We start from the raw sequence: 72089 nt of genomic DNA on the forward strand, positions 1-72089 counted from the left end.
CAGTCAGGTGGAGAATGGGAGGGAGTGGGAGGCTCCACGAGCCACACATTAACTGTAAAAGAGCCACAGTTTGGCCACCCCTGCCATATTTCATAATAACAAAATACCACTTAACATATAATGCAATATTGCACACATTCTATCAGTAAATGCACATTTCTCTGCAGTAAATAATTGGAATGACATTTTGGAACATGTTCTTTGTTTTCTGCAGATGATTATGGTATTTTTTAACCACAATTTATTATATAGTGCCATAAAAATATTTCATATTTGTGCTTAATTTCACAGTGTAATTCTGTTCAATATCGCTATTATATACAAAGTTGATAAAAATTACCTTGTTGAAATTTGATTTTTAATAGGTAAATTATTTTGAGATTCGGTTGTATTTTAAGTTCTTTACTTAGTTTGTGACAATGTTACATTTACAGTGTACTGGTGCCATGTCTGAATTTTGTTCCAACATTGTACAGCATGTGATGTGCCAACATGAGAACGTGCAACTGTATTTTCATTTGTTGGTAAATCACTTATAAAATATCTTGTACATGTTCAATGTGTAATTAGCTATAAATGCAGCCCTAATAGCATTAATGGGAAAGAACGGTTAAGGCAGCTGTTGTTTATTCCCGAGTAGCTATGAATTTCACAATGTATGAATAGAGTTAGGAACCTGAGTTCTTCTAAGTCTGATAAAAGCAAACATCAGAAATATCATGCAAATAAATATTAGATTGATTTCTTCAATATGATATTTTCAAGAGTTCAGGTGAATAGACTCAGTGGTAGCGGAGGCATATGAGTAGTGCTTTTCAAACAGTACTTCTCTGAGTACAAAAGTTTTGCCTTTATTGGATGTTTATCGTAGTTCTTATAAGTATTTCCTATAAATGTAATAAGTAACTTTCAAATCATCATATTTTATCACTACATGATGCTGCTTCAGTTAACTAGATTGCTACCTTTAAAATGAGTGACACGTTGAACGAATTTAAACAATGATCTCCGTAATCTTTGTATACTGTTTCTCATGCCTTGCTTACAATGTTTCACAGTGAACATATTATGAGTCTCCTCTGTGCAATACTTACTTGACAGTCCTCTTTGTAGTTGTGTTCTCCATCTTTGTCAATTACTGTTGTGTTGTCTATATGAACAGGGCTATTATAAATGACTGGCAGTGCTTTCACATATTTTTCCATAGAATCTGTTTTACACAAAGATCAATAAAAACTTAATATCAAATATTTTGACTTGTTCACATTTCAACTTATTTTTTTTTATTTTGCCTTTCTTTAACATGCATTTGTGCTTTGATTAATATGTCCTCTAGTAGAGAGGGCATGGCTGTGGGGCTCATAAAAATGCTTCTGAAGAACAAATTCATTTCCTCTGGAATGGGCTGGATGACAGCTATTTTTTTAAAAATACACTGCGGGAGGCTGCCCCATACCTTATTACAAGTATTCACGCCTCTTCTCTTCAAATTGCACAAACTGAATACTGTAATACTAGCAATATAGTCAGTACATTTTTCAGGAGCAAAGTACAAACATTTGAGGCAAAATTGAGACTGCTTAATTTGTTTGTCAAGTGCTGGTGTTCTTCCTGTTTGGTTGTGGGTGTGAAAAAGCAGGAGTGTTTCAATGGGAAAATAAATGAATAGCTTTTCCTCTCCCTCACTCTTCTCTGGAAGCATTATATATGTTTCAAGGAAAATTATGACAAGAGAGGGAAAGAAAAATTATACATTGGAGTGATCCTGACACATTAAAGTCAGTAACTTAACTTCCATTGACATCAATGGAGTCACAATTTCACCTGTGCACAAATCAGTGAACTTGGCAAGTTTATGTTAACTTGTATAACCTCCCCATGTTGCTGCTTTTCTGTATAAGAGATCTGACAAATAATACAAAATCATCTCTTACAAACAATGAAACAGATGTCTGATATGTTCAATGTCCAAAATTACATTTTCACACCTCTTTCTACTTGTGCCCTGCCTGTCTCACTGATGAAAATTTCACCATTGGTGTCTGTTTTTCCCTAGTTTGTTCAACTCCCGCACCATTTTCTCATACATTATAGTGATTGCTTTTATTTGTTATTTGCATCACAATAGCATCTAGGGGCCCCAACTGAGATCAGTGCCCCCTTGTGCTAGGTGCTGTACAAATACATAGCATGAGACAGTGCCTGCCCTGAAGAGCTTCCAGTCAAAGCAGACAAAGAGTGGGAAGGAAATAAAGGCGCGGAGAGGTAAAGTCACTTGCTCAGCAAGGTCAACAGTAGATTAGTAGCAGAGCTGGGCATAGACCTCTGGTGCCCTACCTATTAACCTATTCTGCCTCTCATTGCTTTATGTAATTTAAATTGAGCTCAGAAGAAAAACGCACTGAAATGTCTTCTCACTCAGAAAAGTTATGTGCAGTAACAACGGGAACCTCTCAGGGTCCACCTTTGTAAAGTATGTGGCATGTGGTGAATTAAAATTTTCTGATGCAAAACACTATAAAAAGGATAATTATTATCAATTTGCAGTGAAAGAGATGGCTCTACCATATAAGCCAGTTGTCTGGGATAGCAAATTTCATAAAATGTTTGTGTGGTTGACTGCAGGTTTGTAGGGGTTGATGTTTGCCTAGAGCAGCAGAACCTCTAGAGTCAGCCCTGTACAATGTTGCTTTCATCCCATGTAAAAAAGCTTGATTCATTAAGAAGTTGCAGTGAGAGCAAATGAATCCTGGCAGTGTGATCTTTGGAACACTCAACCAGTAAATGTCTCATGACCTAAGCTTATAATGTACAGAAAATGCTGCCCAATTTACATATGGTTTCCATACATTTGGAAGTCAAACCATACACAGTTAAAGCTGTAATATTCCGGTGTATTTTTGATCTATTTCTGAAATTCAGAAAGTTTAGTTCAGCATACAGAGCACAGGATTGACTGCCTGGACAACAGTCCAAAAAAATTCATATCATCAGATTTATCCAAGGTTAAATGAGTTGCAAACCTGTAAGCATTATCAAGATAATCTGTATGAGGAAAATATAGATAAAAATGTTCAATAAAAAAACAACCTTTGAGTTATAGCCCAAATCCCATATAATAGCTGAAGAATTCACAGTGCAGCTCAGGGATGAAGGGTGTAAAATTGGCCTTTGCATGCCTAAAGCCAGGTCCACTCTATTCCAGGTCACTCTCCTAGCATAATTTAGAGCAATCTCCAAGCTACGACTACCAAGGAGTGTCCCTTTGTCACCCTAACCCTAGCCTGGGATGCTTTAACTTTTCTAACCTTAACCCCGGCCTAGAGAGTCCTACCCTTTATAATCCTAACCCTAGCACAGGAAGCCTCAGAGGGTGGGGGCAGAAACTCCCTGTGAATGGGGGGGAGGCAGAGGAATGGGATGGGGAATAGGGGAGTAGGGTTGCCAACCTTCCAGGATTAATTCCTGGAGACTCCAGGAATTAAAGATTAATCTTTAATTAAAGATTATGTCATGTGATGAAATCTCCAAGAATTCATCCAACCAAAGTTGGCAACCCTAGAGGAGAAGTACTGAGACTTGGGGGGGGTGTGGGGAAGCCAGCCTGAGAATTAGGGTTCTGGGAGTTCCTACCTGCTCCCAGGCCTGTTCCAGCCCCTCTGGGTCCTGATCTCTGCTCCTCAGCCAATCCTGGGCCCCGGGGTGGCTCCTTCAGTCCATCCAGCTCCTGCTCTCACTTCTGGCCCTGGGCATGCACAAGTTTACATAGGGGCAGCCCCTACAATATTTCCATTGCAGGGCACTAGCACCTGCCACCCCCATTCTGCCACCCCTGGGAAACCATACCTTTTTTAACTGTAACAAGGTGGCTTGCCCCTTTAAGGACCTTGTGGTACTCTGTTCCGTTCTTTTGGCCCACCTTGCTACACCTGTGCAGGATTAGATTTACAAGGAAGCAAGCCCACCAATGGGGGCTGGTGGGGGAAGTAGAGTAGACAAAGTGGTCTGTGGTGGGCAAGGAGCTGTCAGAAAGCAGGGCTTACAGCAGAGCCAGTCTCCGGGCAACCACGGGTATGTCTACATAGCAAAGAAGAACCCATGTCTGTCCCATGCCAGCTGACTCAGGCTTGCAGGACTCAGGCTGCAGGGCTGTTTCATTGCTGCGTAGACTTCTGGGCTCAGGTGACCCTCCCACCCCACAGGGTCCTAGAGCCCAGGCTCCAGGCCAAGGCTGGAAGTCTACACAGCAACAAAACAGCCCAGTGAGCCAAAGTTGGCTGGTACAGGCCAGCTGTGGGTTTTTCTTTGCTATGTAAACATACCCCTAATGAGCACAGCTGGCCTGTAGTAGGCTGCCTGTTTGACTATACTGGCTGATTGGTTGCAAGAGACAGCAGACCAGCTCTTAAACCTAGCATCAGCAGTAGTTTGGCAGCTATTCAGTATTTAGTATATATATAGTATTTGCCTATAGTGGATTTAGCTCCTGCTTTGTTCTAGCCTTAGCCCCAAACCTGCCCCTACCTTGCCTCACTCCAAATAACCCAGTTCTGACCCCTGGCTCTGACCCCGAGCTCTGATTCCTGGCTACCAACGCCTGCTCTGACTGTTGGGCCTGACTTCTGCTCCAATTACCAGGTACAATTGCCCATGTCCTGATCATATGACAGGAGCCTAGCAGGAACTGATCAGGGATTAGAGCCTTGTGGAAAACCCTGGGTGTGCCAGCTCCTGGGCAGTGAGATTGAAGCCCAAGAACTAGAGCTGATGTTGGGACAGTTTATTGCAGCTGGGGCCACGCTGCAAAGAAGAGGAGACTAACAGCTGAACCCACCTGGGCTGATGATTTGGTTGTTATGCTGTTTTTCCTCGGACTTTAAATGAGATCCTCAGGCCCCAAAAGACATTGGATTCTGCTATGTGGCCTGACCAGGAGGCCAAGTCACACCAATGGCCAGACTGAGCCAGAAAGGACATAGAGAAACTGAGGCAAAGCTACTGAAATACCACTCTGGCCATGAGGGGGCATGCTGGTGCAGCATCTCTGTAGCAAGGGGGTGGGACTTGTCTGGGATCTTTTGAACTCCCCTCCAAGAAAGGAGGAACCAGATGTAAATAAGATAAAAGGACTGGACCCTGGATAGGGATACATGATTTAGGGTGTGTTTGGGGTGAATGCACTGTCCCTTTTCTATGGAGAGGAGGTAGCCCTTCCTTCTGAGAGCGTGAGAGGAGGTGGCCTCTCTCCTCAGAGTGAGGGGAAGTGACAGTTGGAGGAGAAGAGGAGAGATGGTTGAGGGACAGAGGCAGGCAGCAGAGAGCCTAAGGGAGAGAGAGATCAAGAGAAACAGAGTCTGTGAGTAAACTGAGAGAAGCAGGGTGAGGGGAGGGGGCAACCAGAAGGATGGAGGGAAGCCAGGACTCAGAGAAACTAAGAGTAAATTGAGAGACAGACTGAGCAGGACAGACATGTGCAGGAGAGGATCTCTTTAGTTTAAAGCTAGCTGGTCAAGTCAGTCCATAGTTGTTGGCATGTTTCTGAGTATCCATTCCTGTTTGTGCCTGAGCATTGGTTCTGGTCATCTATCATTGTCCCCAAGATCCAGAACAGGAGTACTGCCTTAGACAAAGGGATGTTTATTTGTTTGTCTGATGAGCATGGTCATCTGCAGAGACAATAAAGGTATATTTACATAAAAAGTAAACAAAGCTGTCAATGAAGCCAGTGTGGGGGAGAGCCTCTTGCAGGGGTCTGAACTTCAAATGAAAAGTAATTGAATCAACTGACAGTATACAATATTGCTGTATTATAAAAGTGTATCAGGTAAAGTCTTTTCTAAAAGCTAATGACACACTGGTGATTAATATCATTGTGAAATGTATGTATTAATGATATATGAGAAAAAATGGATACTCACTGATATTATGCTTTAAATTTTGTGAGGTTTTTCCTCAGTCAGGAAGAAAGGTAGCACTATGGAAACAAAACAATGGAAGCCCCATTTATATACAAATCAGCAGGGAGATGGGAAGTCCACAAGAAGGGAAGAAGAGCATAAGGTTATCCTGAGTCTTGGGACAAAACAGTGAGTTTAGGAAGATATATGGAGAGAGAAGCAGCCATCCTGGCATCCATCACTGGATAGACACAAGGAGCCAGAGCTCTTTCAAGCTGAGAAAGATGAGTCAACCAAGGCGGTTAGAGTCTCTGGGAACCGAATATATGTGTCAAACCTGCTTAGACAAAGACCTTTCCCCTAGGAAGACAAGGGAAGCCAGCAACTAGTACTTCTGTGGAAGGTTCTAACTGAGAGAAAGTTAGTCTTGGCTGGAAAGAAAAAGTAAGAAATCTACCTTGAACCAAGACTATAGCCAGGGCCGGCTGCAGGGTTTTGGCCGCCCCAAGCAGCCAAACAACAACCAAAAAAAAGCCGCGATCGCAATCTGGGTGGCAATTCAGTGGGAGGTCCTTCGCTCCGAGCAGGAGTGAGGGACTCTCCGCCGAATTGCCGCCGAACAGCTGGACATGCCACCCCTCTCCAAAGTGGCCGCCCCAAGCACCTGCTTGGTAAGCTGGTGCCTGGAGCCGGCCCTGACTATAGCTTGTTGAATTAAGTCTTAGCCACTAGAAAGCATATTTTACTTTTATTTGCTTGTAACAGTTTTGTGTTTGTCCTTTTACTTAAACTCACTTAAAACCTAGCTCTTTTGTTAAATAAACTTTTTACTTTTATTCTAAATCAACCTGAACTGTGTTTGATTTGAAGTGATTATTAACTCCAGTTAAAGCAACAAGCTGCTGTGCATTTGTCTCTTTAAAGGAGATTTGCTGGGCATAGTGCAGTCTGTGCATTGTATGAGGTGAAGGAATGCAAGGGATGGATTGTAATTTATCTGGTGGGGAAGTATTTGTAATGTGGAGGTGTGCATATGGTGCTTGGGTGATGGAGTGGTACAGTATGCAGGGACCCAGCTGTACAGCAGGCTGAATACTACAAAAACATTGTTCAGTTCAACTATGTTTGGCCTATTTTAATGCATACACCCAAATGGATATGTTTACTAACGTTTGGAGAATATCTGTTCTCCATACAAATAACCACATTTGCATGGAAATAAGGGTATTCATGATGCACCATGAGGAATTCTGCTGCAGTCATCCAGTCAGGGACAGTACCAAGTAACTGAAGTGAATAACCACACAATAACCGAGCAGTAGACGTGAGCACATGGCAGACACCTAACAGACTGAACATTATTTGTCCAAATTATCTACCAAATAGTTAAAAATAAGGAAAATGAGAGAGAATCTGGATAAAGGCATGAAAAAATTCACAGACTGGAAAAAGAATTTAATTAATTGGATAGTTAATGAAAAATAAATAAGGCAACCAGTCCTGTTAGTGCAGGTAGTGGGAAGGATTGTGTAGTGGAGGGTGCATGGCACAGTATGGCGGGAGGTTTGCCAAGAGTCAGGGCCCCAGCTCCATTATTGTGTGCAGGGGCTAGACTCCCGGATTCCAGAAAGTGTCATGGAAAGTAGGGGGATGCTAGTGTGGGGGAGAGGGGAAATTTGGTACAGCATGTCCAGTTCTATTAGTGTATGTGGTCTAAAGGTTTTGGTAGAGGTGTCTGTAGTGTAGGAAATATACACAACAGAAGAGGTGTGTGTGTTGGGTGGGGGGTGTTGTAGTTTCAGAATCTATCAGAGCTTGTCTACAGAGTGTGGCCAACTGAGCTGCATTCTATTCCTGCCACTGGCCAACTGGGTGACCTTGTCTAAGTCCCGTCACCTCTGTGCCTCAGTTTCCCCATCTGTAAAACAGAGAAAATTATACTGACCACCTTTCCACAGAGCATTGAGATCTGCTGATGAAAAGCATTATATAAGAGTTGGGTATTATTGTTACACAGGAACAGGTCCCCATGTTGACATTCTTATTTCGGAATAGCTACTGTCCTTTAAATTCACATATTAACTTAATCAGTAATAACTGTCAACTGTAGACAAGCCCTCTGAGAGTGTGCGGGGAGAGGCTGATGTGTAGAGGAAGCGGCGGGACACTGTGTGAGGGGATGCCATGTGTGGCTGGGGCATTGATCTGTAGCGGAGGCAGAGGAACAGGCTGTGTGAGGGGGACCATGTGTGGGCGGGGTGATGTGTAGGGGAGGCAGAGGGACACACTGTGAGGGGGTTGCCATGGCAGTGATATGTAGTGGAGGTGGAGGGACACAGTATTACTTCTGAGGGCATTCTTCACCAAAAAATTAAAAATTCTGTACCACAATTTTAAAAATTCTGCACACAATATTTCAAAATTCTGCAAGTTTTATTTTTCAATAAATAAATGCACAGGCTGCAGCATGGCAGTGGGAAGCACAGGCCACTGGCTGCACAAAGGTGGGAGATCACCCTGCAGCTCCCCCAACCCTCACCCCCAGGACACGGACTCAGTGATGAAGTTGCACCCTGACACAGCACAAGGCCTGGGCCTACCCCAGAAACACCCTGGGGCCCTGCCCCTCTGTGCCAGGGGTGGGGCAGACAGGTTCAACCAGGCAGTATCCAAGTGTGGGGGGATCCAGGTGTGGGGTGAGAGGATTCTATGTGGGACAATCTGGGTGCAGGCAGCTCAGTGGGGGTTCTAGGCGTGCAGGGATCTGGATACACAGAGGCTCATGGGGGGGGGCGTTGTAGGTGCAATGGGACTCTGCAGAGGCTTCCAGGTGAAGGCGGTTGGGGTTCAGCAGAGGGGTCCAGGTGTGGGGGTCTCAGCAGTGGGGTCTAGGTGCTGAGGGAGTGGGGCTTGGTGGGGTGGGGGTCTGGATGCAGTTAGTTGGGGGTCAGTGGCACGGGGATATGGGTGCTCAGGGGGATGCAGAGGGGTGGGGCTCAGGGTCAAGGTTTGAGTGCAGGGAGCTCAGTGGAGGTGGTCTGGGTGCAGGAGTGGGGGTCTAGAGGCAGGAGATCTGGGTGCAGGGGGCTCCAGATGCAGGTTTCAAGGTTCAGTGGGGTGGGGTTTGGGTATGGAGGGCTAGGGGTATCCTGGGCATATGGGGTGGCTTGGCAGAGGTATCTGGGCATGGGAGGTCGGAGGCAAGGTGGTGAGTGGATGGGAGAGCACCTCCCAGTACAGTGACCACTCCCCCTGCAGCTGAGGAGCACTGGGGGCAGGAACCAGGGGAGGATGCTGTACCTACTGCAGCTGGGTGAGGTTTCTGGGAGTGGGTCTGACACAGCCCCAGCCACGCCTTGCAGGGGAAGGGGAAGGGGAAGGGGGACATGCTGTGAGGGGGGTTGAGGTGGAGAGATGCACTGTGAGGGAGAAGGCTACCCGGGAAGGGGTTGAGGTGTAGGGGGAGGCATTGTGAGCGAGAGGGTTGAGGTGGGGAGGGAAGTGCTGTGAGCGAGGGAATTGCTGGGGCGGGGGGGATGTGGCAGCCTTCCCCCCAGTTCTCTCCCTGTGCCGGCCACTAGGGGGAGCTTTTGCTCTGATTTCCGCGCGTTCGAACGCGCCCTGGCAGCTGTTCGGACCCCCTGGGGCTGCCGTAGGCGGCTTCCCCCGCTGCCATGGGAACGGAGCCCGGCCTGTGTTGGTGCCCCGGCGCTGGAGCAGGGAGGTGGCGGCTGCTGCACGAGCCCTGCACTGACCCCGACGTTCACCGCATCGATGTCCTCGCCGGCCGGGTCCGAAGTCGCCCCGGCCCCATCCCCAGCCCTGTCCCATCTGGCCGGCAGGGAGAAGCGCAGGCCGAAGCTGGCTTCGGACAGTGACCTGCGGACCAGCCAGGTGGGCGCGACCCAGGGTGACCGGCACCGACAGTGCGGTCCAGGGGAGCGGGCCGGGGGCGAAGCACGGTCACTGGGGGGAGGAGGAATGATCCAATCAGCCCCCACCACCCCCCAGTCCCCTTCACTCCCCGTCCCCACCTCGTCTCCTGGGTGATGGTCCGTGCGCCCTGCTGCGTGCGGAGGCGCCTTTTGTAGCTGCCCTTAGGAAGCCCCTGCTAGCCCTGGCACCAGGACAGGGAGAACCGGCCGGTCTCGCGGCCTCTCCCCTTCCTCAGCTGTGAGTCCTCCCGCCTCTGCTGCTGTTCCTCGCTTTCCCCCGCAGCAGCAGGAACCCGACCCGGCCCTGAACAGCAGCCGCGAGACCCCACCGCCATCAGAGCTGCAGCACAGCCAAGGAAGGGGGTTGGCGGGGTGAGGGGGCTCTCGGTGGCGGAGAAAGACAGACAGACAGTACTGAATCCGTGTACGTTGTTGCTTGTTTTGACTGAATGAAAGCTGGGCTTTTGTACAAGGGGATGGCATTTGCCCACGGAAGGTTCCTGCTCGTCCCAAGTGGACTTTTCAATTAAAAAAAAATCTAGTTCGTGTGGTTGTGATGAAGATTGAAGCACGTGTAAATTGGTTCAGTGCTGCATCTGGGTGTGTATCACCAAATCAATTCCCTGCCATTGTAGGGGCTTGTGGCACAGGCTAGTTTAGTCTCATAACAGCTGTGACACGTCAGTTTAATCCAGGGATAACTGGGTGGGGTTTCGTGGCCTGTGATGTGCAGATGGTCAGACTAGACTTTTTTTTTTCTGGTCGTCTCTTCTGGCGTCAAACTCAATGAATACAAAAGGGGAAATGACTGCCTAGGAAGTAATATTGTGGAAAGGGATAGGTTGTGGAGGTGGTATGGGTAGAGGGAATGCAAATGGAAATCTGGGACTCCTATCCAGGCATTTATATAAATCAAAAGAAAACTCTATATTTTGAATTATTACTATTATTTATTATTATTATTGTAGCTTCGAAACCACTAAAGTCTCAGGGCTTGTCTTCACTGTGGGCTAAATCAGCACTGTTGCAATCAATGTAGCAGCGTCGATTTATCAGGTCTGGTGAAGATGGAAGAGCACTCTCCTGTCAACTTCAGTATTCTACCTCAACAAGCGTCAGAAGCTATATCGATGTGAGAGTGTCTTCCGTTGACATAGCACGGTGTAGACACCTCAGTAATGTAAATTAAATTATGTAACTAAAATTGCGTAACTTACATCAACTTATCCTGCAGTGTAGACAAGGCCTGAGTCTCATTATCTATGATATCCCTCACACCCCCCACTAGAACTATAGCCTCAAAGTTTAGGTCCTTATTTGTTCATATTTAACATTGTTCAATTTTAGCATTTTTAAATATTGAAAAAAAATTAAGAGCTGTATTTGTTTGTGGTGTATTCAGTTGAAGTCTGTGGACCTTAATCGTGTCATCAAACTACTTGAAGATTCCAACTCGGTAAGTACAACATGAGGAAAAAGGCTTGTGATACATTTTATAAGGGTAATAATAAAATACATGTTACAATTAAATACACAAATAAAACTAAGATAGCCAGATATTGAGCCCCAGTGGTCAGGACTACAAATCCCCAAAGTGGAAGAATTATACTGGTAGAATTACAAATGAGTCTTTCTTTGAAGATATTCAGTGTCAAGGAGCAATGGTACCCATGAACATTTATGTTAAATATTCATTCATGTGCCTAAATATGGACTTTCACAAAAAATTGTTGCAAATGTGTAGATTATAGAATCCAGGTGGGCAAATGACACAGTGTTGGTGTGCAATTGACTGTCCAAGATGGCAACTTTAGATTGTGAAACCCAACACTAAGAAAGCAGTTACAACATCTAGAATTGTTTAAAGCTTGTCAGCATGCATGTAATTGCCCATATTAACTGCTAACATTTCTCTAGGGGCTTGAATTGGAGGAGAGAGAACATTTATAAAGCTCAGGAGTCAAGAACAAATGGGACTAAATAGACACACAGAAAAACAGTAGCAATTATAGTCTGGACCTCAAAAACTATTTTTGGTCTCTGTAGAAAGATTTGACAAATCAAATACACAAGAATTATAAAAGTTCCCTGTGACTGTAAAAGCATAATAATTTATAGTCTTTAAGCAACAGCTTCATGGAACATATCAAATTGATGATTAAAAAATCTAAGAAGAGCTAGTCTTTTTTCTCTCTCTTTTCTTTATGATATACAGCTGAAAGAGTAAGCTGTGCATGATCTTCATAAAAATATTTTTTGTGAGATTGTGTGCTGCACCTCCAGGAGGCAAAGCACACATAGGTGCAACATGGGGAAGGAGGCCTTCAGATTCTGGGCTGGTGGGGTTGAAACAACTGCTGGTCTAATTTAGAGCAGCTCCTTGGCTACTCTAAATTAGCCTTGCCTAGTGGCAAAGGAGCCCAAAATGGCCACAGTGGAGTGTTGTACAGTGCCACTATTGACATGTCCTGACATACCCTTAGTCCCTTTTCCAGCACTGCCCCTTTACCAGGCCTATACAGTGCTGGCATTGAGAGATTCTTGGCTGCAAAAGGGGATTTTATGCAAGATATGGGAACTGTAGCAAAGGAGAGAATTTGGACAGTTCTAGAATCTGAGCTTTATTAAAAAACTGGTCGGTATCAAAAATGGTGCTTCAGAAGAATGGAAAAATTAGGGGCTTGTATGCAGGAGGGATCACCTCAGTAGGAGTACAGATAATGGGAACTGCAACTCCAGAGTGGAACTCTTGTCCATTTAATCCACTATCTTTCCAGTAGTAGTGGGCAGTGGTTAGGTGGACGAAGAGGACAAATACAATCTTGCTTGGCTCGTACCCATTCAGAGTGCTGCTGCAAAGCTCACCTTTCTAGTTCGTCACCTTGACCATGTAATTCCTCTCTTTGCATCCATCCACTGACTCTTTTCTTCATTGCATCAAACTTAAGCTGCTTGTTTTCATTTCTAAGCCCCATCAGGACTTATGCCTAACCAACTTAGTGCTTCTCATATGCTATCAAGTTGTCGACGCTCACCTCCAGTTGGCCAATGACACCAGTCTCCATCACCACGTGTTAAATTTTCAAACAAGCTTTCTTCCACACTGCCCCATATGCTTTGTAGGCACTCTCCCTAAACATTTACAAAGCTACCTCATTATTCTCTTTCAAATCCCTCCTTAAAATTCTCCTTTGTATGATGCCCATCAAAAACTTGACAGTTGGTGTGTTGTGACTGCTGCCTATCGTACTGACCAAGAGTCCAAAACAGAAGTTGCCAGTGAAGGCAGACAAAGAACAACAGGCTGATGCATACACTACTTAATGTGGCATTAGACATTTTCATAACAACAATTTGTGATGCCTCAGATATAATACAACATTTCTGAACAAATCTATCCTGTGTCAATGCATCTTTAATTACATCAGTATGCCTAATTTTAAAATCAAAATGCCATGCCATACCATACTTTCATACAGGCACTATACCAATAGTGATGGCATACTGCTTCACTTATCAGACAACCCTATAGTGCTGTCAGATGCTTTAATCCAGTGAGCCCACATGTTCAACCAAAATATCCATTACTAAAAGACTCTGCAAGATTATAGGAATGTGTTCTGTGCATTTAAAAATATATAGTTAGATCAAAAAACTAATCCTGCTGCTGAACACTTTCAGAATTTCATAGTATCTTGTGCCTTTTCAATCTATTTTTCCACTTGCACTTGAACTCAAAAGGGAATAGAACAAGATCATTTAAGGTTTTAAAGGCACACTGCAATTTAAAGTTAAGGGTTTTTATTTTTTCTTTTTAAGAATGATGAGGAGGAAAGACAGCTAGAAACTCTCAAGAAAGTGATGAAGCAGTATGAGACTGGGCTTGTATCCTTTTTTTTTTCTTTTCTCCTCCACGGAAACTACAGTTCAAATAAGATGTGGTATTTTATATTTTTTTGATATTTTTGACTTTTCAGCAAAGTAGCTTATCATTGGCTACATTTCACAGAGATGTATAGCTTTACCTGATAGCAGCAGTGGTTCACTCATAATTTAATCACTGGCTTAGAAAAGGCCTTCTATGCACACTTATCATTGCTAAGGTTGCTTGGATAAGAAATATTCTTTCGATGCTTGGGGCTACCTGCTTCAAAATAGAATAGAAAAATCTCAGTAAGCAATAACATAGAAAAATGTAGATAAAAGGCTATACAAACTTAAATGTAATTTCAGCTTTTACAACTCAGCACAGATATGGTTTCTAAATGCTATATTGATTAATACTTAAGAAATGCGGATAAGAATAACAAGGACTAGTGGGCATAAGGTGACATTTAAATAAAACCAAACCCAGATTAATTAGCTGGACACTTTTTTTATATATAAACAGTACCAGTGGTATGTAACACATTTCTAGAAATGACAGGTGAGACTAGGTATAAAGATTACCTCACAAATGTGTATTTGGTTCACATTTTCAAACTTGAATGCCTAAAGTTAGGCATATAAACCCATATTTAGGCGTACTTTTCAGTGGTGTTTAGTGCCCACAACTCCCATTGATCTCACTGGGTAAGAAAGCTCAGGTGCTTCACACATTTGAAAATCAGGCCACTTATAGTTAGGGATTTATATGCCTAATTTTTAGTTATCCAAATCTGACTGTGTTGGACTAGAGTATTTCTTTCTGAAAATAAAGTATATTACAAGAAATAAGTTCTTTTTTTTCTCATTCTCAGGAGTTCTAACAGTCTAATTTCCTTAATTATTGAACATTAAAAGCCTCTTAAGGATTTAGCACAAATATTTAAAATTCTTAACCTATGTGCAGAAAAAATTCAGGACCAAGAGGCTTTCATAGAGCCTACATGTGAAATTCTTAAATTATGTGGGTAAGTACATCAGTCTTTAGTAATAAATAGCACTGAGGACTTATATAAGTGCTATACAAATGTTAAGTGATTTTTACAACACCCCTCTGAGATGAGTAGGCATACACTGCTTCCCCTTCTTTCCCTTTTATAAACTGATTTTCTTTGTGTATGATTGCTGTAGACACAAAAAGACAGTTTTTAGTAGTTCCGTGACTGTAGAACTACCTATTGCTACACTCAGGACTGTATTATAATTAACCCCTGGATACCAGAAAGCAGGATGCCCAGGTGTCTCATTGCCTGCAGTAGGGTGTTCTGGGACTATTGGCCCCCAAGAGATTAAACAATAAATCTTGTTAAGGTGTGTTTTGTTGTTTCAAAATGTTCTCCTGGTGAGTTAAAAACCTGAGATGAAGCGAAGGGACCTTAATAACTTTAGGTAAGCTTTATGAAGTGATCAGCTTTAGGTCAGTTTATTGGGGAGGGGGTGGAATACAAAAACAATTTAAGGGTTTTGTTTTAGTTTTATTGATTTTAATCTACTTTAGAATTTAACGTTTAATTGTGAGGGCTTTTTAACATCTTCATTGCCATACTACTCTACATTATTTTCAAATCAGAATGAAGTGTCCGTACTTTCCTTTTGGTTTGAAAATTGCAGCCATAATAATGATTATACAGAAGACTTCCCCTTAACTTTTTTGATCGCTCATTTTCAGCTGATAAATATAGCAGTGATACAACATTGCAACTGAACTTCTTACTTCTCTGAGCATAATTAATTGTGCTGCTTTGCTGCCCCACGGTGGTTAATGAGAGAATACATCATGAAGTTTTCAAGTTTTTTCTGTGTATGGCAGCAACATGACAAACTTTGCAGTGAAGGTGTAAGGTCCATACAACATAGTATCAGTTCAAGTGAGAAGTACATTTTCACCTATTGTAGAGTTCAGAAATAATACTAGCTTCTGCAGTGAATGTATGGATATGGCTTTGGACCCCAGTTCTTTGCTTTAATTTTTGTCTGATAGGGATATTTCCACACTTCAGTGCTTTTACAGATGAGGAGAAGCCAATAATTAGAATAGGTGTTACTTGGAAGTTCCTTTTAGCAGCTGGTCCTGTCGTTCCTACAATTTTCCTCTCTTCCACCACTACCTTTATTTTTTTTTTGTTGCTTATCTTGCTCACATTTCTTTCTTTCTCACCGTTTCTGTCTCTTTCTCCCCATTTGTCCCATTATTTTCTCTCTCCCTTCTTTTCTTCTGGCTCTGCTGCTGATACCAACAGGGGATCTTTCCCTTTCCTAACCCCTCTCCAGAAAACCTACAGCAAAGCTGTGCATGCACTATGTCATGAACGGAGCATAACATCTGAATATTTAATTGAATATGAGGGCAATTTTAGAGCATGTATTTATTACATAAACTCTGTGCTCATGGTATCTGAGTGAATTTACCTAAACAATACCCCAGTTTAAAGAGATAATCTGACTCCAAGTAGCCTAAATACAACTAATAGTTCTATTTTTCCACATTGCTAGCTGTCCTGCCTAGGGATCGGTTCCTTTTTCCCCATCTGTGGTGAGCATGTCTATTCATAGCCTGCTTCTGGTATATGACTGATGTCACCCCAGTTACTGAGCTTAATCTTCCATACTTAAATGACATCTGTTTGCTGGGATTATTTCCTGGTTTACCAAATTTGAATTACTACAATGATACCTGTAGGCATTTACTTCTACCAGCCAAAAAATGAGTTGCTAGATCATGAAAGTAAACATTTTGTTCTGGGATCAGTGTCTGCAAAGAATATACTTGAGGACAGTTTTTCCAAGACATCTTCAAGGAATTTCATAGGATAGAACATGGAAAAATCAATATTTTATCAGATGTTGGCACCAACATGAACATGTTTTGATTAATCTATTTTTTCTGCTGTGTTCTAAGGATAATTATAATAACTTGCTTGTTCAATTTTTGCAGGTTACCATTTTTAAAGAAGAAATTATCTGATGAAGTAAACTACACCCCAGTTACTTTAGAATCAATTGCACAATTGGGTAAGTTAGATTGCTGTGCTGCAATGCCCTCCAGGATAATAAAAAGAACCACAATTATCTTCTCAGTTGTAGCTTAGAATTTATATGATTTTTGTTACTGTACATATAATTACAAGTTCTTGCTACCTCCTGAGTCAGTCAACATTCTGAATTTCCCAGCATTCAGAAGCATTTCTACTTTGCTATGAACTTCATCTGTGCAGCTGTCAGAATATTGGAGAATCCTAATTGGCTGCTTAGCCAATGAGGTTTCTTTCTGCCTAGTGAGAGAGGCTACCCACCAGAGTTAGCCCAGGAGAGCTCAAGAAATAAACCAGTATTACTCCTGTAGCCTGATCCACTGGCTGATTTAATTTTGCTTTGAGTATCTTAACTATTATACTTGAGTTTTTCAAAGAACAAGACCACCACAATCTCTGTGGGTCAAAAGAGCATGGGGTCTTGACTGTCCAATAGAGACGGGAATGAGAAGACGAATAGCAGGTCAGCAAGTGGGAAGACTTGAGCAAGAGAGAGGTGGAGCAAAAGGCCATGTTTGACAGGTCAAACAAAAAGGAATATCCTTGGAACCTGGGAATAGAAAGTTCTCCTGCCTGGAGGTCTTTATTTTCATCTATCCAAAGAGATAGCAAAGTAAACCCACAGTCTCTGTTTCAGACCCTCTTTGGTGGTGTCTGCCCCAAAACTTATTACAAAATGGAGGATTACAAAATTAAAAGAGAAAGCAAGTCAGTCTCTCTTGGGGAGCATGCCCAATTAAACTATCTCCACAGCATGGCTCTCTCCAGTTCTCTCCCTATTTTGTTGAAAAGGTATTTTTTATATGTTCCCCTTATGCCATTGTGCCTCACCAGACGCTAGGATTACTAATATGGCAACCATGCTGTCAGCTGCCATATTAGTAATCCTGCTTTCTTTGTTCTGAGAGAAACTATCTGGAACCATTGAGTTGGCCTAATCCCTCACCACTCTGGGGAGGGGGGAGTTCCAGCCCACCTTACTCAGGGAACTCCAGACTCAGGCTGTAAAACAAAGGGCAACAGAATAGGCTTCTTTATAAACCCCAGGCCATTTTCCCAAAACCACTTCCTTCCCCTCTGTGGCAGTGAATCCTGTCTCAGGTATTTATAGTCAAACCTGGGATAAGTTAATACCGGCCCAAGATGGTTACCCTCATAAGGAATGAACACAAATATATACAGGGTATAAACAGTAAGAAGGGACACACATTACTCAGTGTAGTACAAGAAAATATAAGTAGGAGGAATCATGACATTTTTTAAACTATTCTATCTTGTAAAAATTGCAAATCAGAATTTGCCTGTTTCCTACAGGTTACTTGATGAGGGTGCCAAGCTCTCAAGTGAGGATACAAATCTGTAAGTGTATCATTAGCTTTTACCATCCAGAGCCACCAAACAAACAGCTTGCAGGTAAAATACACAATTTTAAAGTTTTGCAAGAATGAAACAATGAAATGTATGTGATCTGTCATCTACTCTGAAATGACTCTTTGCACTCAGCTCTGACTGCAGTTAAGAATTTTTATTTGCGCAGATAAATAAGTGCCATAATTACCTTAATTAAATAGACCGCATTGGAGAATGTGCCATTTATATACATTCCTATTGAAGATTATATATTTTGTCATTTAAAATATTAAAAATTAAATTATCCATGTGTATGCACTGAATGTATCTGTCTAATCTGGCAATATATGCAAAATTAATTTAGTTAGACATTGTTTATTATAACATTTTGGGGGGCTAGGGTGAAACAGTACAAATGATTGTGGGGAGAGCCACGAGGATTCTGAAACATGGAGGATAAGGGAAAAAGGAGTGAATGGCTTTGGGGCTGGAAGTGGGGAAAAAATATAGAATTCTTGGTTTGGCCATATAACCTCTAGAGCGGAAGCATTGTCTCCTCTTCCTGGGTTTTATGATTTAGGAAGCTTACAGTAACTGGCCATTTCCTTGCCATGGTGGGGACCTCGGACATTGGTACCCCTTAATCTTCTACCAGTGCCACATAATAGTCTAGTCTCCTGTGGGCTTTAATACTTAGCTCTAATTATGGTTGTTGGGTTTGGTGCGTGGGTGCTGGGTGGTATAGGTAGCCTGTGATTGATATATAGGAGGTTGAACTGGATTATCTGATGGTCCCACATGGCCTTTGACTCTGTGACTTTGGTCGCAGGCTACCTGGCTTCTGTGGCCTGCAAAGCTCAGGTTGGTGCTCTCACTCCAATTACAGGAAGCTGGAAATGTCAAAGCAATCTGTTTTTAGTTTTTAAAAGTATTACTCCAAATTCTGCAAACATGTTTAACTTTACATAATTGAGTAGTTCCATTTACTTCAATAAGTGTTGAAATTCTTGGAGTTTTTGCCTTTCCTTTAGACTGGGGTTTAAATTGAGGTATGATCCTGTAAGGTGCTGAGCACTCTGGCAAAGCAGCAAAAGGATCAAAGCACATGCTTAACCCTGCTGAAGTAAATGGAGCTACTCACGAGAGTGTTGACGCTTTGCTGGATCATGGCCAGAGTGCTCAATACTTAAAAGGATTGAGCCCTTGGTCATTCACAGCAGACAAGATATTGCCGGCAGATCTGCTAATGGAAGAGATCATCATTGCAAGTGGTTCCTCTGCCCAATGAGGAAATGAAGGGATGTGTTTGACTAGTACTAAATAAGGGGAATTTTTACAAGAATCTCGTCTTTTAAAAAAAACAAAAATGGGCCTTTTCTCTAAAATATCAGTTGTCTTTTAAAAATTGCTCAAACTTAACTTTCTGTTACCTGATAAGGTGGAACGTAAGAATGTGAACTGCTCATCTCAATACTTCTGTCCCCATCTACACTACAAAAAGAACCACAGTAGTGTTTCTGTATGCATGGGCAAAGGAAAAAACTCATGTTGGCAATTCAAATTTCGTCAACATGACCTTGAGGAGTCATGTTAAGCAATGGGATTTAGTCATGCTGACTGATAGACAGATATGCTAATCATGAGCAGCAGCATGGTCCAGAGAATTAGGGCACTGGACTGGGACTTGGGTTCTGTTCCACGTCTGCCACTGATTTTTTGTGTGACCTAGAGCAAGTCACTTCACTGTTCTGTGCCTCTGTTTCCTCTCACACCATTTGTCTGTTAGACTGCTAACTCTTCAAGCTAGGAACCAACTCTTACTATATGTTTGTATAGCACCTAACACAATGAGGTCTTGATCTTGGTTAAAAGTTTCACTTTAGATAATTTTCAGTAAAATTACTGAAATTCACATTTCATCCATTTTTTGAAGAAAGCTAAATATTATATGTGATTATGCTTGTCTAAATAGTTGTAACTTTCAACTATTGTACATACAGGTTTACACTCTACAAGTGCAAACTATAAGATACAGATGGCTGAATTGGGAGGTTTAGCAGAAACCCTAGTGTTGTCTCTAGCATTGGTTGAAAATCAACTTGCTGAGAAGTTATGGGTACTTAAAGCCCTACAGCATCTCTCCACGTCTGGTTAGTATAGGATATTTTTTTAACAATCTCGTTATCTCAGATATGCTTTTCTTTATATACACCTAAAACAATTACCAACCTGCAGGGAGTTGATTATTCAGACTTTCTTAATTCCAGGAGTAAATTGTAAACTTATGATGAAAGCCCAAGCAGCCAGCAGAATCTGTTCTCATCTAAATGATGCCGATCCCTCTGGACAGCTACTGTTCCGTTCATCAGAAATCCTATGGAACTTATTAGAAAACATGTCAAAGGAAGAAATTGTTAATCAGCTCAGTAACTTGGAATGTATATAGTAAGTACAATCAACCATTATGTAAAATAGTATTGCAATTTTGGAGCAATATATGTAGTTCTAAAATAATATGTTGCTGGATTTTGGCATTTTGTTTGATACATGCTGAGAGACGAGACAAGAGGAATTCAGGTTATGCAGTTTAGCAGTAATTATTTTGGGCCTGATCCTGCAGAAGAAAAGAACTGCAGAATCAGGCCTTAAATCAATGCAGTGCATTACTTTTTTTTTTAGCATTTCAGTATTATAAAATTAGTAGTAAATGATATGTTATAAAATACAAGACTGAGAACCAGATCCTCAGCTCCATTGCTCCATTAGTCAATGGAGTCATGTTGACGTTCACCGAGGATTTGCCCTTCTGTTTTTAAAGGAAATATTTTAATCAGACAGCAAGATGCAGTTAAGCATACCTTTGCTTGAGTAAATAGACATCTCTTTATAAATTCAATTTAACACCTGTAAAACAAAGATTTGTGTCTAATTGTGCCTGTTATAGCAGTTGATGCTTAAATTAGATAGTGGTACATATAAAATATCAATTTTGAAAAACCGTGGGAAGTTGTGGTGCTTGCAACTGCACATTAATCTAGACTGAAAAGTCTGACGTAGCAATGGGATTCATGTACTCAGGAGCTGCACATAAATAGAATACGAAAAGGAATCTAAAACTCTGACTTTCATTTTCTTCTAAGTGCTTTGAAGGAAGTGTTTGTGAACTTACTCATGCATGGTTTCCGTCACTATGATCGCCAGCTAAGAAACGACCTCTTAGTTATAGCCACACTCATAGCTGAAAACCCTGGAGCACCAATGATTGTGAGTATTCATATTTTTGAGCCTTATAGGCTGGTGACATATTAACTACCCTGTTCTGTATGCACTGAATATAGTCCAAAGTTACCACTTTCTTGGGATTTGTTGTATTGTTAAATTCAGCCTATTCTTTCTCTCATTTTTGGCTGTTCAGGGCTTTCCTTCCAGGAAGACTCTGTTTCTTTCTGTAGTTCCCTATGCCTCAGAGACACTCAAACCCTTAACACTGTTAGCTCCTGCCCAATAACATAAAGATGATTTGATAGTGAGAAAACAAAAATAACTGCAAAGCTTAACAGAAAGGTCCTGTTACAGGGAGCCTTATGTTTAAAACTGTACTCATTGTTTGGAAAATCTAAGGAGTAAGTTTATTACCGTAAGTTGCCTAAGAAGTGTGTGTTTACTTCTTCTGGAATATTTCATAGCTTTTACGAGAGAGCTGTACGGTTCGTTGTTTTAAATAAGCTAATATTCTTTTACTCTCTGTTTCATAGTTTTAGATTTAGAATTCTAAATAGTCATGATATAACGAATAATTCGTCAAACAAATTCCTGATTACATGAATCAGCTGGATGTTGTTTAGGGGCCTGGTCAGGCATGTTCTCCTTTTATGGAATTCATCTTTGCTTGAATAAGAGTTTCACATTAAGTTTCACACTTGAATAAGAGTTTCACACTTGCTGGATAGCCCTTATAATTTGGAACTTAATTCACACTTCCTGTTTTCCCAGTAGCCATTTTAGAATGTCCATTGCACTTTTACAGTAACTTATTTCATGTCTGAAGTTTTCAGGGCCCAGATCCTCAAAGGTATTTATGTGCCTAACTGCCATTGATGTCAATGAAATTATGAGCTATGATGTAATTAAAACATTTATTTTGTATGTCTGCTAGGAAAGTGGATTTACTAAGCAGTTAATACTATTAGCAACGTTTAGTGAAGGTAAGATGTCTTATTATTGCACATGTGAAATATAAGTGCTTTTTTCCTAATTATAATCTTTTGAATTTCTTGTTTAGCTTTAGTTGTAATTTGGCTATAATTTCCTTCCCAGTTAAAAGCCATAATCCTTTGGTAAAAGGTTTTAAGCTTACCTACAGTTATGAAGACTTTGAGCTGAAAAAATTGCTGTTTAACATGGTTGCAGTCTTAGCGAAAGATCTGTGTTCAGTACAGGTAAGTTGTACCCAAATTGGTTGTGTAAATAAATGAGGGTTATACTGATCATAGCAATATCCTTTACTATCCATGTCCATATACTCTTCTGTAGGTGAATAATTAATAATCTTATGCCAGTACTTGGCCTCAGACCTCGTGCTGATGCTATACTGCAATATAAGGTGTCTATTTTTAGAGGTTTTGTAAATCTAGTCCAACACTAAAATAATTACCCATTCTGAAAAGCCAATGCTGAACATGACTCAAATGCAGATGTAGACTAGGACAAGCCAAGTTCATCACTGTTTCAGAAACCATGTTTATTGAATTGATGCAGAATATGAACAGTATGTGTCTTCACTGAACTATATTAAGCACGAGTTTCACTGTACCTGCTCCCATTGCCAACCGTAGGTAATTTTCCTAGTACAGACCAGTCCTGTCCTGGGCATTCTCTCCCTATTTCTGCAAATTTTGACAACCTGAAGGAGCCACTGGGCAGTGAGTCAGTGAAACTGATCAGAGGCTTGCTGAGTGCCTATAGTAGCCAAGAACTACCATCAGTCTAGCTTGTCATTAGTTGCTACTCTGTCTTCCAACCACACACCTGTCTTTTGAGCCTTTTATATCAGCATTACACCATACCACCACCATCACCAGCAACAGTCAAAACATCCCTGATACCCCATCAAACTTGTGATGCAGATCCGCCTACCCTCATAATGACTTCAATTTTATAATTATTATTATTGGTTGTATTATTGTAGCAGCTTGAGGTCCTGGTCCATAAGTGGGACTCCTTTGTGCTAGGGGCTGTACAAACAAAGACCCAAAAGCGGTGCCTGCCCCTATGATTATTTATACCAGATGAGGATGTGGCCCAACGGCTTTATCCAAGAGACTAATTTAAAAAAAAAAAAAACAGTATGGTGTTAATCACTGAATTAGAACAAACTCACTGAGGGCTTGATCCACTGACCATTGATACGAGATGATGGTAAAGTGACTATTTATCATGCCCAGTGTGACTATTTATCATGCTCTCTGGGCATGATAAATAGTCTAAACACTGAAGGGTACATTTGAAAAGTCTTAAGGAGGAAATTGCAAACAGTTGGGTTTAAAACTATTTTAAAAATTAGTTGACTCAGTCTCTTAGATTTTTTCATATTTACATGTGACATCTTTAAGCTATATCTATACCTATTTATCTTTTGAATCTGCAGCTGCTAAATGAGGGTAAAGTGGTGCTGGCTTTGTTTCATTATGTCAAACCAAATGAAAAGCCTGGTGTACATGACTGGTCTGCTGCCCAATATGAAGAATTACAGCTTCACGCAATTGCTACGTTAGCTTCAGTAGCTCCATTGTTAGTGGATGACTATATGACCTGTCAAGGGAATACTCGTCTCCTTATGTTTCTGGAATGGTGTGTGGGCCAGGGTGAGTTGACTTTAGACATCTACTCAATTATATATCATGGCCCTGAAAATACAACACAACTATTAGACAGAAAAACTGTAAAACTGATGAACATGGAATACAATTTTCAAAAATAGTTCATGTAGGAAATGTATCAGTTTTCTTATCAGTTTTTGAAAAACATAAATAAATAGGAATGAACTCTCATATTGAAGAAAGATGCTCTACAGTTTTCTACACAGCAGCTCATCCAATGCATTACTTTTTTTATTCCAGTTTTGGGTGTTTCCTGCACAGAAATAAGTAAATTTATTCAGATGAATATTTTATGGTACAGATAAATATTCACTTAATCTGGTAATTTCTGTCTTCCCTCTTTTTAAAGACACCATAATAGAGGCTCAACTTAAATGTATACCCCAAGTTAAAAAAACATAGTAAGAGAACCAAAAAAAAAACAAAAAAAGAGAACTGTGGCTAAACAACAAAATAAAAGAAGCATTGAGAGGCAAAAAGGCATCCTTTAAAACGTGGATGTTAAATCCTAGTGAGGAAAATAGAAAGGAGCATAAACTCTGGCAAGTGAAGTGTAAAAATATAATTAGGCCAAAAAAGAATTTGAAGAACAGCAACCAAAGACTCAAAAAAGTAACAGCAAAAAAAAATTAAGTAAATCAGAAGCAGGAAGCCTGCTAAACAACCAGTGGGGCCACCAGATGATCAAGATGATAAAGGAGAACTCAAGGACGATAAGGCCATTGCGGAGAAACTAAATGAATTCTTTGCATCAGTCTTCACAGCTGAGGATGTGAGGGAGATTCCTAAACCTGAGCCATTCTTTTTAGGTGACAAATCTGAGGAACTGTCCCAGATTGAGGTGGTGCTAGAGGAGGTTTTGGAACAAATAGATAAACGGAAATAAGTCACCAGGACCAGATGGTATTCATCCAAGAGTTCTGAAGGAACTCAAATGTGAAATTGCAGAACTACTAACTGTAGTCTGTAAGTTATCATTTAAATGAGCTTCTGTACCAAATGACTGGAGGATAGCTAATATGATGCCAATTTTTAAAAAGATCTCCAGAGATGATCCCGGCAATTACAGGCCGGTAAGCCCGACTTCAGTACCGGGCAAACTAGTTGAAGCTATAGTAAATAACAAAATTGTCAGACACATAGATGAACTTAATTTGTTGGAAAAGAGTCAACATGGTTTTTGTAAAGGGAAATCATGCCTCACCAATCTACTAGAATTCTTTGAGGGGGGTCAACAAGCATGTGGACAAGGGGGAACAAGTGCATATAGTGTACTTAGATTTTCAGAAAGCCTTTGACAAGGTCCCTCACCAAAGGTTCTTAAGCAAAGTAAGCTGTCATGGGATAAGAGGGAAGGTCCTCTCAGGGATTGGCAACTGGTTAAAAGATAAGAAACAAAGGATAGCAATAAATGGTCAGTTTTCAGAATGAAGAGAGGTAAATAGTGGTGTCCCCTAGGGGTCTATACTGAGCCAAGTGCTGTTCAACATATTCATAAATGATCTGGAAAAAGGGATAAACAGTGAGGTGACAAAATTTGAAGATGCTACAAAACTACTCAAAATAGTTAAATCCAAAGCAGACTGCAAAGAGCTACAAAGGGATCTCACAAAACTGGGTGACTGGGCAACAAAATGGCAGATGAAATTCAATATTGATAAATGTATAGTAGTGCACATTGGAAAACGTTATCCCAACTATACGTATAAAATGATAGAGTCTAAATTAGCTGTTGCCACTGAAGAAAGAGATCTTGGAGTCATCCACTCAATGTGCAGCAGCAGTCAAAAAAATTAACAGAATGTTGGGAATCATTAAGAAAGGGATAAACAATAAGACAGAAAATATAATATTGTCTCTATATAAATCCATGGTATGCCCACATGTTGAATATCGCATGCAAATGTGGTCACCCCATCTCAAAAAAGATATATTGGAAAAGGTTCAGAAAAGGGCAACAAAAGTGATAAGGGGTATGGAATAGCTTCCATATATGAGGAGAGATTAATAAGACTGGGACTTTTCAGCTTGGAAAAGAGACTGCTAAGGGGGGATATGATTGAGATCTATAAAATCATGACTGGTGTGGAGAAAGTTAATAAAGAAGTGTTATTTACTCCTCATAACACAAGAACTAGGGGTCACCAGATGAAATTAATAGGCAGCAGGTTTAAAACAAAGGGAAGTATTTCTTCACACAATGCACAGTCAACCTGTAGAACTCTTTGCCAGAGGATGTTGTGAAGGCCAAGACTGTAACAGGGTTCAAAACAGAATTAGATAAATTCATGGAGGATAGGTCCATAAATGGCTATTAGCCAGGATGGGCAGGGATGGTGTCCCTGACCTCTGTTTGCCAGAAGCTGGGAATGGGAGACAGGGAATGGATCATTTGATTATTACCTGTTCTGTTCATTCTCTCTGGGGAACCTGCCATTGGCCACTGTCAGAAGACAGGATACTGGGCTAGATGGACCTTTGGTCTGACCCAGTATGGCTGTTCTTATGTGTTTGTGTTCTTTTACTTATCCTACTGTTATGCTCATACAAAGCATACGAGATTTTTTTTTTTATAGGGGAAAAGGCAACACGCCGCATTTATTGAGAATACAGCAATTAGTATATGCTTTTTAGTTACATACACATACAGTCCTGCTAGTTGATGTTACAGTTACCAGTCCAGAGTCTGGATTAATTTAGTGCCCAGCCAGATTGGTTGCAGAGGGGAGCCGGGCTCTGTCGGTTGCAATTTGATGCTTGTGGAGCTGTTGGCAAGACAAACCCAAAGCCCCATGGCAAAGCACCCTGTTTTTTATAGGGTTGTTGTTGTTGTTGTTGTTTTTTAATTGAAATTTATGGATTTTGCTGTGTTAGTTTATGACCAGTTACTTTTTAATGGGTGTTATTTTTTGATGGCCTAAAACACCTTTGGGCATGTTGTTTTGTTTAGTTTTGATATAATTAATTATTTTGTGTTCTAAGGGTGCCAGCCTTTACCTCAGGGTTGTTAGTTTGCCCCTTTTTAACCATGAATGCGCGCTGATGGTTTTTTGGCATTTTTAAGGGTTTTTTTAGTTTTTTTAGCTTGGGTTTTGTTTTTTGTTTTGTTTTGTTTTTTTGGCCATTTGGCCATTAACAATGGCCTTTACACTTATTTTTTTTTTTTTTTTAATACATGCACTTTTTATTTACATAAACAGTTTTTTACAGAGACCTTTAAAAGGTAACAAATAGCAGTGTTTTATGACATTGTAAATTAATGTAACTAATGTAAAGGCATTGTAAATTAGTCTTTACTAAATTTTGCACCTATCTTTTCCTACATTGGGGCCTAGGCTTTTGAAAATTTTTTAATTTAATTAACATAGACACAGACAAAATCCTGTCTGTTACTTGCAAGGCATGAATAAAAAGAAAATGGCTAATACTAGTATTCACTATTCTATTTATTTATTTTAATAGCTTAAGTTTTACTATAAAACATACACTGTATATAGCCAAAACATAACCAATTATATAGCACAGTATGCATGGTACAGCACTATTGGAGCACAGATTCCACTGAAAAAAAAACTAATCAGTAACTTATTGAGATAACTAAATTGTTGAAATAATGAAAAATACTCATTAAAAATACATTTGTTATGATAATAAAAAGTATAGTCTTAAGTATTTTAAGATTTCTTATTAGAAAATTATTTTTAAGCACAAAGCCTTTGTAATAAGGGATTAGTTACTTTGGTTTCGGTTTATTTGAAACCTGCAAAATAGCAGCTGAAAGCATAACTTTATTTTGAATCTACACTGAATTGCAAAAGCAGATGTTCATTTTGATTTATCCACAGATCCCTTCTTCGGTCAAGGTAACTGTTTCCATGGTGCGGGTGGTCGTGGCAACAAACTTGCACAGATGCGCTACAGTCTGAGAGTCCTGAGACCTGTGGTGTCCCTTTGTGACGAAGCTGTGAACCTCGATCTTTGTGATCAGGGAGCAATTAACCAACTGTTGGGTAAAGCACAATTTATGTTGTGATATTTATCCAATATATAGTGTGTTCTTCTGTTGAATATACTGTGTTTGGAATGTTGCACTTAAGTATACAAACTGGGAATATTATGTTCTGTAACTTCCTATTTTTACCTTCTAGCACATAAAATTATATGTGCTCCTTTTTTTATATTATAATATTGATGTACAATCAACATTGTGCCAAGTGGTACAGGTACTAGTTCATGGATATTAACACTTGAGTGTCGTCATTAATTAACAGCTTTGACTCTTATCTGAGATACTTCCCTTTTTTCACTTAAAAAAGGAATTAATCTCTTTCATGAAACATTTCTGTCAAAGCATGGTCTCTTGATCAGTAAGACATATCCAGATCCCTCCATGTTCTTGTGCTTTAGTTTTTAATACATGTCCCCAACTGCTGAAAAATTTCAATATGTGAGGGCACGATTGGGGGGAAAAGTGAAAACAATGTAAAAATTAATTGATTTAATTTGTTTTAATGTTGAGACACTACAACACACACACAAAAATAGAATACTTCTGTAAAGCCAAGGGATATAATTTGTAAAGTGCAAGCTGTCTAATCATTATTATTACTCTGGTAGCACCTAGGGAACCCTGTTATGGACCAGGGCCCCATTGTGCTTGGTACTGTACAAACACAGAACACAAAGATTGCTCAAACCTGCTCTGGAGGGTGGAGAGAGAGTAGTTTAGCATCCATCTTAATTCATTCTTTATCCTTTTTTGGTGAGAGTACTCACAAGGGTATGCAGACTTATAGGTCACTGAACAAGTATCCTATGATAACTTTAAACCAGACTTGACTGAACTGATCTGAATCCATGATTTAATAATAATATCTTTGTCTCATATAGCACTTTTTGTCAGTAAATCTCAAAGCACTTCACAGTTTAGGAGTGAAAGGTGTGGATCCCATTACTGTTTTGTATTCTCCGAACTCCCATATAATTTACATACATGATTATGGCCCTGATCCTTGTCTCCTGAAATCAATGGCAGAACTCCAGTTGACTTGGATAGGAGCAGGGTCAGAGACTGTGACCCTAATTCTCATTTACACTAAGACCATTTTAAAGCACTCTGGCAGAGAAAAGGGACCTTAAAATGAGCAGAAATGTAACTCTCACTCATTTTCACTGTCAGAGTGGTGTAAAGGGGCCTTAGTGTAAACGCAGAATCAGTGCCTACACTTAAGTCTTTTATCTGATAAATGTTGTGCCAGGAGAATAAGGGATAGAAATGCAGAGTAAAGCTGCTCTGCTTCTGTCCCACTCTGCATCTCAGACCACTTCTTAGTCCAATATATCATACCTGCTATAATGTACTATTTATTATTTTTAATTTGTGTCAATTGTGAAATCATGAATTGTTTACAAAGTTCTTTTTGTTTTGTTTTGCTTTTTAAATAAAACTTCCAGGAGTGCAGCAGAACCAAAATTGGAGGAATCTAATGATGGCATGATGTGGAAGATAGGGAATGTCTTATAACAGAAATTCTATTTTGGAAAGAAATAAAGGGTTTAATGTCCTTCAGTGAAAATCTAGTCCCACTGAAGTCAATGGAAAAACACCCATTCATTGCAGTGAAGCCAGAATTTCACCCCTTATTTTGGATATCAAATTATGGAGCTTTAATTTATCCTGGGAGGGTACTTAAGTGGTCTTGTCTACTTGGTGAGTTATCTTGTGGCAAGCCGGGATGTGAATCTACAGCACACCAGCTTGCTGCACGCTAACTGGTTATATGGATACTACTGCAGCATGGTGATAGTCCTGGAGTGCTGCTTAGTATTCTGCTCTCCGTACACTAAGCTGTACTCTGGGACTTGCACTGCTCTGTATCCACATGGCAAGTTAGTGCACAGCAAGCTGGTGTACAGTAGTTTGCTGTGTGGACAAGCCTGTAGTTCCACTGGCTTTAGTCCATGGGGGTCAAGGTTACACAATCTACTCCTTAATTTTCATTGTTAGCAACTAATTTTCATTCAAGAGTACTACAGGCTGTGTGAGATCTTGTGAAGCTCAGTAGATAAATCTTGTATAGCACAGGTAGATTGAGTTAGACAATAGAGTACTTGCATTGGAAAATTTTATTTTAAAAATATCAGCAAAGGTAGTAACTGGATATAATTAGGTTTCCTGTGTAAAACAGGACACTCATATTTTTAATGTGTCTGTCATTCCAGATATCTTAAAGCATATAACAAACAAATCTAAAGAAAAAGAAGATGCCATTGTACTGGAAATTCAAACTGATATATTACTTATCTTGTCTACTCTCTGTGAAAATGATCTTCATAGAAAGGTAATCCTACTGCATTATTCTGTGAGAAAAGTCAAAATATATTTTTATTTAAATTACACTGCCATTTTCTTCAAAGGTAAGTATCATTTGTAGTTCACCACTCATGAATCAAAGGCTCTCTGACAACTAGTTTCAGTGATGTTGCATTTTACTTCCATCATCTTACTCATAGTCCTTTTGAGCAGTTGACTGAACCCTGCCATTACCATTTTGCATCATCTAAATCAAGGGATGAAAATATGTTTGTTGGGGTGAAGAAATAGTGAGATAGGAAGGACTTTTAGAATCAAAAACTGAAAATCTATTTTAGCACTGACAGTATAAGGAAAAATTTCTCCTCTAGTTCATGAGGAAGAACTAATACAGATACAAGGAACATGATTTAGTTTTTGTTTCTTTGAGATTTTGTGTGTATTTAGGAAAAATACAACTTTGATTAATGTCTTAACAGGAACTGTTTGGCTGTGAAGGAGTGGATATACTTATTCCATTCATGAAGATGGATCCCAATAAGTTATATAGTGGATTAGGTCATAATCGACTCCTTTTTAGCACATTAGACAGTTTGTGGTAAGTGTAGAATTATTTTAACAACAGTAATTGTTAAAAGGAAGTCTTGTATTTTATGTTTGTAAGGTTGTTACTCTTCTCTAGACATGAAGACCTTTCTCTCATTTAAAGTGCTTAAACGTTCATTATACTATTTGACTAAATCATAATAATAAAAATATTTTTGTACACAATTCATACTAGATCTGGGGCTCAATCCTTCGTCCTAGTTTCACCCATAGCAGACAGAAAGATGCCCTAAAAGAGCAGCTTAAGATTTCTCCTGTACCAGGAAAATTCTTGGATTGCACAAGCAATAGTTGACTCTAGGCCATCCACTTCCTCCTCCCACTCTTGACACAAGTGTCCTGTTGGGAGTAAGGAAGGGCCATTCCAAGGTGGGAGGTGGAGCATCTTGTGAACTCATCCTCAGTTGCCACACTGGGTACTAGTAGCATCTCTTGTACTGTGAGCTGCCCCCAGGCAACCCAGGATTGAGGTAGTAGAAAGGTGGCTTTGAGCTGTACTGAATGAAGATTGCATCACTGATATGCAAAGAAGTTCTTTAGGCACTGGTTTCAATCTTCAGATGATGCTGACCATGAATGTGGAGAAGTAAAAGTGTCTCTAAGGGTATGTTCACACTGGCAAGTTTCTGCACTACAAGTTGTACTACTTTTATTAAAACGCTGGAATTAAACCGCTGTTGCATGTCCACACTGTGCTCCTTGTGATGCTGGAGCTCATCCATATTAGCAGCTCTTGCAACAGCAAAGACAGCCGTGCATTGTGGTAGCTATCCCACTGTGCACCTGGTTGCAGGGTACTTTGGGAAGGGTTTGCAATGCCTCATGGCGCAGGCACAATGTCACATGATGCAGGTTCCCCAATCCCATTGTTCCATGGGCATCCTACTACATTACCAGCTGCTTTTCAACTGAAGTTTGGGGGAGGAGGGAGAGAGTGTGTGTGGGGGGGGAGGCAGATAGACTGTGGTTTGGGGGGGCAGAGAGTGTGTCAGCATGCTGTCTTGTAAGTTCAGACAGAAACGGTACTTTGAAAGGGGAGGGGCGCATGTCTCCAGGGCATCCGAGTTCAAAACAATGAGCAGAATGGTCACTTGAGGCATTATGGGAAAGTTCAGCAGGCCAGTGACTGCACAGAAAGCAATCTAGTGTTTACACTGGCAATTGAGCGCTGGATCCTCTGCGCAAATAGCCTTATGACCCTCGTCAAGGTGGGGTTTTTTTGCAGCACTGCAACTGAGGAGTTTCTGCACGAAAAGTGGCTTGGCAGTGTGTACATATCTGCAGTTTGAGCGCAAAAAGCTGCTTTACTGCACAGAACCTTGCCAGTGTAGACAAGCGCTTAGTCTCCCCTGGTCCTGAGGCTGGCTGGGGCCCAAATGAGGTTGCTCTAACCTACAACAGCTGAAACAAACCTTACCAAAAAAAAAAATCTGAAATATACTTAAAATTAGTGGCTTCTTCAATCATTTTTTAACAAGTATATTTATTTGTTCTGTTACAAGCAATGTAGAGTTAATATATGTAAACATCCTATGATATATGATTTTTATGCAACACATTAAAGCAAATTATCTGCATGTTTACTAGGCTATTGTATAGCGTGAAAGGTGTTATTTTTAACATGGAAGTTATTTCCATTTAAGGTGCTGTGTCATGGGATGTTACATTGCAGAGGATTATTTTCTCGAAAAAGAGGGCATTTTTCTCCTTCTGGATTTGTTGGCAGTAGGTATTATTATTAGAGAATAACACTAGTACTAAAACATAGAAAAATAGCAACTTTTTCCTTTTTGTTACTGCTCCTCCTGAGAGTATCACATCAGTGTACCCCAGAACAGTTAATTCACTCGTTAAGTACACTCCAGGGTACATGCATATATCATACAAGTTTCTCCTTTTATCTTTGTTTTTTTAAAAAATATTTGTCGGTGTTAATTTCACTAAAATTTATATTTTAATAGATTCTTCTATTTATAGGTTATTCACTTAGGTCCTGATTCAGGAAAGCATTTAAGCATATGCTTCAGTCTCATTGAAATCAATAGGGATACACTTAAGCATGCCCTTAAGTGTCTTGATGAATTAGGGACTTAAAAGGTACTTTATAGACACATGGCCAGCATTTTACTACTAGCAACCTAATGTACTCATACAAAACTTGTGGGCCTTCCACATGCAAGTGCATGTGGAAGTTTTGTGAAAGTAATTTTGGTGACTAGTTTTGAACAGTTTGGTCCATAGGATTTCTCTGTTTTGGCTATGAAGATGGAATTTCTTTGTGTTCTAAACTACTTTCAACTCTTTTCCCTGGTCCTTGACAAAGTTAAAACAAAAGAACATATGCAACCTAATTCTTGGAATATTGGTTGAATTTTGTGACAATTCTAAAACTGCTTCTCACATCAACACCTGGAGAGGGAAAAAAGATCAGACTGCTGCTAGCCTTTTAATACATTTGTGGAAACAAGAGGAGTTGGAGCTGGGAGTCAAACATGATCAAGATGGAAGAATTGTTGGTAAGGGTTAGCAGACTTTAAACCATCTGTGTGCAGTTTCATTGAATAAAGTAGAAAATAAATTATTCTTCTAACAACTGAGTCCTTCAAATATAAATAAATTATAGTAACTCTCATTCCTATGTCAGTGCTTCTTCATCTGACCAACCTCAAAATGCCTACATATAAAGTTTAATGTATAAAACATTAATTTTGTTATACAGGTTTGCCACTAGGTGACATTTTGCTTCATTACCTGGCAAGAGAACTATTCTTAATATCCTCAACAGTCCATTCCTTTTTAATGATTGACAGTTGAACAGCTTCATTCTGCAGCTGTATATCATCTGTGTCCTTAAGGAGAGTTCTATGTCATATTTCAAAGTTTACTTGAAAGTGGTTTTCCTCTAATGCCGAGAGCTTCCTGCAAATAACTTATACAGATATAAAATGTGAAATAGCAAGAAAGGGAAAGTTTTATTGCCACAAGAAGTTATCAGTATTAATCAGCATTTCCTGGCCCAAATTCTCCCCTATCTCACACCAAATCAATGGAGCTATTCTAGGTTTGTATGGGTATACATAAAATGAGATGACTACCCCAGTTTTGGAGGTGACCAAGGATAAATAGTGAAATATACCAGTATATAGTGGTTGGCTAACATGAAGCCATATAACCTATTTTTAAAAAATTATAAAAGTTTAATAACGTGTAACCTGACACTTGTTAACTTTTTGTGTGTATGTGTGTGTTATGAAATTATTAGATGCAAAGAAACCTTTAGTTGGCAGCTTCCAAGAACAACAAGGAGTGATCCCAATGCCTGCCAACTGCCCCAGCATTGCTATCATGGAAGTGTCTGAAAACATGAGGGCAAAAATTTATTCTGTGTTATGCAAGCTAGGTAAGGAGTACACATTGCATCCCAATTTTCAAATTTGTCATTAATCTGAACTTCACCAGCAGCACAATATAGCCATTGCTATACATGCTTGACCTACATTCAGGTTAGATATCAGGAAAAACTTTCTAACCATAAGGGTAGATAAGTTCTGGAATAGGCTTCTAAGGGACATTGTGGAGTCCCCATCATTGGAAGCTCTTAAAAACAAGTTGACAAACACCTGTCAGGGATGTTCTAGCTTTACTTGGTCCTGCCACAGCGCAGGGGGTTGGACTTGATGACTTCCCAAGGTCCCTTCCATCCCTACATATCTATGATTCAGACAACATCTCCATATTGCTTCTGTAGTTCAGAACACCAGATGTGAGAAACAAATAGCATGGAAATGGATTATACAAAATTGGAAAGCTTTTTACAGCATTTAAAACTGTGTGGCATACCTCTCAATGAAGCCATGTCACATACTGGGTTTTTTTTGTCTGATATGGCAGATTCAAAAAATCTATTGTTAAGGCTTTTCCTTTCATGCCATGCTACATGTCACAAAATGCTTTAAAACTGTAAAATGATGTAAAACATACTCTAATAAATACATACTACAGTGTTGGGCTACAAGTATTTTGTGAATGTGAGATTTATAATGAGATTTGGGCAAATATAGTATCTGAACAATTCAAAATTATGTTAATTGGATATTATTATTATAATTAAACATGCACAAAAGTGAGAATTCAGTGTCCTAGTAGCTGTACCTTGCCTCCACCATCTCTGTTTACATTTATTCTTAGTAACATTTTATAAAATACTGGAGTCATTCTGTTTGCAAGGCTGAGTTCAGGAGTTAGAAGAGGCTCTCAGTACAAATCCCCGAAAGAAAGTACCAAAATCCCTGTAGTATGACTCTCCTCCTGGTGGCTACTTCTCAGCTAAACAGCTCTGCTCCTCCATGATTCATCACTTTACTGGAGCCACAGTATCATGCTTCTCAATAAGGAAGGAGTTAGCTACGTCTATCCCTTATGGCGGGGTGGCCAACCTGTGGCTCCGGAGCCACATGCAGCTCTTCAAAAGTTAATATGCGGCTCCTTGTGTAGGCACTGACTCTGGGGCTGGAGCTACAGGTGCCAACTTTCCAATGTGCCAGTGGTGCTCACTGCTCAACCCCTGGCTCTGCCACAAGCCCTGCCCCCACTCCATCCTTTCCCACCCCCTCCCCTGAGCCTGCTATGCCCTCACTCCCCCAGAGCTTCCTGCATGCCACGAAACAGATGATTGGCAGGTATGGGGAGGGAGGGGGAGGTGCTGATCGGCAGCGCTGCTGATGGGCGGGGGGGCGGGAGCTGGTTGCTGATGTATTTCTTTGGCAATGTACATTGGTAAATTCTGACTCCTTCTCAGGCTCAGGTTGGCCACCCCTGCCTTATGGAATCTGATTTAGTTTAAATAGAGGAACATTTCCTTGCCATACAAGAATAGCAGAGACATAACACCAGCCATGGCAATACAGGTGATATGAAGGTTGTGTGGACACCCAGAAGTAAAGCATTAAAACAGAATGATTTAGTTATAGGGAAGTGGCTAGCTTATCGCCAGAAGCCAGTACAAGTAACTGACAGGATTAGAAGAGAGTTTGGTGAAGATACTGTACGCATTTGTGACAACACTTTTGCATTTGATAACAGTTTGTCACACTTAGTAAGTGCCATGGTGTATTGTCTTATATTTTAAGACAAATATAGGGGGAAGGATAGCTCAGTGGTTTAAGCATTGGCCTGCTTAAACGCAGGGTTGTGAGTTCAATCCTTGAGGGGGCCACTTAGGGATCTGGGGCAAAAACCAGTATTTGGTCCTGCTAGTGAAGGCAGGGGGCTGCACTCAATGACCTTTCCAGTTCTAGGAGATAGGATATCTCCATTAATTTATTTTTGGGGGAGGGATAGCTCAGTGGTTTGAGCAGTGGCCTGCTAAACCCAGGGTTGTGAGTTCAATCCTTAAGGGGGCCATTTAGGGAACTGGGATAAAAATCTGTCTGGGGATTGTTCCCCCTTTGAGCAGGGGGTTGGACTAGATGACCTCCTGAGGTCCCTTCCAACCCTGATATTCTATTCTGTGATGTCATTCATATCTAAATAATAATTAACAATACTTTTTTAGGCTTTGAAAATTTGCCTGGTTTGTCTGCTAAGGATTTTGTCACACTCGCTATCATACGTCGATATCTTGACTTTAAAGTGAGTATTTTTTTAAATGTTACTACTTTACCATCATTTGCACATACACAAAAAATACAAGAAAAATAAAAATGTATTACCGCTGAAGAACCCCTTAATAACTGCAATATATACAAGTTATAAATCAGATTTAACACACAACCCTCAAAAGGTTTTTCTGGCTTACTCTTCTTGAGCACCCGTGCATGCGTGTGTGCGCACACACATTATGGCAACTTGTTATGGCCCCCTAATAAGGCAGTTTTGTACCACAAAAGATGGTGTGGCTGCAGATTTACATCCTGGTTCAACTCTCTGAAGACAAGCCCTGTGTAAGCATTCTAGAGAATAAAACTTAACAAAAAGGAGAGCGGGAGAGGATATGTGGATTGTATTTTGTATTTTCAGAAATAAATATAAGCCTTTTTTTAAAATAGTCTGTCTGCTTAACACACAGGTCGGAGAAGTCTGGAGTGAAATATGTGCAGAACTAAAAGAAGAAACATTCAGACCAGTCACTCCTGATGAAGAAGCCTTGAAAGTTATTTCAGAGGCATCAGAAAATGTTGGAAAGATGGTTGCCACTCTCCAGACTGAAATGCTGGAAAGTCAACAGCACCAGGAACTCCAGGAGGAAGAAAAGGTTTATTCCAAGGTAAGACATGAAGTATTTTATTCAAGAAAAGCCCACTTACTTCAGTATAAATTATTTTGCTGACTATTTATATTAGTAAGATTCTCTTGTTTAACAGAGTTCAAAGTCACACCATATTTGCATTAAGGTATTCTCTTCAGATTTCATTAGCAGTTAAAGTGAAATATTTTTTAAAAACTTAATTTTATTTCTCAAGTATTGTAATTTTGTCAATATTTAATTAGCACCATGTAAGAAACAACTGTGCAATGTATCAATGTAGAATCAAAATAGTAATCATACTGCTATGTTTGTTAGGTCTGTCTGTCGGCTTTTGCAGAAAAGGAAAGGGCAAGGTTATAATAATTGTAAAACAACCATTATAAATAGATCTCTTTCTCATAATGAAACTCTAAGGGCTGTATTTACACTTGCAGGGGTCCAGTTTTCCAAAATTGAGTTGAAACATGATTAGTGGTAAAACTGGTTCCAATACAGTTTAATGTAGAGCGGGATGAATAATGGATTTTTTTGATTCACTGGCAGTTTTGGAAACAAGGGAGATGGGGGGAGAGAAGTCCTCTTGGGTCAGTGCATTGAAAAGTCCAAAAATATTTCACACTAAAATGAATTGAAATGGTTTGACATTACTGAAACAAAAAACTTCAAGTCAGAATGTTTCAGTAATGTCAAAACAAAACATTTCAGTTCAACCCAAAAAATTTAGTTTAGACTTTCATGCATTTTGGCAAAAGCAAGCAAAGGTTTCACAAAATGGCTGGAGGAGGTAAAGATGGAGGTGGTGCTTCCCTTATAAGCTTTAGCCCTGTGGCTAGGGCACTCATTTGAAGATAGGCTCTGAACCCAAGTCTCCCATTTCTCCCATCAGGCATAAGCAGGAACTGAACGCAGGTCTCCCACACCACAGGTGTGCTACTCACTGGGTTAAAGCTTATAAGAGAGGCACCAGCACTAACCTATCTCTTCCTCTTTTGAGACTCTCTTGCTTGCTTCCATCAAAAGGCCTAAAAATGAAAATGATTTTTTTCAGATCATAGAATCATAGAACTGGAAGGGACCTCGAGAGGTCATCTAGTCCAGTCCCCTGCACTCAAGGCAGGACTAAGTATTATCTAGACCATCCCTGATAGGTGTTTGTCTAACCTGCTCTTAAAAATCCCCAATGATGGGGATTCCACAGCCTCGCTAGGCAATTTATTCCAGTGCTTAACCACTCTGACGGTTAGGAAGTTTTTCCTAATGTCCAACCTAAACCGCCCTTGCTGCAATTTAAGCCCACTGCTTCTTGTCCTATCCTCAGAGGTTAAGAAGAATAATTTTTCTCCCTCCTCCTTGTAACAACCTTTTATGCACTTTTAAACTGTTATTATGTCCCCTCTAAGTCTTCTCTTCTCCAGACTAACCAAACCCAATTTTTTCAATCTTCCCTCATAGATCATGTTTTCTAGACCTTTAATCATTTTTGTTGCTCTTCTCTGGACTTTCTCCAATTTGTCCACATCTTTCCTGAAATGTGGTGCCCAGAACTGAACACAATACTCCAGATGAGGCCTAATCAGCATGGAGTAAAGCGGAAGAATTACTTCTCGTGTCTTGCTTACAATAGTCCTGCTAATACATCCCAAGATGATGTTTGCTTTTTTTGCAACAGCATTACACTTGTGATCCACTATGACCCCCAGATCCCTTTCTGCAGTATTCCTTCCTAGGCAGTCATTTCCCATTTTGTATGTGTGCAACTGATTGTTCCTTCCTAAGTGGAGTACTTTGCATTTGTCCTTATTGAATTTCATCCTATTTACTTCAGCCCATTTCTCCAGTTTGTCCAGATCATTTTGAATTTTAATCCTATCTTCCAACGCACTTGCAACCCCTCCCAGCTTGGTATCGTCCTCAAACTTTATAAGTGTACTCTCTATGCCATTATCTAAATCATTGATGAAGATATTGAACAGAACCGAACCCAGAACCAATCTCTGCAGGACCCCACTCATTATGCCCTTCCAGCATGACTGTGAACCACTGATAACTACTCTCTGGGAACGATTTTCCAACCAGTTATGCACCCTCCTTATAGTAGCTCCATCTAGGTTGCATTTCCCTAGTTTGTTTATGAGAAGGTCATGCTAGACAGTATCAAAAGCCTTACTAAAGTCAAGATATACCATATCTACCGCTTCCCCCACTATCCACGAGGCTTGTTACCCTGTCAAAGAAAGCTATCTGGTTGGTTTGACACAATTTGTTCTTGACAAATCCATGCTGACTGTCATTTATCATCTTATTATCTTCTAGGTGTTTGCAAATTGATTGCTTAGTTATTTTCTCCTTTATCTTTCCGGGTACAGAAGTTAAGCTGACTGGTCTGTAAATCCCTGTGTGGTCCTTATTTCCCTTTTTATAGATGGGCACTATATTTGCCCTTTTCCAGTCTTCTAGACTGTCTCCCATCTTCCATGACTTTTCAAAGATAATTGCTAGTGGCTCAGATATTGCCTCAGTCACCTCCCTGGATATTCTAGGATGCATTTCATCAGGCCCTGGTGATTTGAAGACATCTAACTTGTCTAAGTAATTTGACTTTTCTTTCCCTATTTTAGATCAAAACAAAACATTTCATTTCAACATTTCCGAAATATTTCAGCTTTTTCAGTTCAGTTGAAACCATGCAAATTCACAAATAGTTTTGGTCAATATGCAAACTGCTTTTTCTGATGAATAAACTGTTTTTACTGGAAAAAAAATTGGCCCAGTTCTAGTTTAAAGGGCCAGCTCAGATGTGCCAAAATTGTGTTGGAACTTTTCTTAAAGAAAATAATTCTAGCCCATTTAGGTAGGGGACTGTCTGTTTTACATTTCATCCATGAGCTATGGTAATGCAATGTTTAGGTTATAAATTGAAATAAATCGAGAAATTAAAAATTAAGGTAATCACAGTAAAATTAATTCCCCAAAACGCCACATATAATGTAAAAGTTTTGATTACTAGATTGTTAAATCTAAATATGTATGTAGCTGTGAACATTCTAAAAAAATTCCAGAGACAGCTCTTCAAAGAAATTGGAGGTCTGGAGGCCACTAGAGCCCCAGTCCCCTAGAGCATTTTGTGTCTATTCTGGCGGCTTTTAGAATTTTTGTTTTTAATAGACCTCTACCCTATAACACTGTCCTCAGGAACCAAAAAATCTTACCATGTTATAGGTGAAACACGTTATATCGAACTTGCTTTGATCCGCTGGAGTGCGTAGTCGTCCCCCCCCGGAGCACTGCTTTACCGCATTATATCCGAATTCGTATTATATCAGGTCGTGTTGTATCGGGGTAGAGGTTTATGAATAGCTTAATTCAGGGCCTCAAAAGGGTTGGAACTGGATAAACATCTAAAAGTTAGGCTGCTTATATGAACCTATGGCATCCCTAAGATCTGCCATCCCCATATAAGAACCTTCCCCAAAAGGCTTTCTCTATTTGCCATTGTTTTCTTCAAGAGAAGCAGTGCCCTGATAACCATCTGGTATGTTCAAGAAGAGGACAGCAGACATCCACCTGATTCCCTCACCATCAACACCTCCACAATCTCCATTTCTCTCTTCCTCTCTATTCCTGAGGTAGGGCAGATCTCTTCTCTTTTCTTCCTGCCATCTGGGATCGTGGCCCTGTTTTCTTCCTTTCCACTAGGAGGACATATAGCATCTTTTTCCCCCCTCTCAAGAAGGTCTTCCTATTCGTCTCCTAATTGTAATTCCCCCTCCATTTCATATCTGTTTCCTCCCACCACAACTGATTGCATCTCTGTTCCCTCTTCCATGCAGCTTTAAAGTAAATAGGATTTGTCAAGGCTCCTTCCCCACTCTGAACTTTAGGGTACAGATGTGGGCGCCTGCATGAAAACTTCTAAGCTTAACTACCAGCTTAGATCTGGTCCGCTGCCACCACTCCCAATGGGCTAACTCCCTTCCCTGGGTAGCCTTGAGAGACTCTTCCACCAACTCCCTGGTGAACACAGATCCAACCCCTTGGATCTTAAAACAAGGAGAAATTAACCATCCCCCCCTCCTTTCTCCCGCCAACTCCTGGTGGATTCCGATCCAATCCCCTTGGATCTAAAACAAGGAAAAATCAATCGGGTTATTAAAAAAGGCTTTTAATTAAAGAAAAAGGTCAAAATCATCTCTGTAAAATCAGGATGAAAAATAACTTTACAGGGTAATCAAACTTAAAGAGCCCAGAGGAACCCCCTCTAGCCTTAGGTTCAAAGTTACAGCAAACAGAGGTAAACGCTCTAGCAAAAAGTACATTTACAAGTTGAGAAAACAAAGATAAAACTCACACGCCTTGCCTGGTTTTACTTACAAGTTTGAAATATGAGAGACTTGTTCAGAAAGATTTGGAGAGCATGGATTGATGTCTGGTCCCTCTTAGTCCCAAGAGCGAACTCCCCCCAAAACAAAGAGCACAAACAAAAGCCTTCCCCCCACCAAGATTTGAAAGTATCTTGTCCCCTTATTGGTCCTTTGGGTCAGGTGTCAGCCAGGTTACCTGAGCTTCTTAACCCTTTAGAGGTAAAAGGATTTTGGAGTCTCTGGCCAGGAGGGATTTTATAGTATTGTACACAGGAGGGCTGTTACCCTTCCCTTTATAGTTATGACAGGATTGAATGAAGGATTTCTCCTTTCTCAATCACAGAGTTGTCAATTCTGCTTTCTGTGGCCCCTTCATCATCTTGAGGGGCAGTGAAGAGCTGGTTTGCCTGGTGATGTGCCTGGTCTTTATTTGGGAGTGAGAAAAGCACAACATTCGCTAGCAGTCTCCTCTAGTCAGTACTAGAGAAGCACTGATCCCTCTCATCCTTCCAGGCAAAGGAAAAGTGCTACATTAAGAATAGCCAGAGGGGAGGCCACAAAATCAGGGTAAATAGGTGGAAGCACTGTCCAAGTATCAGGAGCAAGGAATTCAATACAGTTAATGGAAATACAGTGTGTATTACATCTCCTCAAATCTCTTGTCACATTGTAGATTCAAGCTATCCATAAGCAGAGAGAAATGGTAAATAAATCCTGGGAAAATTTCTTAACTCGAACGTCAAATTATGAGGCTTTAAAGGTAAGAATTTGTGTGTGTGTGTGGGGGGGGGGGGGTTATATTGGCAATGTTGTTATATCATTGAACAATTCCAAGCAGTTTTATTCAGTATTGAATACCAGGATATTACTATAGAAATTACAGCTGGACTCAAATCTGGTTTAGTAATGCTCTAACAGTAAGTAAGGCTCAGTGGTTAGTACACTTCCCTAGTGCTTGAGAGACCAGGCTTGGTTCTCTGCTCCATTACAGATTTACTGTGTGACCATGGGCAAGTCATTTATTCTGTCTGTACCTGAATTCCCCGCCTGTTAAATGGGGATAATAATACATCCCTAGAGGTATAGTGAAAATGAATACATTAAAGATTGTGAAGAACTTTTTGAGATCTGCTAATAAGAATTATATAATAGCTAGGGTGTATTATTTTTATTCATAAAACATAAAAGAAATGCTGTTCTTTACTGAAGACAAAGGCTTCTTGTCAGAGCCATGCAGTCACTAGTAACCCGACTGCTCCTCGATTTCCAGTCACAAAGTGGGGATGAGCACTCTCTCTGCAAGTACAATCATGCTCATGCACAAAAGCAGATACCAAAAAGAGAGGCTAAAACTGAAAATTTGGCCATCATTGTGTTTTTTTTGATAATCCCTCCCTGGGTTTTTCCCACAGCAAGTATCTGAAGATAACTTGAGGCTTGCTAATGTGTTCTGATACCAAGATCACTTTTATGGTGTACAGTATTTGCATTTACATTTCAAAAAGGACATCCAGGGTAGAATCCAAAGTAGGACAACCAGATTAATTTGGGGACTGAAGGAAATTATTGACAATGAAATATGTCTATAGCCAAATCTGTTCATTCTTGAAAAGAGACACCTGAGGAAAAAAACTGGTCTTGGTATAAATGTACCAAGTTCAGGCATATAGCAGAGATCTAGGCTGTGATCTTCTCGGTCTGTGTGGCAGGTGTAATCTGCAGTCTTGAATTGAAACTAAGCGAAGAATAAAAGTTGACTATAAAGAGAGTTTTTTGTTTTGTTTTTTTAAAACCTCCAGACTCATTAGCTAGTGTGGGGGTTCCCAAACTTGGTTCGCGGCTTGTTCAGGGTAAGCCCCTGGCAGGCCATGAGATGCTTTGTTTACCTGCGGACACTCAAGTAAACAAAGCATCTTGCGGCCCGCCAGGGGCGAACAAGCCGCAAACCAAGTTTGGGAACCCCTGAGCAATATCGTTCCGTTCAGTCAGGCTGGCTTGCTGCAGAGCCAATATCTATTCTGGGGAATGTCAGCCCACCATGCAAATCCAAAACACAAAAGAAAAACTTGCATGTTGGGAAGGTATTGATCAGCCTGGGACACCACAGCTCTCATGAGATTCCTGCCTCTTCTGCCCCTCAACTACTAATTCTAGGTCTGTCATGTCCCTTCTGACCCTTTTCTCAGCCTCTATTAATGCTTAACTTTTACAACACCCTATCTCTGAGGTAGTCCGTAGTGGGAAGAAGAGGGGGAGGGTGACCAGACATCCCGATTTTATCGGGACTGTCCTGATATTTTCTTTTTTGTCCCGCGTCCCGACCGATGTTCGGTTGGGACACTGGACAAAAAAGCAATTTTGCCCTCCGCTCCGGCGCTCACGCGCCCCCCACCCCGACTCCGCCCTCTCCTTCCCCCATTGGATCCCTCCATGGAGGGAGGAGGTTAGGAGGAGGGATGTGTGGAGGGGGGATAGAAGGAGGTGGGTCGGGCATCTACCAGGAGCACAGGAGGGCAAGGGAAAGTTGCCACGGCTGCCGGGGGCTAGCTGGGCATGGCCCGGGCTGTGTGCAGGCAGCAGCCGGGGCTGGCTCTGGCCCGGGTGGGCGGCGCGGACTGGGGGCGTGGGCCGCCAGAGACACACGGCGGAGAAGGGCTGCGGGGGCGAGACTTGTCCCAGGCAGGGCGGCCGGCGGACAGGGGCGAGGAGCCGGCCGGGGTCCCCTGAACCCATAAACTTCCCCGCCGCTGCCAGGGAGCTCTGCACCTCTCCCACTTGGCTGCACTCCAGCGGCTCGCCCCGCTGGGAAGGCGCTGCTGGTGCGCAGCTGAGCAGGAGAGGCGCGGGGCTCCCCGCTAGTGGCGGGACGTGCCGCATGTGCCCAGGGTGGGCGGGGGGGCAGGAGGCTCTGAGGGGCCGGGAAAAGCCCCGGCTCCTGTCCGCTGCCCCGCCTGGAGCCCCGGGGAGCCCCTCGGGAGACCGGCTGCTGCTGCGGCTCGGCTGTGCCAGCCCCGGCCCCCTGCATGCCCGCGCCACGCCGCCCCGGGGTTCCCAGCTCCCATGCACCGCCGCTGCCCCGCGGCCAGCCCCGGGCTCAGAGGCTCCTGCAGCCGCTTCCACGGGAGAGACAGCTTTGTCCCTGCCCAGTCCTGCTACGGGGCTCTGCCTCCTTGTGCCCATCCAGCCTGTGCCCTGCCTGGGCCCTGCTGGAGCCGTACGCCCTCGCCCACCTGGACTTCTTTGCTTCCCAGCGCTTCCTCTCGGTCCCCCCCCCCCCCGATGCTCTCTTTATCCCCAGCCCCCTCTCCATCGGGGCCACCTTTTGCCCTGGGGTGGGCAGCGCGCGCGGCCGGTGCGCTGTGTACGATCCTGCGGTGCGGCTGGGGCCTGCTAATGCCCCCTGCCCCTGCGAAACTGCTTGCTTTTTTTTTTTTTTGCTCTGCCTCCCCCCCCTTCCCCCGCGTCCCGATATTTCATCCCTGTGATCTGGTCATCCTAGGGAGGGGGGAAGCTTGGCTGCCGCAGAACCTAGCTTCTGCCTCCTGCCCCCGCTGGGGAGAGTGGTGGACGGAGGGGCTGGGGGCCGGGACCACGGCAGGGAGCTGCATGCCACTCAGAATCGGCTCGCGTGCCGGGTTTGGCACGTGTGCCGTAGGTTGCCGACCCCTGGGCTACACTTACTCTGTTCTGTCTTTTTTTTTTTTATCTCCTGGCTGAAATACCTAATTGTTTTGTTTTCCAACAGATTTTGATGAATCAGCTCATATTACAGACTTTACATTCTCATTATTCATACTTTCGTTAAAAGTAAATAGAAATTACCCTTCATGTTTTATTTTATAATACTAATTACATGTTCTCTGTCTGGTTGCATGTGGTGCGGTGCTGAGTCTCATAAAAATAACTCTTACTTTGCTAAATCTTTAGAAAGCAAAAAGACTTCAGGAAAAATCAATAGACGCTTCTAGATCAAAGTCAAGACCACAGAATGCAACACTCCACTCAACTGAAATTAAAGGCCTGAATACGACAGTAAGTAAAGTTTCCAGGCATTCAGCTTAACTCACAATAACAAGCTAATAGAAATAAAATAGTGTAGTTTAGGCTCAAGTTTAGGCTTAGTTAGTTTTTGTTTGTTTGTTTTTTAATGTTAGGCTCCCTGTCCGTTCCAGAAATGAGTTGATCTCAGTCTGTTCTATCTTTTGTCCAATCCTCTCTTTTCCCAAGTTGCTTTAAGAAATGTCCTTGATGACCAGACCCAAGCATGTGAGGTTAAAGTACTGTGCCTTTTTTAGCAGAAAGATGTCTATTATGAATGCACATGTTTTGATGCCTTTGATGCTTCAGAAAAGGGTTTTTATCACAAAGGCCTTTTCCAGCAGTGTGGCTTTTACTCCTTGAGCCTGCAAAGATCATGAAAGAGTCCTGAAAGCATTCTTGATGGAAGTTAGTCTTGTCTTTTAGGTAGATGTCTGCACAGAGCCCCACCCAGCATAGTTAGTAAGCACCACTTCTACCACTGTAACACATCCACAGGCATCAGGGAATTGAAATTGGTCAGAGAAGGTCTCTGTGATCTGAAGCTATTGTAAAGAAATTCAGGCATGTAGGCTCTACCATTTATGGGTCAATCAGGGTCCAGACACCCCAAGGGGAGCATAGGGGTTTTGAACTCCTAAGAATAAGCACTTGAATCAACTGATGGTATACCATGTTATTGTGCATAAAAATATGCAAAGTAAAATCTTTTATGAATGCTTGCAATGTTCTGAACTCGATGGTCATTGAGATATGTATAAAAACTGTGGTTACAAATCTTTGTATTGATGTGTATATACAATAGTATGTTCATGTCCAGTACTACAATTTCAAGTACACGTTATAGCAAGGAGGAGGGGGTGGCAGCTCCTGCCAAGCCGGTTATTTTACACAAAATTAACTTCAAGTACCCATCCATTGCCCAGTTAGAAAAAAATCATTAGGAAATGAGAAAACACTGAAACAGCTTGAAACGGAAAAGAAAACCCCAGACTTGGAAAACTAAGGACTTCTACGTGTAATGCTGACAGACCCCGGTCATCGGCGATCAGGATAGAACTGGGGACATTTGGAGCTTAGTGCATGAGCCTCTACCGCATGAGCTAAAAGCCAACTGGCTGGTAGCTAAGGCTGTAGAGCAAACTCATTTTCTCTCTCTCTTAAGTGGTCTCAGTGCCACTAGATGGGACAGAACACCACACCCAAAAGGTGTGTGGGTTACATACACACTACCACTTATGTCGGTATATGTCACTCAGGGATGTGAATAAGTCACCCCCCTTAGTGACCCAAGTTACTCTGACCTAAGTGCCAGTGTGGACAGTGCTATGTCATCAGGAGAGCTTCTCCACTGACATAGCTACTGCCTCTCGCGGAGGTGGTTTTCTTATGCTGACAGGAGAGCTGTCTCCAGTTGGCATAGAGCGTCTTCGCCAGACGCTTTACAGCAGTGCACCTGCATCGGTGGGTCATTTCCCCTGTCATGAATCCCCATAACTTGAGAGAGGGGGGAAAAAACTGCAAACCCTTACAAAGGAAGGGATTGGAAGTGAAGGACATCCAAAAACTCAGGGCCAGCCTGTAGGCAGAGTGTGGTCTGTGGAAAGCTCAATTCTTTCTGTGACCGAGGGTATGCTGAGAAACTGTTCAGAGGCAATAAGTAACTTATATTAGAAAATGGAATTTAGCTAATATGGAAATGTAAAGCCTGAAGTTGCATCTTTGTTTGTTTTCTGTGTAACTTTTATGTGTTTGCTTTTTCTTCCTATTTCATCTTTGAATCTGATTTTTTTTTCTATCTGAGGGGTTATTTTTACACCAAGCAGGTATCTGTTGTGCAAACTGTGTGGAGTGTATGTGCCAAAGTGAACTGATAACTGGGAGCAAGTTTCACTACTTCAGGGATGAGGAACCAGAAGGGAAAAGTCTGAGCACCTGGTAGATAAAAATGCCTGGTAGACTGTTTTGGGGAGACTTGGAACTGGGAGGACTTTTGGGATCACTCTGCAAAGAGTAACTAGGCTGGTGGAATCCACAGCAAGACCTTTATGTTTGTAGGTTGGTTACTGGTGTCAGGGCTCTGAGCTATAGCAGCATATCATTAAGGCACCCAAGGTAGGAGGTCAGGCAGTGGCAGAATCCATAACATTGTATACAACCAGTTGATTCACTTGCTTAGTCTTTGGCATTCAGACCCCGTGTACTCCCCTTGTGCTGTCTGAACCTTGATATCACAGGAGGACTTCTATGAAAATTTTGGAGAGACCAGGACCTTGTGCCTCTGTCACTGGGAAGACCTGTGCAGCTCTTAATGACTTCAGTAAGGACTTCCTTTCCAGTTATCCATTCCTTCACAGATGTCCCATCTGATGTGGCTGAAGACAAAGTCTTTGGAAAACGAAAGTTCAAGTTTAATCCAGTCTTTTCCCTTCTCTTTATTACCTTATATGAGTGTGTGTGTACAATTACCTCTTCCTCAGAAGATTTCAGATGTTTTCAGGATCTTCTTGGGAGCATGACAAAGTCTCTGTGTCTTGAACTCTTGACAGTCCAGGAGAAGACTTGCTATCTAACATTTTGAAGTTGAGATGAAAAGAAGAAAATCGCCATTCCAGTCAGTGCCTCATGAAGGCAGCTCAGGGCTTCTGACTGACTTCTGTCTGCTTCTATACCTGTGGGGTCCTGTTGAGCAGAGAAGATGTAGCAAGTTTTTTTAATGTGGATCTTATTAAATTTTTTGGACATGTTGCCTTGAATTGTTCCAGCATCTGCAGAAAAATCAAGGAGAGATGAGTCCATGCTACAAAAAGAAAATAAATTTAGCAGTAGAACGTCATATTCATCGGCAACACTGCACATGAGAATTTCAAGTTACACACATTGCTGTCAATCTACAGATCGTATTTGTGGAACAAGAGTCTCTCTGCACCCAGATCCCTCCACTAGAATGTTCTCTGTATGTGAGGAGGGAGGAATCTAGGATGATTGTTGTAGAAGGCCAAATATGGTCTAAAGAGCTCCATATGTTGTTGGTTTGTTTGGTGGAGACTACAGTTAGTATCTGCCATTCAGACCTGAGACTTCTGAGCTTTCCCCTGAGGTCTCCAGTCCAGGATACAGGATTTGCCATTCCAGATCTTTAACCTGTTCAGTTTAAAGATGGCTATTATAATGGAAAAACTGTGGGTCTCTAGAAGACCTAAAGATCAAAACAAATCTCATCTAGAAGCCACTCCACATCAAACTCTTATCCCGTCCTCCCTCTCCCTCCCCCCTACCCACACCAGGAATCCATTACAAAACATTGAATGTCTAATGTTTCTGAAGGCAATAGATGAGAGCGGTTAGAAGAGTATCAGAGAAACAGGTTCTAGTCTCCTTATTTCCTTATTCTCAAGGCATAATCAAGCCTGGTGGAGAGAGTTTGTGGGGGTGATATGATGCACTAACATATATAACTAGGGATTCTGGGAATCAGTTACAGAATTATCTTTGAATATAAACATTGGAAATACTGCTCTCACCCTCGTTTATAAACCAGCCTAAGGAAGCCAGTTGACCAATAAATTACAATCCACATGTTTACTTCTTCACTAAAATACTTGCAACACTGCAAATCCAAATAGCAGAATACATTGCACAACATCTTATTCTTCTAATGAGAACTTGATTTTCTTTTCTTACATGCTAAAGATCAGACATAAAGGCTGAGCAGCATAGTGCATCAAGAAGCTGTTCAACCTACATTATTGATAGAATAATTATGTATATTGTTTAAAGAGTATTTTGAGAGGAGCTAGGAAACCTTCATAATGCATCTCCAGCTTCTGAGTAGCATTTTGAAAAGACAGGGCCTGTGATTTAACTCTCATTTCATTTTAAAGACTAATATGAATGTCAAGCCATTTGTTTTGTTTTCTAGATTGCATCTGGTCGCTTGGTAACTGTAGAAAGTACACCTTCTGAATTAACTGGAGGGCCTCTGGCTGACACAGACCTTGCTCTTAGAAAGTTCTCTGTTCGTGGAGGAGCCTTAAAAAAGATCAAAGGAGTTAAAGTGTTGGACCCATTCAAGAAAGATTCAGTATCTGTAAAGTAAACATTGTCCTGTACTGTTTCAGACAGTGCTTTGTATTTTTTAGTTAATATATTTCCAAACATAATTTGTAAGATATAATCTATTTGTATTTCTTTGATTAAATATATAGAAGATCTTGATATTAATTATTATAGATGAAAATATATTTTTGCTTTACAAAAAATGAACATTCCAATGTTCATGAATAAAGAATTCCATGCAATATGTATTCCAGAGGTTCATTGATTCTGATCATTGAAGCCAGCTGTGCTAAGCTCAGTTTACCCTGACTCAATAGCTGGCTGGATGTCCCTCAGTTTCCCCTGTTGGTACCATAAAGTACACAAACTTCAGAAACCAGTTGTCAGCTTCCAGGTGCAGAGTGGCCCACTAACTCTCCCATGCAAGTGAAGATACTCTAGAATATCCTGCTCTTCCTAGATTTTTCAGGCCTCCACTGGTCTTATTCCATCAGTTCCTTCCCAGACAATTGCCCAAATTCCCTCTTGGCAGAGAATTGTGCCAGTCCCACCCGAGCCTCTTTCGAGAGACCTCCCTAGCCCCACTGGTCCCCTGCATGAGCAACAGTCCTTTTTATATAAGAACATAAGAAAGGCCGTACCAGGTCAGACCAAAGGTCCATCTAGCCCAGTATCCTGTCTACCGACAGTGGCCAATGTCAGGTGCCCCAGAGGGAGTGGACCAACAGACAATGATCAAGTGATCTCTCTCCTGCCATCCATCTCCATCCTCTGACAGACAGAGGCTAGGGACACCATTCCTTACCCGTCCTGGCTAATAGCCATTAATGGACTTAACCACCATGAATTTATCCAGTTCTCTTTTAAACTCTGTTATAGTCCTAGCCTTCACAACCTTCTCAGGTAAGGAGTTCCACAAGTTGACTGTGCACTGCGTGAAGAAGAACTTTTTTATTTGTTTTAAACCTGCTGCCTATTAATTTCATTTGGTGACCCCTAGTTCTTGTATTATGGGAATAAGTAAATAACTTTTCCTTATCCACTTTCTCCACATCACTCATGATTTTATATACCTCTATCATATTCCCCCCTTAGTCTCCTCTTTTCCAACCTGAAGAGTCCTAGCCTCTTTAATCTCTCCTCATATGGGACCCGTTCCAAACCCTTAATCATTTTAGTTGCCCTTTTCTGAACCTTTTCTAGTGCCAGTATATCTTTTTTGAGATGAGGAGACCACACCTGTACGCAGTATTCGAGATGAGGGCGTACCATTGATTTATATAAGGGCAATAATATATTCTCAGTCTTATTCTCTATCCCCTTTTTAATGATTCCTAACATCCTGTTTGCTTTTTTGACCACCTCTGCACACTGCGTGGACATTTTCAGAGAACTATCCACGATGACTCCAAGATCTTTTTCCTGACTTCTTGTAGCTAAATTAGCCCCCATCACATTGTATGTATAGTTGGGGTTATTTTTTCCAATGTGCAGTGGAAACAGCTCAGAGGCAGCATATGAGGTGACCTGAGCAAAGGCCAGTGTTTTGGGGCCCTAACCCCTTACACATCCAGGTCTCCTGTGCCACTGATTGACCTTGCAATTTGTAGCTATCACAATACTGCAGCATAAATTGCTTTAACGGTGTCTAGTGTCTGTCTTTCCCACCCACAGGGGAAATACAAACATTCACTGTGTAAAGGGGTAAAGGAAATTAGAAAAAAACGTGTTTACTTCTCTAGAACTTAACCACAAATTAGTCCCTTTGTAATTCCTAGGAAGAGGGTTTTTTCTGTGTGTGCTTTTCTTCACAATCCAGTGATTGTGTTTTGAATGGAAAGAATTTATAAGGTGCTGTAGGCAAAAATGAAGACAGACATTTGTTGAAATATCCTACTTTAATTCTATATAAAGAAGACTGCAAAGGAAAAAATGACAAAATCATGTACACAACACCATTAATTGTAATTAATCCTCTAAGACCTCTCCACCTTCCCTTGAAGTCAGTCACAGTTTCTCATATGGAGGGGCAGTAAGCATGGGCCCAAAATGTTACTTTGTAAAGCATGAAAGCTATCTATAATTTTAGTGAAGATCATTTCAGTTGAACCATGTCAATTTACAGCACCTGAGGGTCTGGCTCCTTGCTGGTTGTTGGTGTTTAACCTACATCTGGCTTGTTTAGTTTGTTTATAAGATTTTTTTTTTCCAAATTCCCCCTGCAGAAAATTTAGTCATGCTTTATTAAAGAAGCATTTCTTTGCTTTCTGTATGCAAGGGTGACAAGTATTTTAATCTTTGTGGAATTTATAAAGGAACTAAATGTAAGCAGCTCTGCCATTTCTGACATACTGTCACTGAGAAGGTAATAGAGACTATGTACATCAGGCATAGTCAATAGGCAGACCATAGGCCAAATCCAGACTGCCAGATGCTTTTGATTAGACTGTGAAAGCTATTTGCTTATTGTTATAATTATTACTGCAGTGTCAAAAGTGTTTCTCTGGCATCTGGACCTTAACTATACCTCAGTCAAGAAATTTGGACCTTGACAAAACATAATTGACTACCTCTGGTGTCTATGGTGTTAATTTAACAATGAGGTTACCCTTTCAATAGACTATCCGCTTAACACCTTGCATGTCAGTAAATGCCCTAAGCAACAGAGGGTCCTGTGGCACCTTTAAGACTAACAGAAGTATTGGGAGCATAAGCTTTCGTGGGTAAGAACCTCACTTCTTCAGATGCAAGACATCCCTCCCAATACTTCTGTTAGTCTTAAAGGTGCCACAGGACCCTCTGTTGCTTTTTACAGATTCAGACTAACACGGCTACCTCTCTGATACTTGAGTAAATGCCCTGTTCAATCAATTCCTATTACTGTAATTCCATGACTCTTCATGCATGATGCTGACTCACAGAATGGCATGATATGTGAGTAGAAATCCAAGTGCTGGGTTAACAGAAAAGCATACTCCATTTTTCTTTTTTAAATAAATACTTGTATAGAAGAATTAAGGTTGCATTTGAAATTTATTATTTGCCTATGGCACTCATTACTGCTAGCTGCTGAGCACCTGCCAATTTTTCAAAATAGATATGTGTTTAAGATACATGTACCATTCTCAACTCCCACCAGTTAGCTGGGCAAAAGTTATGTTAATGCACACAGCCATCTCACCGACTTATTTTTTTTTTTTTTTAAACATAAGACCCTACCCAGTTGCATCTTCCATTGAGCCTGTATTGCAAATGCCCTGCTGTATTGCTACTGTAGGAATTACCTACAGAAGCTCTTATTAGTTGCTCTCTTTGAGTGATTGTGCACATATACACCTGTGTGTGTGCCCAAGAGTTTTACCAGCAATACCACTAGATAGCACATGCAGCCAGGTCCTCCCAGAGGTCCAGAGAGGCCTGGGTCACTTCTAGCTTTTGAGGCCCCTAGTGATAATAAAAATAAGAAATGACGACACATGAAAACAAAATAAGGCACCAAAAAAAGAGTGAGACATAATTTGAATATTTTTTAATTTAACAAATACTTTTCTAGCCTTTTTCTGTGCAAATGCACTAATTATTGAGGGGGGGAAATCTAGCTTTCATGCAATGTCACAGTGGATATTAAGCATGGCGAGCCTGTTGCAAAATTCCTCTAGTCTACATAGTTATAGATAGCAATATTTAGTGTAGTATAGTTATAGTATAGGTACCCTGTAGATTTTTTTATGAAAAAAATCCCCAGATTTCAAGCTATGTGCAATGTGAAAGATAGTGTTCCCTGTTGCAGATAGGCACAACAGCTGCTTGATTTGCCTCACTGGGGGCTGTGTGAGGGACAAATGCCCTATTTGTACCTCCTTCCCACCATGACAAAAAAAACAGGGATTTCTGCCTCAAAGTTCACCTTATGAAAGAGGCGATGTGTCCTGCATTAGAACCAAACCACAACCAGAAGGCAGCAGATTCAGAGTCCATAAGGAGCTGCCCATGATTCCAAGCATAAGTTGGGGGAAAACCATCATCACCATATTCGGAGATTTGATTAGCTTGCAAAAATACGGACCTGGGCTGGCATGTTATCCATCCACTTGTCCTAACAAGTACTTTAGCCTAATTACTGAAAGGGGGGGGGAAATCGCTACACCTGTACTGCTAAAAGGTATGTCTACACTGCAACATAAGCCCAGGGTTAGTGGGATGTGAGTCCATGGACCCAGGGTTTTTAAGCCCAGGGATTGAGCACCCACACTGCATATTGACACTAGCTTACTGGACACTAGCACACAGGAGCTCCAGCATCCACAGTGCAATATGCAGACCTGAGTCCAAACAACTATTTCCCAGGCTTCCTCGCGCCCTCCTGAAATGTGGTTGCTCTAGCCCTTTGTTCATCGTGCAGTGTCAGAAAACTTGACTGTCCACCCTGCACATTCCAGGAAGTTGTCACAGCCCACCAAGTTCCCAACAGATCCTGCCAAGCCATCTTTTGGGGCTGCATACTCCCAGCAACCAGAGCCAGCCACATGGAGGAGTTGCCAGTTGAAGAGTTTCTCTTGATTGGTTTTTAACTCCTGTGTCAGGAAACAGGCAGAGATTCCATGAGATGCTGGTGGATATTTCAGTGGCATCTTCTGACCCACCAAAGGTACCTGACAGAGCAACAGGAGGAAGAGAAGGATGACAATACAGATGTGGAAGCCTCAAACTGGCTGATGTTGCTCATGACTTTTGATATAGCCACTGATCCCCTGCTACTTAGACTGGTACTTCTGGAGCAGGGCCACAAGCACAGACCAGTGAGATCCCATCATCCTGCAGACCTGAGATGACCAGCAGTGGATCCAGAATTTTTGCATGAAGAAAGCTACATTTCTGGAGCTTTGTGAGCAGCTTGCCCCAACTTTGTGAGCAGCTTGCCCAGCATCATAGTGCATGCATGAGGAGATGGCCATATCGGTCCAAAAGAGGGTTGCTATAAGTGTTTGGAATGTGGCTACACCAACTGGCCTATTGCTAACCAGTTTGGTGTCGGAAAGTCAACTATGGGTAAAATGGTGGTGGAGGTTTCTCAGGCAATCAGGTGTGTGATTTACTCAGAAGTGGTGGGCGTAAACAATATCCCGAAGTAATTGCTGGTTTTGAGAGAATGGGTTTTCCAAACTGCGCCAGGACCACTGATGGGACCCATGTCTATAATTTGCCTTTCTCAGGGAGTAAATGAGTATATGCACCGCAAAGGGTACTACTCAATTATGATGCAGGCCATTGTGGACTACAGAGGCCAATTTATGGATGCCAACATGGGCTGCAGTGGAAAGGTTCATGATGCCAGGGTTTTCTGCTGATCAGGAGTCTATCTTCATGGACAGGTTGGGACACTATTCCCACCACATGACATTGTCATAAATGGAGTTACTGTCCCCACTGTTATTCTGGGGGACTCCATAGATCGCCTTTTGCCCTAGTTTATGAAACTACAGCCTGATCTCAGAGCTCCTGGCAAAAGAAGGTTTAATTACACCCTCAGCAGTTGTAGAATGGTGACTGGATGTGTGTTTGGCGGATTGAAATCCCACTGGCACAGTCTATAGACCCATTTGGATACCAGTGTCATCAAGGCTGTCTGCATTACTGTGGCTTGCTGTGCTCTGCACCATCCTGGGGAAGCCAAAAGTGAGCCGTTCGCTCCTGAATGGGCCCACGACCATCATGGATTGTTGAACGAATACTCAACCAGAAATACACAGTATAAGATGTGATGTAGTGATGAAAATAAACTCTCTTAATAAAATAAAAGCCTTTATTTGTCTTACAAAAATAACAATATTAACGCATGGCCAGGCAGGCCAGCTGCCTTTAGAACACTGGAACAGTAATAAACCAACACCACAACCTGTAATAAAACAGAGCATCAACCAAACTCTGAACACTGAAAACAGTCCCATCAATAAAATCCCCTAATTTTGCATGGCCCCTGGCATGTTCTCCTTTCCCTTTCTTCTGTGTTTAGCATGTTCTTGCCACCCCTGCACAGGTGTGGAGGCTTGCTCCCCAGACTAGAAGGGGGAGGAGGTCAGCTTGGGGGTGGAAGTATGCTGAGGATGGATTGGCCCTGTCCAGCTGTTTTTGAGTCCAGATTGCATCAGCCACCGAGCCATGGAATTGTTCAAAGTGTTCCTGGTATGCAGTGCATGGTACAGTGAAGGGTGCTCTGCCTATGGTGCAGGAGGAGCAGGAGCCTACACTCTCGTGGCTGTTAGCAAAACCAGCCGCCCAAACAGGTCTTTCTGCTGGGCTCTGTCTTTCTCCTTCAACTAACATTCCTGTTCCAGGAACTGCGATACAAGTGTTTGCTCCCGCCCTGCAATTCTGTCCTCAGGCTCTGCTGCCTACCAGTGCCTTTCCATTTGCCCCCTATTGGCCTTTCCGCTTGCCATGAATCCTTCTGTGTTTGGTATTGCACATGCTTGGCCTGTCCAGAATGTCAGCCATAAGTTCCTCCTGGAAACTCTTCCTCTTGGACCGCTACAGAGACCCAGACTTCTGCTGGCATGTGCTCAAGCCGCCAAGGTACAGCAGCCAGTAGAGGTGCCTGCCAGCAGACATAAAACAACAACATTGTCTCAGTGAATCACAAATAATTCGGTTCACGAGCACAAAAAAAAAATCCTTATGGACGCTCAAGGACAAAAACTGATACTTTGTAAAACTGCACTTCAGTATATTGTGAGAGGAACTCTTCAGAACCTCGAAGCTCTGTGGCCATAACCAGGATAACTGCAGGGGGGAAAAGGTGAACAGAGAATGATAAGTGTCAAATCACAATTTTATTTAAAAATTGCAGACTGCCTTGGGCTTTGGGAGGAGAGGTGGCCATGGTGTACTATTCAAGCCTTCTCTGTCATTGCAAGCATTCCACATTTTGGAGGACATAACAATTATTGTGGTTCCTGAAAGGCAAAGAGAGAGGTTTTTTCCAAGCTGCCAGTTTCAGGCCAGCAATGTATGCCACCGAACTATTCAAACTTATTGTGACTGATTAGCACGTCTACAGTGGAGTGGGCTCGTCAGCTATCAAGGTGGCCCTGGAAAATACACCCTTCCCTGAAATATGACTACCTAGCTGGAGTTCTGCTATGGGTAAAGTTTGCAGCTATTAGCACTCAGGATCAGGGCAAAACTCATGCTGGGATCAACATGATGCTGCGTTAGTATGGATTACCACCTCGCCACACCTTCCAGTACAGCCTTTGATGATTGAATGCAAACCTACACATTTATACGGTCACAAAGAACTCCACAACTACATCCCCCACCCCACCCCACCCCAGCCACACTTCTGGACTGCATACAAACCCCCAGCTGTATTTTGGACAAATTATTTCATTGCCCGTGGACTACACCCTAGCTTAAATGGACTACATTTGCACATAGACTACATTTCAACCTGCCCCCGGACAGTTAACTGTTTCCAGGTGGCCGTCTTATGCTGTTGCGTTAGTACAGCGCAGCATACTAACAGGGAAGGCAATATAAGCTTCTTATTTTTAACACACCAGCACATCTTAGCTCAAATGTGCAGTTTTCTAGTTAAACTTCATTTTAAACAATTGTTTCACAGTTTACATTTCCCAGTCTCCATTGAATTCCATGTAGTGGGTGGGTGGGACACCAAGTTGTCAGCATGCAAGCCGTCATTAATGGATACATTACTCACTGCTGCCTGCAACTTGTAATAACTTTTGCATTGGTTCATAACTTGGAAATCCATCTCATTCCTATATTAATAAAAAATAAACTTGGAGCCAGAAACTTACCAGGCTCTGGGGTAAGTTCTGTCTCTTCTATTTCTGCAGCTGGCTCTGTGGCAGACTGCACCTGGTGTGGGGAGCTCCTTCAGGTAAGCACCCAGGATCTGCTGCAGCTGCTGTGGGGGCAAAGCCCCTTGGGGACTGGTTCCAGCAACAGAGTCATTGTGCTAGCCTGATCTGGCACATACAAGCTCCCTGCCAATCCTACACTGTGTGTGTGTGTGTGTGTGTGTCTGTCTGTCTGTCTGTCTGTCTGTCTCCAGCTATCAACTATCTAATAACACATACATTAAATTCTCAGCCCATCTAGTACATTTCTATAAACCCAATATGTCAACTACCTAGAGAGGAGACATTACCACACATCACTCTGGAGTCTTTACCACTCACTTTCCTCAAATACCCCTTCTTTAGGCAGGTTAGCAAGTTATTGAGTCTTTCAGGACATTTAATCTCCTGCTCTGATCTTCTCAGTATCAGCTTTTCACTAGAGTCTGAGTTGTTCTCTTCTTCCTTGACACTTTCCCCTTTGATGATAAATGATCAGTCAGTAGGGAAATGCAGGGCCGCCCAGAGGATTCAGGGGGCCTGGGGCAAAGCAATTTCAGGGGTCCCTTCCATAAAAAAAGTTGCAATACTATAGAATATATTCCGTTGGGGGGCCCTGCGGGGTCCGGGGCCTGGGGCAAATTGCCCCACTTGCCCCCCCCCCCCTCTGGGCGGCTCTTGGGAAATGCCAAAGTCCACATATTCTGTCAATGTTTTGGAATTTTCTGGGATGACTCTTAGATCCCTTTGATTATGTCAAAATGTGTCCCCCGATCTGTCTGGACTACATAAGACCTCAGATGCAGCTGTTCTTGAATGGTACCCCTTTGTCCCCAAGTACTAGAGGTGTCATTCCTTAGGCTCACCCCATCTCTTGATTTAAGAGATGGGAGATCACGGGCCCTTTTGTCAAAATAATATTTCTGCTTCCACTTCTGATTTTCTTTCATTTTCCATATGGTTTCATTGTTATGAGATTTCAGCAAGTAATCAGTAATTGGTAAATTAGATCTGATCCTTCTTCCCATTAACAGCTGAGCTGGAGAAAAGCCATTCTCCAGGAGTGTACTTCCGTAAACCAATAAAGCTTTATACAAATTGCCCCCACTATCAAAATCTTTTTCATACAGTTCTTTACTGACCGAATAGACTTTTCCACAAGTCCATGTGATTGGGGGTCATTTGGACTTGATGTTTTGTGATGAAAATCCCAATCTATGGCAAATTGCCTAAAATCTGCACTGGAAAATTCCAGCCCATTATCACTAAAGACTTCATCTGGAATTCCATGTCTGGAGAAGATTCCCTTCATGCTCACTATTACTGACTTACTATTAGCACTGTGCAGTGTGCAAATTTCTGGATACAGAGAAAATAACCTGTGACTATTAAATAATCCTTTAATTGCCAGGTAAATAAGTCAGTGCCTACCTTCTCGTAAGTCCTTGTGGAACTGGATGAGGTCTCGGTGGCTCTGCCTGTTGCCATGGCTTATATTTCAAGCATGTAAAGCCATTTCTTACCACATTAGTAATGTCATGATTGATCCATGGCCAATACAGCACCTCTCGTGCTCACTTATTTGCACTTCTCAATTCCCAAATGACCGTCATGGATCTTCTGTAGCATTTCTTTTTGGAGGCACACTGGAATTACAACCTTACTGCCCTTGAAAATTGCCCCATCTATCACAGTAAATTCATGTCTGCAATTCCAATAGATTTATACTTGGATGGCAGGTACTTATTTTTCAGACCACCCTTTAATGATCACTTCTTTAAGGATCCCCAATGATTCATCTTTCATTATTTCTCCTGCTATTTGTTGCAGTTTCCTGTTAGCTATGGGAATTGACTTTACAATCAGATCTACATAGGCTTGAATCTCTGTCTCTAAAGTCTTCTCATAGTGGAAGTCACTGCTCTGGAAAGTGCATCTGCAGTGAACGTGAATTTACCGGGTGCGTAGGTCACAACCAAATCATACTTTTGCAGCTTTATCATTCTTTGAAGCCTTAAGGTACAGTCATTTAGCAGTTTGCTAAATAACACTATCAGGGGCTTGTGTCCAATTCAACTTCCACTATCTGGCTGTAAATATACTGATTGAATCTCTGACAGGCAAACAATATTCCTAAAAGTTCCTTCTCAATCTGTGCATATATGGTTTCTTCCTCAGTCAGTGATTTTGCATGCATATATCACTGGTTGCCAACAAGCCTCATGCTTCTGTAAAAACACTGCACCTAACCCAGACTTTGAAGCCATCTGCTGAAATTTTAATAGGCCTTCCTGGTGCATAGACCTTTAACACTGGCTCTTGTATTAGTTGTTGTTTTAAACCTTCCCATGATTCCTCCTGTTCTGCACCTCAGCACCATTCACTTTTTATTCTCTAGGTGTAAAATGCTGCTTTGGTAGACTAGGTATGAATTTTCCAATAATTCACCAATACTCTTTCTCTCATCCCCCTCACCCACAGGTCGTCCAATCTTTTATCCTTCGTTCTCTCACACACTTCACTCAATGTCTTCCATCAGGCTTCTGTTTATGCTTGGAACAGCCTCCTCCAATCAACTTCATCCTTTTTGTCAATGTTCTTTGGCTAACTTGTCCTGACAATAAAGTCCCATTTGAATTGATTGTTTACACTATATTGTAAATTACTTATGTCAAGGACTTGTTTGTGAAGTACTCCATGTACGAATAACAATACATGCCTTGGCATTATTGAACTTATTATAATTGTACCTTTGACTTGTTTTTAGCATATTAGTATAGTCAATATTATATAGTTTCTTAAGATATCAGAGACCACTTTGCATTGGGACAAGTGCATCAGAGTATAAAAAAATATTAGATTTGATCCTGCAAGGTGTTGAGTCCCTTCATCTCCAGTTGAAATCAATGAGAGTTGAGGACTCCCTGCACACTGCAGGATGGAGTCCCTTAAAATATGTATGGTGCATTGCAACTGTTGTTCAGTTCAAAAATAGTGCTGATATAAATGAGCATAAATGGTGACCTTATGAGTGTGAATGCATTTTACACCTGTGTAAATGAACTATAGTTAAAGTCACCTTTTTTATTCACTGAAAAACCCTGGATCAGTACTGGACTGTTTATATGGCCAAGTTAGAAAGCTCAGATAAACTGGGCTCTATAAGGCAAACAATTGATCCAGCTTTCTATCTTGGGTCTCTAAAGAAGCATACTCCAGCTATAGCCATTAAGCCAAAATGAGGATTGTAGTAAAAATTCAACTTTTGTTTTAGAAATAAACAAATTTATTTTGAAAGGTCTTGCTGATCTGATGCCTTGCAGCATCCTCAGCTAATTTTTTTAACGTAAGCATCGTTCACTGGCTTTCCAAGGGTATGTCTACACGGCAAGGGAAAACCCACGGCTGGCCCCTGCCAGTTGACCCCGGGCTCACAGGGCTCAAGCTGCAGTGCTGTTTCATTGCTGTGTAGGGACGGGCTGGAGCCTGATCTCTGGGACCCTCCCACCCCGCGGGGTCCTAGACCCAGCACAAGGGCACAAAGCAAATAAAACCACATGTATTAAGGCAAATGGATTGGGTCATATCTCACGCAGTTTGGAAGCAGTTCAAACTGAAGCAAATTCAGGATTGGTGCACATTGGAATCCAGACTGTAGTATGGCACATTTGCAAGAGCCTCTAGTGAGTCTCATCACTCACCCATTGTAAAGACCCTTTACAAATATACCCTAAGAATCGCTCCACCCCATTCTGCAGGTTACTCAACTGGTAACTGTGTCACACGTATGCTAGTTCTTTTCAGACTTAAGTCCCAGGGCTTGGGATATAGATAACAAAAAATATTACAGCCATTTTAAGAGTTTGTCCTTTTCAGGTGAGTAAAAGTTGACTTCAAGCAGTCTGGAGTTTTAAGACTTCACAAAAACATATCCTCCTTTGCACTCAGCATCTGGAGTGTTATCCTCTCCCAGCACAAGAAGGCCCATCAGCCCTTGTAAGAAGGTTATAAATTTTAAGGCAGTGATTGGGGATTTGGGGAAGCCTTCTGGACATTTTCCACTTTAATCAGGAGAATCTTGTCAAATTCCTAGCCCAGTGAAATCACACTTGTTTTGCTTCTGCCCAGTAGTATTTTGAGGGCAGTGCTGATAGAAGTCAGAGCCAGCAGCAGCGCAGAACTGCAGAAGTAAGGGTGGCAATGCCATACAATGCCACCCTTACTTCTTCGCTGCTGGTGGTGGCAGTGCTGCCTTCAGAGCTGGGCACCTGGCCAGCAGCCGCCGCTCTCCAACAACCCAGCTCTGAAGGCAGTGCCACTGCTAGCAGCAGCAGAGAAATAAGGGTGGCAGTACCATACCATGCCACCCTTACTTCTGTGTAACATTTGACTTTTGCACCGGGAGGGGTGGCTACAAGGGGGCTAAGGTAAATTTTGGGATGGCTATAGCCCCCACCAGGCTGTCCCAGTGCCATCCCTGTAAAGGGCTAGACCTTGATTTAACATTCTGCCATAAGTCTCCAGGAGCAAAACAGAAAACAAGTGTCGACTTGGAGAACCACAGTTCATTACCAAGTTCCCCTTGCTTGGGAAGAGACTGATAGTCGGTTATTGCCCCCTCTTTGCCAGCTCTACTGTGCTGGTTGGTTTCTTGTAATGGAGGCAAGACTCCATCCATTCTCCACTCCATGCCCATCTGCCTGAGGCTACTCTCCCACTATACTGCAACCTGCAATGCAAGTAGCCCACGTGTGGGATACGTTGCACCCCTTTTACTCTCACCTGTGTGCATAGGGCACATGCTAATCTTATACAAAATACGTAACTGTCCCTTTTTTATATTATATATGTACTGAATTTGTAACTAATCAACTACACAAATGGACAAGTACGAGACAGTGACTATTATTCAGTCCTTGTTGCATAGAAAAATATTTTAATTAAACTATAACCAAGACCAAGCAGTGATCAAACACAAACTTAGAGGCTGCGCAAGACACTACATCAAGCATAATCTCTCCCTTTTGGTTGATATTGGTACCTTTTTGCAGATCTTAAAACTGAAATCCATTTCATATGCAAGATACTGTATAAAATATGCTTGTTGCCATTTCACTCTGTTGTTTAATGTATAAAAATATATTGGGTTTCCATTGCAGTTAACATTTTAAAAAAGAATTATTTGAAAGATGAATGTCTACAAAAATATAACACTAGTTTAAACAGGTTTACCTGAGAGAACACAGATATTGACTCAAAATACATAAAGCATTCACACGTGCAGCGGGGGGGGAGGCAACCTTGGTACGTTTAAAGAAAGGGTACATGTTGGTAACACACACCTGAAGTACTTATCAATTATCATGTGCTCGTACAACATAAAACAAAATCTCAAAACCCATCAAAGGAACAATGCTCATAAGCAGCTACAGTACAGGCTGTGCTTTTGACAAGCAGGCTCTTTTCCTTCAGTTTGATGTCATCTTGCTAAGGTATCTTCATTTTTCTCCCATTTTGGCCTAAAACTGATGTTTTGAGAAGACTGACCCTGCAAGATTAGAAAAGAGGGCTAGTTATTATCCTAGCAATCTGTTTAGGAATGCTAGGGTTATGTGATATCTTTTATTTTGGTCTATTCAATTTGTGTTCAATCTAAACTCTTTGCCACTGTAAAAAAAAAATCTACTGGGGTTATATTACTTTGGGGCAAAGCTGTCTCTGGGGATTGGTTAATAAGATATAGAGCTGGTCATCGAGAGGCTGCCAGTTCAAATCCCCCCAAAAGCAACAGTGACCAGTGAATTTGTTACCATTTGGCGGTTCTCAGTGGCCAGGCGTCCATGTTACAAAAATAAGCCCTAATAGTATGTGTCAGTGGGAAGGATGAGACTTGAATGGACAGGGAATCTGGACAGGGAATCTCTCCTAGAGATAATTTCTCCAGGTCAGAGGTGAAGCATAATTGCTATGAAGATTTCACTGTTGCTATTTCTTTTACCTCTGTTCTGTGAATAAACAGAAGAATTCAGTCTCCAACCTTGTTAGTTTCACTTGATGAGCTTTTATGAGCACTAAATTCACACAGACCCTTTTAAGAAAAACCTTAGTAAAAATATAATAGCTTAAGAAAGTAATTATGGCCCAATTTGCCATGAATAGAGCACATAGTAGCGTTATATGGGCATATATGATCTAGCACAATCTGAACAACACACAAAATTCTCCAAAATTTGATGCACTATAAATGTAAAAGGAAAGAAGGATATCAATTATGATTAAAATGGCTTTGCAAAGGATTTGATAAAGAAAGATGGGCAGAAAACTAAGAATTATTATGTTGAGTTGTCTGAAAAATAGACAGTCGAAGGCTGGAACAATATTATGGCTTTAAAGGCTTGTATTTAATTGGTTAGTATTGTACATTAGACTTACCTTGTGAGGTTCTCTGTGGGTATGTGGAAAAATAGTTGGGAGATAGTAACTGTCTTCTACCCATTCCATGGGACCTTGAAAGCACACAGTCTACATACATATCCCAGAAGTTCTGGGCTAAGTCATTGAAGAGTTCATTATGCTTGGCCTTTGGTGATTCTTTTAGGAACATCATGAAATCCCAGAGAGCAATGATAGCATCTGCTACCTTGAGTTTCTTCATTTCCACCAGCCTGTGAGAGGAGATCTCCCAGCAATGATGGTCAATCTCACCCAGGCTTCCAGGAGGTTCTTTCTGATATTCTGGATTGGCATAAACCAAATTCACTATCAATATACAGCCCAATTGAAGGTACCACCTTCTTCTACACACAGAGTCCATGATTCACACTGGTACCTAAAAGAAAGGACATAAAAACAATAGTAACTTTGCCCTTCTCTAATCCTTTCTCACATAACTTTAAAAGGTATCCCTAAGATGATTTATGAACTGTGGTCATGCATAACACTTAACATTTATAGAGCACTTTTCATTTCCAAAGCAGTAGTATAAACATTAACCAATACCATATGCTTTACAATATGCTTGCAAAGCAGCTACGTATTATTAACTCCATTTCACAGATGGAACAATTGAGATAAAAAAGTTCAATGACTTGCCAATAGTCACAGACTATGTTGGCCTCAGAGCTGGTCTTAGAACTGAGGAGCTCCCATCTACCACTCCTGTGTTTAGACCACCCTGCCTCTCTGCTAGTTGTTCAATTATTAGTAGAGATTTAAAGAATTATAACACTCATGTTTAAAATTATTGTAATCAAGTATCAGGATTATAAACAATCTATGCTGCTGGCAGTTCTGTCAGTCACTAATCATTCCAATTCAGACTGGCAGTAACAGGGCAAAGAGTAGACTGTTGCACACAGAATGAGGCTTTCCAGCCATAACAGAGGGAAGAGTAAGTCCAAGGCTGTCTTCTTTTAGTATTGCATTGAAATTAAGCAAACACTTATTATAGTTTTTCTAACGTGTATGCATAAAATATTAGATATCTAGAGAGAGCAGAATGGGAGAGGCAAAGAGTAGCAACCCCACCAGTCATAATGAAAAGCCAAACACTACAGAGTATACAGCCATTGTGAGCTGATCTACACTGTGAAAATTCTGACCTGAAATTCTCCACGGGTGCAGCTCTATCTGACTACTTATGCTAAACCATCTGTTCCACCTTGTATTTAGCTGTGACACTGAGTACATTTCCCAGACCTGCAGAAGAGTTCTGTGTAGCTCAAAAGCTTGTCTCTCTCACCAACAGAAGTTGGTCCAATAAAAGATATCACCTCACTTACCTTGTCTTTCAGAACAGGGTTAGATTGCACAATGGTTAAAACACCTGAGCCTCTCTGTCCTATAGCTTCCACTATTGTTACCATTGACTGAGCTACACTGATGGAAAATTACAGGTCTGAAGTTTCTCCATGAAGACATACCTAAGAAAGCAGCTGGGAGATGAAAGCTGGGAGATGAAAGAGCTGGCGCCAGGATGTACCTTGTAAATAGGAAGAACACTGTTGATTTGTTTCAGTACATAATATCTTTGTTTCTGTGTCTTTTTAATTTTTAATTATTATTCAAATCCAAATGAAGCACACTTTAAAAGGAAATCTGTTCCACTGTGATGCAACTTGTATTTTAATTCAACAATTATTCTCCTCGACATCCACATATTCCCAGTGCTTGAATACAGGTGGAATAAAACGATTTGCACAGACCAAGTTAATTATGGCTTATTGGCCTAATCCAAATCTCATTGAAGTCAATGAGAGCCTTTCCATTTTTTTGACATGATAGGTTGTCTCTCCCCCAAGGTTTAGAGCCATCTCCTCTATTTGAACCCAAGAGTCACAGGCCTCAGAACCTTAACACGAAGTTTAGGAAAACACCAATACGCAATGAAGTATATTAAATTGCTATTGTTGTTTCAGGGATATACAAACTGTTAACTGTCCAACCACTTGGGGAACAATTCGCATTCAGTCAAGAGAACCTTATTATTCCTCTGCTGACTGCCTGAAGAGGTCACACTCTCAAATTCTGCTAGCCTACTCTCACAATACAGGCAGATCTGCCGGCTGGAGTTTTTAAGGTTGAGCTGTTCATTATGTCTCTCCAGAGTAAACTTACACTATCGTGGTTTGGATGACCCAGTAATTACACATGTCCATAAGAGCAGTGTCTTGGAAGAGCCCTTCATTGTAGTTCTCAAACAACAGTTGGGAGAAAGCAGATCTGTTTTCTATTTCCAGCACTGCCACAGACTTGCTATGTGACCTTGGGTAAGTCACAACCTAGCTGAGCCTCTTTTTTTTTTTACTATCTCTATATAATACGGGTATAATAATATGAAGCTACTTTACAGGATTGTGAGAAGAATTAATGTTTTTAAAGCACTTTGCTAGCCTTACAGAAAGGCATTGCATGCTCAGTATTGTGATTATATCCAGTGATGAGATTGATTGTTTTAGGGTCGGAAGGTAACACCAGCTTCTTCTCTTGGAGAGCAGCGTGGTCCAGAATGCAACTTTGTCACTGATTGCCAAGTCCCAGGCACCAGCGTTAAGCACCAGCTAATTAACACTTGGAATGCAGCAGCCCAGGATGGCTTCAGCTGTGGCACCAAAAAGAAAAGTTTAAAAAGAAGTAAAAGACTGCGAGAACTGTCTCAAACCCAGCAGCAGCAATGGGACTGGCAAAACATCCTTTAGACGCTTCAGTCCCCAAACCATTATCCAACTTTTAGTTCTGAGGCAGGGATCATCTACATTGTCCCTGTTCTGTGCTCACTGTCCTTTAGCTGGTTGTACGTTTTTCTTAGCCCCTCCTCTCAACAGGCTGGGGGGAGTACAGATACATAAGGATACGAGACTGAGGAAAAAGATAGATGATAGTAAAGGTTTGAAAACCTTTTCCCTCATTTGGTATCTCACCTAAATTCCACCCTGCAGATTTATTTGTCACAGCATTTATAACCACACTTTTCACTGTAGTCAGATAGTCCCTTACCAATTCTCAAAGTAAAACCAGCAAAGAAGTATGTGTGCTACCAACTTTCAGAGGTATCAGGTAAGTACAAAATAGTGATTTGGGCCAAAGAAAGTTTTACACTGGGTCCCAGGAATTTGTTGTGTCTCCCAACTGGGTTTCCTTCCAACCAGAATAATTTTGTGAGCCAATAATAATAATAGTAACACAGCGTTTTTCAAAGTGCTGGCAACCAGTCCCTTATTCACCCTCACTACATAGGCTAGATAACCACTAATATATTGAATCTAATTCTGTTCTAAACCTTTCCTTTTTATCTATGGTTAAAGGTCAGTTGGTTATATCTTCTTCTGCACAGTAACATTTTGTAAGCATGTGATCAAGTTTCTCTGAATGTTTGTTCTTGCCTGTATTACTAGAAAGAAGTATTCAGTAAAACAGGGATGAAATTATGTATCTTCCTTACTTTCATTTCACTGGTGCAGTAAGGACATGTAAGTGCCTTGGTTATGAAGCAGTAAAACAGCAGCTTTGAAGTCACCACTGATTTTTATCAGCTGCCAAATGCAGAAAACAAAAATTACAAAAGTTAATTGCCATCTGAACCCCTGAACCAGGAGCAAACCCTAGAACAGCTCCTGACTGGGACTTGACAAGTCATGAGCTAACGACTGCCACTATTCAGCACAGGACAGATAAGTTTCACAAAGGAAATAATTTAAGTAACGACGTGAAATACTTACAGGGATACTGTGGTGAGAGCAAATACTCTATCCCGTGAAACACTAGGGATCAGCCACTTGTAGAAAAGGAAATAAAGTCCTGAACTGGCTGCTGGAGTCCAGTAGATTGAAGAAGCTGCTGCTCTAGGGAAATTGGAATTGCACTGCACAGAGCCTAGGAAGACACTGACACTGACAAAGCAGCAACAGCAGCAGCATTAACTCCAGCCAGTGGAAAAGGGGAGGAGAGGGGGCTATTGATCTGAAAGTCCCACCCCATCTACATCACCTTCTCTGAGTCAATCTCGCCCAAGTCCCTGTCCCCTTGTCCCATTCAGAATGTGTGTATAAGGTGGGGCTGGAGATGGACAGAGGTACAAACTAAAAATGTAAGAAGTCACATCTCTCCAAAACATTAATGTGCACGAAGGCTCCCCCCTCAACACAAACTTCAGCCTGCCAAGATAGTTTCAGTACTGCTGTCCCCCAGTCCCCTAGATAGATTCTGTCCTGTCCTGTGTTCCCAGTGTGAGGACAAGACATTTTAAAGTGTCACACTTCCCTGTTATCTGAGATCATCAGAAAAGTTACTGCTTTTCCTACTCATCCTCCAGGTTAGGGTGTTAACTTCTTATCCTACCTGTAATTTAGCCCCAGTCATTGTATAAAGCTAAGTTTTCATGGAAACACACCTCTTTAATGCACCCTCGACTATTCTGTATGCGCACACACACACACACACACACACACACAACAAGGAGAGACTTCAAATGTATGGAAAATGGGTTTTTCACCTGGGACATAGAGGCCATATCAGGTTCCAATAGGAAATTCCCTGATTTGAGATTAATTTTCAGAGAGATTCCCTGAGTTGGAGGTAATTTTACAGCACTTTTAAAAGTCTCTAGTGTCTCCCTCTGGTAATTTAAATTCTTTTCTGTGTATCATTCAAAGGGATATTTACAACCTCATTTTCACTGGTACTTTACCGCAGCCCTGAATCCACTCCAGAAAATTGGAGCAGAAACCAGTGCTGTGGGCACAGAACAAATGCACAAGTTTATACCGCACATGTAGCAGGGGGAAGCAAACCATCTACCCCAGTTTTTAATTAATCCTTTTTACTGTTGCTTTTGTTTCTTTACTAGTGGTACCTTCTTGCCCCAAAGAAAAGGGTTGATCTATTTTATAATAACTAATAAACATTTTTCACATTAAACATTTTGTAGGGTAGTGAGGATTTGCTGCAGTGGTTGTTTTAGTGTCTTCTATATTGCCTTCTGTTGCTATGCCCACTACGGAATAGTCAGAGTAGAGAAGAGGTTTGACTCACATGTGCATTTGAAAGCATTCCAGATCCTTAGCGGGAGGAAAGACTTCTGAAGCTTAAACTTTGTATTGGATCTTCTGACATGAGTCAAGGCTCTTAGCTCATACGACTACTGCAGCATGCATAACACAGGCCACGTAGTGTTCATAAAGATGTTAGAGTCATTGTCATAAGAGCAGAGGAGGCCGGGGCAGGAAATCAGCTTCTGCATCACTCAAAACAGGCAGTGTCACTGTGCAGCCAATGAAGGGGACGACACACATAGTAATCTTTGAGGGAGGCAAATGCTTTTCCCATCCCCCATCCCAGGATACTTAAAACTTTGAGTACTTCCATGCCACTTGGATTCTTTTTGTTTAGTTCTCTCTGCTATCCCAACAGATAACCTTATTAAAGGAGACACGGATTCTATTGCCAGCTCTGTTGTGGCCTTCCTGTGTGACTATGTGCAAGTCACATAATGATGCCCTAATCTCCACATTAGTAATGTGAGGGCAATATTATCTTAACTCACTGGAGGGTTGTGAGATTCAACTCATTAATGTCTGTAAAGTGCTTTGAGCTCCTTGGATGGAAGACACGTTGTTAGTGCAAAGCATTGTTGTTTCAGGTGTCCCTACGTCCATTCCTGCAGTCATATTACTTTTGACAAGCTTGTGACCCTCTTCCTCCCCACAATGCTTAACATTGCTGAGGCATTTTTAGTCTGCAAGTATTACATTATGTTTGTGCACTTACAGATGGAGCGGTAGGACAAGAGCACTGGCTATTTATTCTTGGACAGAGCTAGGCAGAATGAGCTGGACAACTGGGAGAACAGTCAACAGAACCCTGAGCAGAGGAGCCTCAGCTGCAGGAGTCGGCAGAGGAGTTGAGCGTGCTGTTCTTCCACACCATTGGAACACCTTAAGAAGACGGGGTGAGGACACCTGCAGCGGCAGATGTGATAAAGACAGGGCAGAGAGAAGGGAGAGGAGCTAAGAAAAGGACAAAATGAGCATGTAGAGAAGGAGGACAGAAGAATGGTGGAGGAGAGAAGGGGAAGTCATAATTGAGTTAATGTGTATAATAGGTAGAGCACCTGTGGTTTTTATGCAGCACAATATATGTGATAGTAAAAGCTTCTTCCCTATGGGGTATGTGCTGCACTGAGTGAGGGCCAAATCCCAGTCCAACTGAAGTCAATGGAAAACCCTCAGTATGCTGGTTTCTGGAGTTCCAATCCTGTCTTTGGTCACTGGTGAAAATGAATTTGGTGATGGCTTTTTCCAATTGCGTACAGCTTTTAAAACAGCTCCACCACAGACAGTTTCTTAAGAGAGCTCCCAAAGTATTGTTGCATGTGCATTGTCTGAGCTCTCTGAGGAAATTAATACTTCAAGCCAAAGTATTAGACTGTCACTTTCATAGGCACTAAGTTCTCCCACATGTTTTTAATAGTAAAACAACCAATAACAGCTTCCTCTTTTAAGCCCAGTTACTGTAAAGCATTTTACACCATAGGTAGTATTCAGATCTATTAACTAACCAAAATAAAGGTATTCTGGATTTCACTTGCTTGCTGGCTATTTAGAGATGAGCAAATTATTAAACAAGCTGTTCTAGGGAATCTAGTAGAAGGTAGTTCAAGGCTCTGAACTGGCAAGGTCCATGCTGCCTCACGGCCACAGCCCTGCACTTGAGAAAAATGCCATAGAATTGTAAATGATTACTGGTGAAGGTATTACTATTATGTGTCATCTGAAAGACAGCTCCTCCAGCACAGTTGCCTCCAGCACCATGCTGGCACACTGGCTCAGTGAAGAATTAGAAAAAAGGTCCACCTACTGAAACACCAACACCTCTGCTTGCAGCATCTGCTTTTCTTTGAAGTCTTTCATCCAGGTACTATGCCAATCGGACTCTGCATAGTTTGTGAGATCTGGCAAAATCACTGCATAAGATTCTATTGGTGCAAGACACATGCCCTGCTCAATCTTGGATGATGTCAGATATATCTAACTTTCTAAATTATATCTGTTCTCTTCTTTAATCTGAGTCTCTGGCAAAGCCGTCACCCAATAGATTAAGACCATAATTCGACACATTCCATTTTTACAGATGCTGCTTTATATAGGTGTGATGTTGCACTCCATACGTTTTATGGAAATATGCTTATGAGTGTGAATATGATGTATGGAATATCATACATATCAACTGGAATATCCATTATGCAAAAGGTCTCTTGTAAGGTATCATTACAAAGCCTATAATCTACAGAGTGTGTTCATCCTATTTGTATGCATGTATCATTCTTGTGTCTGAAGCTAGAAATATAAAGTATAACTCTGAGGTCCTATTGTAATTATGCAAAGTGTGGGCCATTAATGGTGGCTTAGAATCTTGATGGCTCCCATTGACTAGGACAATTGGTTGTAAATGGTTTATTTACCTGCAAGCCTTCCTGTGTACGTGTAGGCCAGCCCAGGAAGAATGGAGGCTGGGGTCTCCCAAAACTTGTGACTCTGTCACATGATAGTGGGATCCATCTTAAATCTGGTACTTTTCCATTTAGAAGGCGGGGTGGGGACCCAGAGAGACAAAAGATTCCTGCCTGGTGCCAAAGCTATAAAAGGGGGTGGAACAGAACAGAGGAGGTTGCCTGTCATGAGAACACCGCTGCTTTCCACCTAAGATGTATGCTGGAACTAACAAGGACTGTACCGGGGAAAGGATTGGGTCCAGACTAGTAAGGAGTCTAGTCTGTGAAAGAAGCTTATTGGAACATCTCTGAGGGTGAGATTTTACATGTAAACAGTTTCTTAATGTATTAGGCTTAGACTTGCATGTTTTTGCTTTATTTTGCTTGGTGATTTATTTTGTTCTGTCTGCTATTACTTCAAACAACTTAAATCCTACTTTTTATACTTAATAAAATCACTTTTGTTCATTAATTAACCCAGAGTAAGTGATTAATACCTGGGGGAGCAAACAGCTGTGCATATCTCTCTATCAATGTTATAGAGGGCGGACAATTTATGAGTTTACCCTGTATAAGATTTATACAGAGTAAAATGGATT

The 72089-nt window shown here is 41.5% G+C and overlaps 2 protein-coding genes across 5 annotated transcripts; one reads left to right on the forward strand and one right to left on the reverse strand.

Annotated features, from left to right (window-relative positions):
• The first annotated feature begins 9540 nt into the window (after window positions 1-9540).
• CFAP69 (cilia and flagella associated protein 69) lies at window positions 9541-49885 on the forward strand. 4 transcript variants are annotated; one of them, XM_034760398.1, is made up of 23 exons: window positions 9542-9791; window positions 11235-11288; window positions 13652-13717; window positions 14615-14724; window positions 16692-16768; window positions 18103-18201; window positions 20139-20288; window positions 20406-20583; window positions 21279-21402; window positions 22295-22343; window positions 22456-22577; window positions 23786-24002; window positions 27863-28027; window positions 30240-30358; window positions 30810-30928; window positions 32580-32661; window positions 33260-33452; window positions 34199-34336; window positions 36491-36567; window positions 37004-37201; window positions 42218-42304; window positions 45472-45576; window positions 49505-49885. In XM_034760398.1, the coding sequence occupies exons 1-23, from the start codon at window positions 9672-9674 to the stop codon at window positions 49679-49681; spliced, it is 2826 nt and encodes a 941-aa protein (XP_034616289.1). In that variant the 5' UTR covers window positions 9542-9671; the 3' UTR covers window positions 49682-49885. The 4 variants fall into 4 exon arrangements, with proteins under 4 accessions (XP_034616290.1, XP_034616289.1, XP_034616292.1 ...); XM_034760400.1 differs by lacking the exon at window positions 9542-9791 and having other exon boundaries at window positions 9897-11288; window positions 14664-14724; XM_034760399.1 differs by lacking the exons at window positions 22456-22577; window positions 23786-24002 and having other exon boundaries at window positions 9541-9791.
• Window positions 49886-62496: 12611 nt separating this feature from the next.
• On the reverse strand, window positions 62497-64333 carry LOC117871528 (protein FAM237B-like). The gene is made up of 2 exons (XM_034759365.1): window positions 63936-64333; window positions 62497-63051 (listed from the first exon to the last, which is right to left on the reverse strand). The coding sequence occupies exons 1-2, from the start codon at window positions 64315-64317 to the stop codon at window positions 63023-63025; spliced, it is 411 nt and encodes a 136-aa protein (XP_034615256.1). The 5' UTR covers window positions 64318-64333; the 3' UTR covers window positions 62497-63022.
• Between the last annotated feature and the right edge of the window lie 7756 nt (window positions 64334-72089).

This window comes from Trachemys scripta, chromosome 2 (genome assembly GCF_013100865.1).
Source record: "Trachemys scripta elegans isolate TJP31775 chromosome 2, CAS_Tse_1.0, whole genome shotgun sequence".
Lineage (NCBI taxonomy): Eukaryota > Metazoa > Chordata > Testudines > Emydidae > Trachemys > Trachemys scripta.

Bases quoted from the DNA above. Each gene is read 5' to 3' on its own strand.
- CFAP69 (XM_034760398.1), top strand. From the start codon at position 9,672: ATGTCCTCGCCGGCCGGGTCCGAAGTCGCCCCGGCCCCATCCCCAGCC. The intron at 13,718-14,614 runs GTATCCTTTTTT...GAACATTAAAAG, and splicing joins AGCAGTATGAGACTGGGCTT to CCTCTTAAGGATTTAGCACA. The intron at 37,202-42,217 runs GTAAGACATGAA...GTCACATTGTAG, and splicing joins AAGAAAAGGTTTATTCCAAG to ATTCAAGCTATCCATAAGCA.
- LOC117871528 (XM_034759365.1), bottom strand. From the start codon at position 64,317: ATGGACTCTGTGTGTAGAAGAAGGTGGTACCTTCAATTGGGCTGTATA. The intron at 63,052-63,935 runs GTAAGTCTAATG...CTAATCTTGCAG, and splicing joins CCCACAGAGAACCTCACAAG to GGTCAGTCTTCTCAAAACAT.